The 57,901-nt window shown below is 40.6% G+C and overlaps 2 protein-coding genes across 2 annotated transcripts; both read left to right on the top strand.

The window, feature by feature from the left end:
- The first annotated feature begins 302 nt into the window (after positions 1-302).
- Positions 303-46,616, top strand: PIK3C2A (phosphatidylinositol-4-phosphate 3-kinase catalytic subunit type 2 alpha). Its single transcript, XM_060275983.1, has 33 exons — positions 303-831; positions 6,404-7,583; positions 17,645-17,745; positions 18,308-18,465; positions 19,255-19,375; positions 19,916-20,027; positions 22,051-22,130; positions 22,236-22,299; positions 22,879-23,022; positions 23,530-23,572; positions 23,655-23,865; positions 23,956-24,078; positions 24,934-25,101; positions 27,251-27,359; positions 28,714-28,856; positions 30,488-30,676; positions 31,336-31,429; positions 32,456-32,550; positions 33,399-33,579; positions 34,214-34,318; positions 35,780-35,872; positions 36,281-36,410; positions 37,021-37,157; positions 38,598-38,767; positions 39,182-39,338; positions 39,748-39,857; positions 40,039-40,246; positions 41,366-41,490; positions 42,196-42,313; positions 42,407-42,488; positions 43,315-43,424; positions 43,991-44,116; positions 45,752-46,616. Exons 2-33 carry the CDS (start codon positions 6,471-6,473, stop codon positions 45,932-45,934), a joined length of 5,103 nt encoding a protein of 1,700 aa, XP_060131966.1. The 5' UTR covers positions 303-831; positions 6,404-6,470; the 3' UTR covers positions 45,935-46,616.
- Positions 46,617-51,307: 4,691 nt separating this feature from the next.
- RPS13 (ribosomal protein S13) lies at positions 51,308-55,837 on the top strand. The gene is made up of 6 exons (XM_035120181.2): positions 51,308-51,424; positions 52,101-52,149; positions 53,640-53,718; positions 54,567-54,736; positions 54,940-55,040; positions 55,650-55,837. The coding sequence occupies exons 1-6, from the start codon at positions 51,402-51,404 to the stop codon at positions 55,681-55,683; spliced, it is 456 nt and encodes a 151-aa protein (XP_034976072.1). The 5' UTR covers positions 51,308-51,401; the 3' UTR covers positions 55,684-55,837.
- The last annotated feature ends 2,064 nt before the right edge of the window (positions 55,838-57,901 follow it).

Below are 57,901 nucleotides of genomic sequence, written 5' to 3'. Positions count from 1 at the left end.
AGTATTTCTAGTAAGAAACACTAGCTGGCAAAGATTGCCTCGTACATTGCTCACTGGCCCACGTGGCAGCTGGCAGGACGATATGGGAAGAGAGCAGCCTTCAGGTGACGATGTATCGCACGCACCTTGGTCAGTATCCAGGCACTTCCGAAAGCAATTAAAAGTGCATGCGCAGAGAATGACGTACCGGTAACAAGTTAAGGTACAGCGTGCAGGAACGGTTGTGAACTCCACCCCCCTCCTGTGCAACAGCCACGTGATGAAATAAAATTCAACTGGTGAAGTTATTCCCCTCACTGCAACCCGAAGGCTGGAAAGGCTTTACCCGCAGAAATGGTTTTGTCTCGCAGCTGTTGCCCAAGGCAGGCGGGCTGGGATGTGTGTGATGGAAGGGCGGGTAACTCTACCGGGCAGCAACCCTAGAACTAGAAGGGTGTTTCTGTGGCCCTTCTTGCACGTCTAAGCTCGACGAAGCGTTCTGTAGCATCCGAAAGCTTGCCCCCAACATTTGAAAAACCCGTATCCTATCGGCGTGCTTTGGAGCAGCCAGCTCCTCACGAGCCCAGCGCTCGACCCGGCCTCCCTGCTGCGGCTCCGCTTTCGCCGCCCCTTCCCTCAGCCGGCCTCCCCTCGCTAAGAGCCGGAAGTGGACGCGCGGCGGCAACAGCCATCCCAGCGCGGGAGCAGAAAGAGGCGGGGAAGCAGCAGCAGGAGGAGGAGGAGGAGGAGGAAAGCGGCTTGGAGTCGAGCTCGCAGTAAGTTTCTCCGCGGCGGAGACGACGGGAAATGGCTGCGGCGACGGCTGGTGCTTCGGGATGGAGGCTCGCTGAGGTGAGGGCGAGTCTGGAAGGCTGCGAGGGGAAGGAGAAGGGAAAGGGAGAGACCCCTCGGGGGGCGTTTGCTGCAGGCGAAACGCGGCTCCGAGGGGGCGCATCCCCGCGCTCCAGCTTTGCTCAGCCTCTCTGGGCCGCCTGCTTCCTCGCCGCTGAGGCCGCGCTTCGTCTCTCGGTCCCCGAAAACCCCAAGGCATACTTAACCCCAAGGCGCCCGCTGAGGGGCTTCTTCGCTAACCCCCCTAGAGGAGGAGGAGGAGGAATGAATGAGGGGGGCTGTGCTGCTTGGGTCGTCTGGCGCCCGAGGCCAGCCAATTAACGTGGCGCCGAGGAGGAGCTGCCTGCGTGTGGCTCCACTTCGGGGTAAGAAGACGCTGGAGCAGATAAGAGGCCTCCTCCAAGCTGCCTTGCGAGAAATAGGGCAGCCGAGGAATAGGCTCTCGCTTTCCCCACTCCTCCCACCCCCTCGCCTTCGCGGCCTTGCAGAGCAGTTGTTTTGTTTTGGGGTTTTTTTGGCACACGGCAAATGACTGCGTCTTCCCGCTAATCGTATTGCGTCGAGAGACGGAGAATAAGCGCTAGTTTTGACTCACCGAAACAAATTCCCACGGGTTTGGTTTGTGTGGGGGCCTAAGAAATTGCGGCTTGAGCATCCTTGGGCAGTTTGGCACGCAACCCAGAAACATGATTGCTCGCACACCAGCGTGTGTTGACAGTAGTTGCAAATGCTGCTGGTGTATCACCGGTGTCCATGTGATCAAGCCTCAAAGTAGTAATTAACGGTGGTAATATAGATGCTGCTGTGCATATGAGCAGGTTTCTATGGCCAAAGGCCCTTGGGTACCATAAGTTGGGCTGGGAAACGTTTACATGCAGCAAGATTTGATTATCACCAGTGTTATTCCTGAGATGTGTTAATAGATGCTAGAACAGTGAAACAAAACACTGTAATGTTGCCATGTGTGTTCATAGGAGCTATAGTAGAACTCTCTGGTTCTAGATTCAGACACTAGTGGTACTTGATTGTACTGTATTCATGGACACCAGATTCATGGAGCAATATTTGTTACTGGGTGTTTTATGTTTTGTATCATATATTTGTTTACTGGGATACTAAAGAACTTAACTGATTTTACTTGTTGGCCTTTTATTATTTAAAAGTGGGTTTACTTTAAAAGATCTGATGCTCAAATGCTGAGTTTTTCTTCCTTTAGACTTGTTCTTGGATGTGTAGTCTCTTTGCGGCGAGAAAGTTTTTAAGTATTCTGAGTGTTTATACTTCTTACTACGGTAGCTTTTTGTTAGAGAAGCTGGTAGGGAGGACATATACAATGCATTCTGTAGTATTTTGCAACTGCAGTTTTCTGAAGAGGAATCATGTCACAGGGTGGGATTCAGCTCTGTTTTACTCAGAGTAGACCCACTGAAATATATGTACCTAACTTAATCATGCTCGTCAATTTCAATGTGTCCTGAGTAAAACTTAGTTGAATACCACCCATAGTTTCACAGAATTGAGACATGATGCTGTGGTAAACAGAAAAGAGCAAAATTGCTACATTCAAGTTAAACTTCACTTGTATATGATACTGGTTTTTTATCTTAAGATCTGCTGTTCAAGTGACTCATTGGGCAGTTTTATATTTCACAAAAGAGTAAAGGTATTGTGATTCAAGGAAGAGGCATAAGAAATGTAAAAGTTTAATGTGTACAGTTTTATTTGAGGTAGCAGCCAATAAGAACTGAAGCGTACAGTATATGGTAGGAGTATAAGTGTAGGTTGTGCTTATTTATAGCCATTCAGTGGAAGTTAATATATTTATGGAATCTCTATATTTAGTATGCACTGACGTACAGAGGAGAAAAATAAACTATAAATGATTAGAAAATCTGTTGCTTCTGGCACCAGTACAAAACAGGCCATAGTTAAAGTTCTGATTCTGCAAACATTGAAACTTATCCACAAGTTCACTGTTAGTTGTATTTTTGCTTTAGCATGTCAAGTTGAGACAAGAAAGAGAGAAGTAAGGTATGACAACCCTAAAAGCAGAAATAAAAGGTAAACTGAGGGAAATTCACATTTCCCAGGGATTTTCCCTATGGTTTCATACTTAATATCCCCACATATCTTCATACTGGCTCTTTTCCCTTGAGGAATGTTTGTCCTCCACCCACCACATTCCATTGTCCTTTGTGGCAGGCTTTTTTGTCATTCTGTGTATGTTGCTCTTGCCACTTGTGCTGCAGAAGTAAAGATCCCATTAACATAACTATTTTTACAGTGACATATTCAGTGTTGGCATGCTGAACTCATTTGAATGTTTTTATATGTGAAGCTGCTTTGTACAGAGTCAGACCATTAGTTCATCTAGAAATTCCCCAGTTTTGAATAGATTTCTTCCCAGCTTTGCCAGGGCATGCCAGGGCTACCTGCTACTGATGTTATACACTTCCCCTATCTCCTTAAATGCCAGTGGCGTCAAGATTTACCGGTAATCCTATGTTTTTTGTTTGCAAAGATGCCAGTATTGTATCATCTTATTAACTATACTGCACATGCCTCTGGCAGCTGTTTTAATGTCTTCCTTTTCTTTCATCACATAAGATTTAATATTCTGCAACCAGAAAATTATATGGATAGTGGGTTCAATTTGAGGGTGTCAGTTCCAAGATCCAGCATAGGTTTCCCTTTGGAGAAAAGACGGGAATATTTTTGCCTATTTTTCATGCAGATTCCTACACTGCATCTCATGCTGTACTGGAGCATCTAATAATAATAATAATAATAATAATAATAATAATAATAAGTAAATTAAATTTATTATTTCAACCCACTCACCTGGCTGGGTTTCCCCAGCCATTCTGGGCAGCTTTCAACAGAACATTAAAAACAGAATAAAACTTCAAACACTAAAAACTTCCCTAAACAGGGCTGCCTTCAGATGTCTTCTAAAAGTCGGATAGTTGTTTATTTCCTTGACATCTGACAGAGTGGGCGTCACTACTGAGAAGGCCCTCTGCTTGGTTCCCTGTAACTTGGCTTCTCGCAATGAGGAAACCGCCAGAAGGCCCTCGGTGCTGGACCTCAGTGTCGGGGCAGAACAATGGGGATGGAGATGCTCCTTCAGGTATACTGGGCCGAGGCCATTTAGGGCTTTAAATGTTGATGGACAGATGCTGTATTTAGCAGTTGGGTGTACAGTATACGTACTGCACTCCCCCCTCAACGGGCAGCTCCATAGTCTGGGGGTACACCTGGATTCAGTGGTCTCACTTGAGGCACAATTCGCCTCAAGTGCAAGGAGTGCACTTGGTCAGGCCGATGCGCTAGCAATGCCATCTAGATAGCCATACCATGATGATCTAGGCTCCTGTAGTCTCTAGTTTGAACTATTGCAATGCACTCAATATTAGATTGCCCTTGAAGATGGTCTGGAGATGACTGCTAGTACAGTAAAGGTAAAGGGACCCCGGACCATTAGGTCCGGTCGTGACCGACTCTGGGGTTGCGGCACTCATCTCGCGTTATTGGCCAAGGGAGCCGACGTACAGCTTCTAGGTCATGTGGCCAGCATGACAAAGCCGCTTCTGGTGAACCAGAGCAGCGCACGGAAATGCCATTTATCTTCCCGCTGTAGTGGTACCTATTTATCTACTTGCACTTTGACGTGCTTTCGAACTGCTAGGTTGGACGCAGGTGGCGCTGTGGGTTAAACCACAGAGCCTAGGGCTTGCCGATCAGTAGTTCGGCGGTTCGAATCCCTGCGACGGGGTGAGCTCCCGTTGCTCGGTCCCAGCTCCTGTCAACCAAGCTAGTACAGTATGCTGACAAAAAAACATAAACAGGTGTTTCTGTGTGCAGTTATATAAGAGCAATTATTGGCTTTTAAAATCCTTCATGGGCTGGACCCCAGTTACTTTTCAAAGGGACTTCTCCCAAGGGAAGCTTTGTTTCTTATGTTGATGGACTTAGTCCACTGTGTGGTGACATAAAAGAGCACTTTCTCTTTTTTGTGCAACTCCCCCCACCCATGCCTAGTGGAAGTCTCTTCCTGTGGGAGTGCAGATGGTGGGCATTTGGGGTAAACCTGTGAAGGACACAACTTTTTTTAGGTCTTCTCATGCTGTTGTGCTTATTAATTGGATTTACTAATGACACTTTTTAATTAATGTATATTTTGGGTTGTATATTTTATGATATGTTGTAAACCACCCTGGGATCACCATGTGATGAAGGGTGATCTACAAATTTTAAAATAAGTCTGGATTGAACCCATTGCATGTATATGATCTTCTTCTTTGTATATGATCAATGCCAGATGAAATGTATGGTTTCCAATGCAGAGCATTCTTCTAAGTAAGAAATCTCATCTGGTTTAAAATGGATTCTAGAGTTGGACTGAGCTGTGTTGGCCAGACAGTGCAGCACAACTTTGCACAGTTACTGATGTAGAAGTAAACTGCTTTCAAGTTTAGATATGCTCTTCCAAGCATTGCATTTGTAGCAGTATATAGAAGTAATTAATATACATAAACGGTGTGCTTGTTCTAATAATTATGAGAAATATGTGGCTGTGAGTAGCTGCTGTTAATTACAGCTGAAATACTTTATATACATTTTTTACTTAGTCTTAGTGTTATGTATGAATGCAGCCACTGAGTAACACTCTTGTTTATTTCCATCACCTATGTTCTTTTGCTGAATTCTAATGCCTGTGCTTATCTACCCTATCCAGCTCTGGTGGAAACACTGGAAAAAGGGTAGTCAGAACTAACCCTGACACCAATGGAAGTCTGAACAGTGAGCTTGCTGAAACTTAAGTGGCTGCACTTTTTCAGCCCCTGTTCTCGGACTACCTACAAAATTTGATCACACTCACACATCATTCTTAGGGTTTGCATGTTCCCCTCTAGTTGGGTTATGTGTGTCTGTCTTGCAGGTGAAGAACCTAGGCTTTATTAGAAACTTCTACAGTGGTACCTTGGGTTAAGAACTTAATTCGTTCTGGAGGTCCATTCTTAACCTGAAACTGTTCTTAACCTGAAGCACCACTTTAGCTAATAGGGGCTCCTGCTGCCGCCGCGCCGCCGGAGCACGATTTCTGTTCTCATCCTGAAGCAAAGTTCTTAACCCGAGTTACTATTTCTGGGTTAGTGGAGTCTGTAACCTGAAGCATTTGTAACCTGAAGCATTTGTAACCCAAGGTACCACTGTATGTATGAACCAACAGTCCTTGGGACTGTGCACCTGAATGACACAAAAGGAAGCAGGAGCAGGAATTATTTAAGCATAGGTTAATTTTATTCATTCACTGCATTTATGTGCTGCCTCATAACACAAAATTCTGTAGGCTACTTAGCGCAAACAAAATGCATATGCAGCTGGTTTGAGAAATGAGGCAAGTGCTGATTGATACTGCATTGTTTTTCATTTTACAAGTGTACAATAAAAACTTGGACCTAGTTCTTGAAGTGGTTTTAGAAATCTACTATTTTGAAATACTTTTTCATTTGATTTTGCAAATATTGTTCATTTTGTTTCTAACGAGTGTTTTTCTCTCTCCTTCCAGTGGTTCTGAATCTGGCTTTGAACATTTTGGGGCCAAGGATTTGCAGAAGAGGTGACTGGAGTTGTTAATGGACATCTGTTTTCACGGCATGGCCCAAATATCTAGCAGCAATGAAGTCAAACAGCGTTCATCACCATCTTTGGGCACAGCAAAGGCAAAAGAAGTGGACAAAGAAGAGGCGCTGCAGATGGAAGCTGAGGCTCTAGCTAAGATGCAAAAGGAAAGAGTGGTAGCTGGTAGCAGACAAAGTGTTGGCATTTTAAGCAACTCTTGGCCAACTGTACAATCCCACAGGAAACAGGACCATGATCTTATGGTGTTTCCAGAGTCCGATGCCAAGAGAAAGATAGATGATAAGTTAAATACAATTGAGATAGAAAAACTAACCCATGCTGAGCTAGAGAAACTACTACTTGAGGACAGTTTTGAGTCAAGCAAACACACCACATTGCCAACAACTCCTATTCTTAGTTCATCATTTTCTTCACAGTTTTATGCCAACCCTACTATTCAAAGAGGACAGTGGACACCTGGGTTTCCTGGGCCTTCTACTTGCACTGTACCTTCTATTTACCCAGCAAATTCTTACAGCAAACAAGTTGGTATCTTTCAGAATGGCTTCCATCCAGGTATGTCCACTTACCAGTCATCAAAGCCTATTTATCTAAGTCTTCCAGAGAGGTCCCAGTACATTTCATATGCACTGCCTGCTACTTCAGCCTTCCATCCACAGAGAAGTTTGCCTATATATCACCCAACACTTACCCCTGAAATGGCAAAAGTATTTGATAAGATAGCAAGCACTTCAGAATTTCTGAAAAATGGGAAATCAAGCACAGACTTAGAAGTGACTGCTACTAAATCTACAGTTAACTTACCAACCTCTGAAAACTCCAGTGATATTAGTAAATTTGATTGGTTGGATTTGGATCCTTTAAGTAAACCGAAAGTCGACAGTATGGATATATTGTATACGGCAGAAGATGTTGCAAAGGTGACTTGTAGTACAGTTGTAGAAGATCCTTGGGATGCTGTGCTACTGGAGGAGAAATCCCCAGTGAAATGTCGTCTTGAAAGAAAAGTTAGTGGGAAGTCTTCTTCTGGGGCAACAGTTACAAGAAGTCAGTCTTTAAACATTCGAACCGCTCAGCTTACTAAGTTACAGGGCCAAACATCACAGGTAAAACATATTCTGAAAGCTTATTTTCATTTTGTAAGCTTACTTTCTTTTTGAAAAGTTGATACTATTTAATGGAATGAAGAATTTGTTCCCTGCCCAACCATAATTTTCTACAAATAATTAATTATTAGAACTTTTAAGAAAATTGTGAATTCGATAACTTGTGTGTTTATTTTGCATTAATTTTTAAATTGGAAATTTTAAATTAAAAAATATTGTTCCTGTTAAGTACTACAGTCACATTTTCTAAAGAATGCAGTATAGCTTCAGACAATTGCCTTCTAGATGTGCAGAAGTCAGAAGAAAGAACAGTGAGTAGGGAAAGTTTTATTTGCCTTCATTGCTGCCCCCACCTTGCACTCCACCCCACCACCATCAGAAACCAGGTTTGTGTAGTTTAGGCATCCCCAAACTTTGACCCTCCAGATGTTTTGGCCTACAACTCCCATGACCCCTAGCTAACAGGACCAGTGGTCAGGGATGATGGGGATTGTAGTCCAAAACATCTGGAGGGCCAAAGTTTGGGGATGCCTGGTGTAGCTGCTTCATCGCTGAACAGTACACAGCTGTGGGTAGACTTACACAGCTCCATCAGATCATAAACCTAACAGTGAGACACTAAGTCAGCAGATTAAAGGAACCCTCTTGTTAACAATAATTTTTTGGTGTGATATTTTTCCTCATACTTTCCTTCACCTGTATGAAAATACACATACTTGGGGCAATCCTGACTGTGGGTGGCCCTGGTTTGCAACTCTGCTGATAAAGAGTTGGGAATACAGAGTTGGGAATTGGAAGGAAAAATTTAGGCCCCACAGAATGTTGCTGAGTAGCCTCCTGTAGAGGATCCACCCAGCCTAAAACAGAAGGCCTGGTCCCATGTCTGGAAAACTTTTCGTACTGTGCTATGTAGTTCCAAAGAGATTCAGAACTGGCTTCCAGAATGGTTTTTGTTTTGTTTTGTTTTTTGGTATCTAATAGCAGTGGTGGGGGGAATACTTTTTTTGAGGAACGTGAAAGGAGTGAATACTCCATATAGTGCTGTGATAGGAGTCCTGATCTCATGGTTTGCATACCCCAGACTTTAATTCCCCCGAAATACTGTAGCAGTTAGCAGCTCAAATATGCCAAGCCAATGCTTTCGGCATCCCTTTCCCCTATTATTAATTATTATTACCGTATTCTTCAACTAACATTTTCAAGGCCAGTGACTGTGCTCAATCCCCATTGTGATGTTTTTGGAGTTCTTTTACTTTTTTAAAAATGCAGATACTACTATATTTTCTGTGGGCAGCTGCATTTCACCACTAAACTACAGTAATTGGTCCAGGATCACCAAGTGTGGTATTAGAAGGGATGATTATTATTCAGTTTAATCATTATCCAAAAGTTACAAACAGTTCAGGTACTTCAAGAGTAGTCAGTGTATGTGCAAGTAAACTTAATTGTGATGAGTTCTTAAAGTCTGGTTATTCTTATACTGTACTAAAGACTTACTGACATCACATGGGCTACTTTTGAGGAAGTGGCTTCAGGATTTCTGCCATTGTGTTGTTGGTTACTTTGCAGAACTACTGTAATATGATACTTCTGCTGAAAAAAATAATTTTTAAAGATTATTTTTCCATGTAAACAGGCTCTTAAAAAAATGACATTAGAAACTTATACCCCATATTTCATACTGATGTTGCACACATAATGTACCATGTAGTATATTAAATATATTAACTGCTTCTAAATTAGTAGTATACACATATCATGGCCAAAACTGTTATCTTGGTCCCCAAATCTCTATGGTTTATCATTTACAAAGAGGCTCCATTTGTGTGATCTGTCATGAGTATTAGGAGGAAGTAGATATTTAGGCCCCGTGCATGATCAAAACTATCTGGCATGAGAACAAAGTTTTACAGCTCTGCAGGATAACACTTCAGCAGAACAAAACAAAGGCCTGAGATTTAATATGCTCACAATGGTTCTCAAATACTGAGGGTCCCCCCCCCCCCAGTGTAGGAAGTGGCAGACATATTAACCCCTACTATTCATTTACTCTTCTTTAGAATGTCCATATAGGACCTCTGAGTCTGTTGAGATGTGTGTTATTTATTTGCCATGACATGACAGCCAGATAATAAGATGGATTAGTCAGCTCATTTGTATGCCTAGGGTGTGGGTGTTTTCTGGGACTTCTCTACTTGCAGGTTTTGTATTAAATTATTCTGCAGGGATAGTCAATGGGAGTGATGGGAGTTGTAGTCCACAGCACCTGGAGAGTACCATGTTGGCTACCCCTATCATAGATGGGTTCCATATATGTTGTGGTGTTTTTATTATATTCAGTTATTTTGGTTTCTAACATTTTTATTGTAAGCATCTAGTTAGGGTTTGCACTAAAATACAGGATAAAAAATACAGCACTAAAATGTCAGATAAATTTGACTGCCGTTAAAATTAGGCATTTTTAATTCACAAATGACAATTAAAATATCAGGTATTAGCTTGATCTAAGACTTGGGCATTTAATTTTGTTTCCAGCTACAGAATATAATTGTTATGCTGAGTCAGACCATTTAATTCAGCATTCTTCCTTGGAGGTGAAACTAATGAATCAGTTGTCTATTAAATGTAGCAAAATCCCTGGTACTGGAGCTATTGCCATTTAATTTAATGTCATGTTCACTTCTGTTAAAACACTATGTGATATCTTCATAAATTAAATCCTTACTCTATTCACAATTCAGTTATGCTAGGTAATGCTCAGTCTTTAAATTGGAGACATATGTTTTTCTTTCTTTCTTCAACACAGTTTTTCAGAAACCTTGATGTTGTGGAAATTTTTAAATGACATGTTGTTGTTGTTTAGTCGTTCAGTCGTGTTCGACTCTTCGTGACCCCATGGACCAGAGCACGCCAGGCGCTCATGTCTTCCACTGCCTCCTGCAGTTTGGTCAGACTCATGTTGGCTTCGAGAACACTGTCCAACCATCTCGTCCTCTGTCGTTCCCGTCTCCTTGTGCCCTCCATCTTTCCCAACATCAGGGTCTTTTCCAGGGAGTCTTCTCTTCTCATGAGGTGGCCAAAGTATTGGAGCTCAGCTTCAGGATCTGTCCTTCCAGTGAGCACCCAGGGCTGATTTCCTTCAGGATGGATAGGTTTGATCTTCTTGCAGTCCATGGGACACTCAAGAGTCTCCTCCAGCACCATACAGTGGTACCTCGGTTTACAAACACAATTTGTTCCGGAAGTCTGTACTTAACCTGAAGCGTACTTAACCTGAAGTGAACTTTCCCATTGAAAGTAAGGGAAAGTGGATTAATCCGTTCCAGACAGGTCCACGGAGTACTTAAACTGAAAATACTCAAACCGAGGCGTACTTAAACCGAGGCATGACTGTAATTCAAAAGCATCAATTCTTCGGTGATCAGCCTTCTTTATGGTCCAGCTCTCACTTCCATACATCACTACAGTGGTGCCTCGACTTACGAATTTAATCTGTTCCGAAGGCACCTTTGTAGGTCAAAAAATTTGTAAGTCGAAAAACGCCATTGGAAACGCGGTTTCCCATAGAAATGCATTGGAAACGGAAAAACCGTAAGTCGAAGCAACCCTATCTAAAAATTCGTAAGTCAAAAAATCCCTATCTAAAACCACCGCGGTTTCCTTTTGGATGTTGAGACAGTCGTAATCGTGCAGCCATTACCCCCATTCGTAAGTCGATTTGGTTGTCAAGTCGTTCATAAGTCGAGGTGCCACTGTACTGGGAAAACCATAGTTTTAACTATATGGACCTTTGTTGGCAAGGTGATGTCTCTGCTTTTTAAGATGCTGTCTAGGTTTGTCATTGCTTTTCTCCCAAGAAGCAGGCGTCTTTTAATTTCGTGACTGCTGTCACCATCTGCAGTGATCATGGAACGCAAGAAAGTAAAATCTCTCACTGCCTCCATTTCTTCCCCTTCTATTTGCCAGGAGGTGATGGGACCAGTGGCCATGATTTTAGTTTTTTTGATGCTAAGCTTCAGACAATAGTTTGCGCTTTCCTCTTTCACCATCATTAAAAGGTTCTTTAATTCCTCTTCACTTTCTGCCATCAAGGTTGTGTCATTAGCATATCTGAGGTTGTTGATATTTCTTCCGGCAGTCTTAATTCTCGCTTGGGATTCATCCAGTCCAGCCTTTCTCATGATGAATTCTGCATATAAGTTAAATAAGCAGGGAGACAATATACAGCCTTGTCGTACTCCTTTCCTAATTTTGAACCAATCAGTTATTCCATATCCAGTTCTAACTGTAGCTTCTTGTCCCACATAGAGATTTATCAGGAGACAGATGAGATGATCAGGCACTCCCATTTCTTTCAGAACTTGCCATAGTTTGCTGTGGTCAACACAGTCAAATGCTTTTGCGTAGTCAATGAAGCAGAAGTAGATGTTTTTTCTGGAACTCTCTAACTTTCTCCATAATCCAGCGCATGTTTGCAATTTGTTCTCTGGTTCTTCTGCCCCTTCGACATCCAGCTTGCACTTGTGGGAGTTCTCGGTCCACATACTGCTTAAGCCTGCCTTGTAGAATTTTAAGCATAACCTTGCTAGCATGTGAAATGAGCACAAATGACATGCATATTATCAAAACTAAATCTATTGCAAGTCACATTAGCACATTGGAAAGTTATTTTCATTTTTATCACATTTGCAGCGAAATCAGAATCGTGTTTACATGGAAATAAAATCAGTGAGGCTTAATATACGAATGGTTGGTTTATACCTTGGAAAGTAGGAAGAGATATGTGAGGTTAAAACATCTGGTATGTTACTGTATTGTAAGCCACAGTATTTTCCTTTGAGGAAAAAATGACAAGCCAAATAGGCAACTGGAAGTAAACACAGCTAAAATTCTCCTTCCGTCCACACGGGAGGGGAACATGCATGTTCAAGGTTCACTGCAATACACTCACATTGTGCTAAGTTATGGTTTAGCATTACCGTACATTCAAACATGCTAGTTTGATATATCTAAGATGAACTGTGGTTAGTTTCAACTATGGTTTGTACAAACAAGTATACTTCAAACTGTGATTTAGAATCTTGACTTGTTAAGATAAAGTTCGCAGTTGAGAGTCAGAATGATGCAGTGTGGTTAACTGAAAACAGAAGCAAATGCTTCTAATCTTCTCTTGGCCACACTGTAGGAACAGGGGAGGAGATGCAAACTTGTGCATATAATACTAAATTTGTTGTAGTGTTCCATCCAAACCAGGTTACCCGCATTTCACTCCAAGGTCCTGGGGCAGGCTACACCATTAAAACACAATATTAAAAATAGTTTAAAACAATTTACAACAATCACAGAATGTTGAAGAATGTACTGTACTTCATGGCAATTGCTTGTAAACAAATGCCACTTTCTGTGGGTTAGAGCCAAAGATCTCAATGTATTAGCAGAAGACACTTGATGGCTCCCCCGGAGTAGTTTGTAGTGTGGTGGAGGGCTGCAGCCTTAATCCAACCCAAGATAATTTTTTTGGTACCAGCTGGTTTAATTGATGCTACCCAGCAACGTGACAAATGGCAGACCAGGACCAACATACTTGTGTTATTTTACTGTTGGCTATTGAATGAAGGACTAATCATATGCTGCCTTTCAGAGTGTATTTTGGCACTAATAAATGGGACATTTCCTCTTGTGGCATGTCATATGGTACATGTGCTTTAAATCACAAGCAAATGTGTGCTTTAAGCAGTTGGCACAAAAATGGCACAGGTGGCAGGAGCTATGGCATTAAAGCAACTCCTATTTTGAAGTTGTTCATATAAGACATTGTATGAGTTACTTTTTTACATTTCCCCCTAAAGATTATCTTTAAAATTTTGGATTTTGACTTGCCTAATAGCAGCTGCGTAAATATTTGTTCAGGTCTTTTAATAACATGAATAAAATGTTCCACAGACTTTTGAAGTAAACCTACTCACATTTTATTTCAGGATTTAATTCCACAAGAATGCCTTCAATTTCTGTATATTGGAAATTAGAGGTAGAAGCCATAAAACTGGGATTATTTTAAGACTAAATAATTAGAACTAAGAATTCCTTTAGTAGGAGTTCCAGATCATACTCCATTTCACTTGCTTTTATTTGGTAAGTGGAATCAGAGAACAGAAAATATCCTGTTTATGTCTGTTACAATATCATATAAGTTTGAGACTGTGCGCCTCAGTCTAAATAGATGTACCCTGCAATCCTGTACCCACTTACTTGGGAGTAAGCCCCATGGAACCTCTTTCTGAGTAAGTGCATATAGGATTATGCTGTTGGTGGTGGGGTTGGGGTGAAGATGTGTTATAATTATGTCATAATCGTGTGTTTAAATCTGTTTTTTCCATCTTCTGTCTATATGTGTTACTAGCTGGCCCAAGCACGCATTGCTGTGCCTGACTCAGGGTCCTCATTTCCCAGGAAAGGGGGAGGATGTTTCCATCCCTCCCTGGGCTATGTGTCCCGTCCCCCCCGGTTGTTGTGCCTCATCCCCGTGATTCCTCCCATCCTGTTGTGACCCATGAGGTATCCCTCCCCCCCACCCCCGGGTGATCCCTGTGACTCCCCCCACCCTGACTCAACCTATGACCTATTCAGCCCCACCCCCTCCCAGGGCTCCACTCGGCCTAGTCTGTAAAGTGGAGCCGAGGCCTAGTCTGTAGGCCTCAGCTCGCCCTACTACCGTGTTTCCCCCTTTTTAAGACACCGTCTTATAACTTTTTTTACTCAAAAAAACAGACGGTGTCTTATTTTCAGGGGATGCCTTGTACCTTAAGGCCTCCTCGGAAGGGCCAGGCCACTGGCTCGGGGTGCTGCTGGGCGCTCTGTGCGGCACCGAGGCGGCAGGCTGCTGGCTCGGCGCTCCGCCCAGCGCTGCTGGGCGCTCCGGGCGCTCGGCGCTGCAGACCGCTGGTTCCGGCGGCGGGGGGCAGGCCTCGGGCAGCTCTCCCCCCAAAAGAAGAGGCCAGGCGCTGCAGGGGGCTCCGAGCGCTCGGCGCTTCGGAGCGCTCCGCTCTGCAGCCGCCGGCCTCGGGCAGCCAAACAAAAAGAGAAGAGGCCAGGCGCTGCAGGGCGCTCCGAGCGCTCGGCGCTTCGGAGTGCTCCGCTCTGCAGCCGCCGGTTCCGGCGGCGGGGCGGCAGGCCTTGGGCAGCTCCTCCCCCCCCCCAAAAAAAGAAGAGGCCAGGCGCTGCAGGGCGCTCCGAGCGCTCGGCGCTTCGGAGTGCTCCGCTCTGCAGCCGCCGGTTTCGGCGACGGGGCGGCAGGCCTCGGGCAGCTCCTCCCCCCCAAAAAAAGAAGAGGCCAGGCGCTGCAGGGCGCTCCGAGCGCTCGGCGCTTCGGAGCGCTCTGCTCTGCAGCCGCCGGTTTCGGCGGCGGGGCGGCAGGCCTCGGGCAGCTCCTCCCCCCCAAAAAAAGAAGAGGCCAGGCGCTGCAGGGCGCTCCGAGCGCTCGGCGCTTCGGAGCGCTCTGCTCTGCAGCCGCCGGTTCCGGCGGCGGGGCGGCAGGCCTCGGGCAGCTCCCCCCCCCCCCCGCAAAAGAAGAAGCCAGGTGCTGCAGGGCGCTCCGAGCGCTCGCTGTTTCGGAGCGCTCCGCTCTGCAGCCGCCGGTTCCGGTGGCGGGGCGGCAGGCCTCGGGCAGCCCAAAAAAAAGAAAAGAAAAAAAGAGGCCAGGTGCTGCAGGGCGCTCCATGCGTTCACTGCAGCAACAGCAGCCGGTTCCAGGCCCCTCTGGCTGGCTGGGGCGCTTGGCGGTCTCGCATGGAGGTATGTCTTATTTTCGGGGGGTGTCTTAGATTTCACTAATGATAAAAAATGCTGCCATGGCTTACTTTCTGACTACGTCTTAAAAAAGGGGAAACACGGTATGTAAATGCGTGCTGAGGCCTACGTCCTGTATCTCCATTCCTTGGCCCCCACCCTTGGAAAAGGAACTGTCAGCTTCTGGGTTCTATTTCCCAGCATGCACTTTTGGCTGAGTGGTGCATTCTGAAACACGGGTTTTGGGGTTTTTACGTGGCCCAGGTTTGCTATCCATCTTAGCAAACTGTCCTATAGCCTTCGGACATTCGCAAGTGATGTTGTGTCAAAATTTGACCTCAATCAGTCAAGTGGTTTTGGTGAAAAGTGGAAACACACCCACATGTCATTTTTACATTTTTTAAATATATAGATGCAGTATATACTGTCAATTATATTGTGTGTGTGCATGTGTGTGTGTGTTTAAATAAACAGAAAATGAATCCATCATCAGATAATGAGAGTACCAGGCTGAACTGGAAATTTTTTAGAGACACAGTTGTTGAGTATTAAGGTGGAGAATTTCCCAAAAAAATTGCCTCTGTCATTGTAGTTTCAGAAATCACCCTGTTTAGAGAATAATTAAAACCAAACCTTCTATTTTTCTATAATGGTTTTTGGTAGAAGGCTCCACAGTCAAAAGCATATTAATACAACAGAAGATACAGTATAATAATCTACCAGAACAATATATGACAACAAAATCTCAAGATAGAGACAAGACTAAAATAGAATTTTCCCAAGCTGAAGAATTAGAGTATTCTTAACAACCCTACATTCCATACATTTAAGTGTTAGAAGCCTGAACAGACAATGAGCCACACTAAAAATGTTTTACGTCCGACTAAAGGAATTAACCAGTACTCTCACTTTTACCCATTCTAACTATTCAGGGGTTTAGGGCAAACAAGCAATCAATGTAAAATGTCCACACGAAAACAAAAACCAGTGGGGAGCATGCCCAATATCTATAGCTGCCACTATTTAACACACATGCATTTTTTTGCTTAGACAGCAGCAGAAGCAAATACATTTCTATGATCTTGAGACTTGAGGCATTTATAGCGCAAAGTGATAGCAATAACCTGGAACTGCAGTGTTTGAAGCTACTTGAAACATTGCTCTAAGTCAGAGGTGAGCAACCCACAGTCTAGACTAGAGGCCCTTGCCGCCGTGCACTACTTCCCTTGGTGCACCCCTTTCTATGAAACAAACATACTGTATTTGGAATCAAATACTCTTGGTTTTGCCAGCTCTGTTCCACCTTTAGCCACTGCAGGTGAGAGTAGGGCTATACTTTCACTGGCTTTCTTCTGTCTTCAAACCTTTCTTAGGCATTACAGATATAGACCATCTTAAAACATCAATATACACAAAAATTTAAAATATATACAAAGAAGCAGCCATTTAAGACATATAGTAACATAATTTTTCATTGGCGTGTCTTCCCGCTAAACCGTGCCATTCACCACTTTAAGAGATACTATTGACGGAAACTCAGCCACCCTTGCAGTTACCTCCGGGTTAATATTAGACAGGTAGAATCTGATATTTTTATTGTGCCATGATGTTAAACTACCCAGAAAAAGGCGATAACACACGTATATGTAGCTGGTTGTACAGTGGACAGTAGAAAAGAATATGTTCTACAGTGTAGCACATTCAAATAACATCCACAATGTCTATCATTTCTAGGGATGTTTAAATATCTGCCCTTAACAAAAGCTGAGGGGAAAACGTTCAGTTGGGCTAACATAAATGCCCTGTGTTGGGCTGGAATTATTAACTTTGAGGTATAAGTGATCCTTTTATTGGTTGCATTTAAACCATAGAACTTGGGGTAGCAGATTTTATTTACAGCTGATTAAACGTTTTGTTTTTCAATATCCCTTAATCATATTTGGATGTTGGAATAATTATATTGCTTACAAGAATTACACAATAATTCCAAGTCAGTACCAATTGATCTAATTTTGCTTTGTGTGAGTTGGAGCCATCTGGATTTATAGGAGTTCTTAAGTAAATCAGAAAGCAGACTCGAAGGTTGGGAACGAAAATGGCAATGCAGCCAGTATTTTATAGTGCTAGTCCATGCCCAATATTCCATCATGTGTATACTTAATTCTGCACACATCGTCTCATACTTGTTTGAATTTGGGAGCCCAAGGTACGTCTCAAGAAAGGCTTTAAAGGAGTCATGTCTATCACTGCTTTACTTCTTTATTCTTAAATTTCAGACAGACAATGGGACCAGTAACCTGCCAACAGGAAATAAATTTCTCAAAAATGATGATGGCCAAGATCAAGAACAAGCAGCATTTTGTGATGCCATTGCAAAGTAAGCAGTAGTGTGGTGCAAACATCTTTAAGGAAGTAAATGACAGCACTAGTTTCATTTATAGGCTTGACACTTGAGTATTTTGTTTAATGTGTCATATATTATATGCATGCTTTTTTACTGGTTTGGAGGAGAAATGCAATTTTTTAATAGTTATTAAAGCAGCAAAACACTAAGATTGATTTCTGAATTTTTACTGCATATTCATCTGGCTGTAGGATGTTTTACCATTCCTCTATTCCTGAGCTATTACAATACTATGTAATGGAGAATTGGGGGAAAGAGGGGAACCTGAATGTTGAATTCTGTGATTACATCATTTGTATAGATTGGATGGTTTGAGATTTGTAGGATAATGGAACATCAGGTTCCATGAGTACAAGGCCGATAACTGGTCTCATAGGGTGGAGGGGAAACAAGTAAAACAGTTTTTAGGCAGATGAATTAACTGTGTGATTCTAACTCTGTTTACTAAGAAATAAGTACTGGTAACATTGTGAACTCCATGTAAGTGTAATTTATCTTCATCAGAGCAAGGAACTTACATACATATTGCTTACAGGTTGAGGACCAAGTTTCCCCATGACAATCATGAAACAAACTCAGGCTTTGTGTTGAGCCCAGTAATGTTGCAAAGAAACATCAGTGGAGAGAACTCAAGCATCAAGATTTCAATAGAAATTGAAGGTTTCCAACAGCCAGTGATATTTACATGTGATGGTATGGGTGTTTTCATTTTTTTATAAATGATGTTTCCATTGATTAAAAGATTACATCAAGATGAAAATTCCAAGAATTATCTGCATCCTAAATTATTAGCACACATGAGAATAGCCATTATTCTACAGTTTATGTTTCAGTTGGTTGTAAATATCAATAGATAGGATTCCTCTTACCGAATGTGTCTGGTGTAAGTATTAGGGAACTGTTAAATGGGCTGGGTTTGGGGTTTTGTTTTGTTTTTTACTAGAACTAGTTTAAGTGTTTCAAGTCTATTACGTAATTGGGCAGCCTGGTCAAATTTGCATGTCATGTCAGCCTTTTAAATAAGTCCACTGGGAATAAGCCATCTCCCGTGTGATAAAGTTGGCTATCTTGGGTTCTAAAGTAACATTTTATTGTTTAGAAGATGAGCACCACTCTCTTAAATCAAGCAGTTTAAATTAAAGTATAGTGAAAAAATCATTTTCCTTGTAGTTGAAAGCTTGCAGACATGTCATTGATCTTTTTATTGAGAACCCTCATGGAACTCACTGCGTATTCTGGTATGGTTACCAGGTCACTCTGATAGTGACCACTCCCCTAATAAGTTACCTTGCACTTGATTTTATGTCTTTAAATAACTTCTGCACTTAAATCTGCTGGAAATACAAATTATGTTTCATATAAATGTCTATTAACTCATTTAAATTGGAAAAACCTCAATAGTTAGTGCAGAATAAAATAGTACTTTCTTAACTGCTTTCTATTGTCTTCTTTTTTTGTTTCTTTGTTTTTGTCTTAAAATAGCAAGTTCTCCAGTTGAGCTTATAATAATGCAAGCACTTTGCTGGGTGCACGATGACTTGAATGATGTAGACATTGGCAGTTATATCTTGAAGGTTTGTGGACAAGAAGAAGTTTTGCAGAAGTAAGCAGATACTTTCCCTCTCAATATTTAAGTTGGCTTAGGGTGCTTTCAGAAAGAGACTTAATACTGCAAATAATGCAAATGTTTTTCAACTTACTGGATTTTCTGCAAAAAGAGTAAATCTGGATAAAATGCAGGCTCTCATTTTGAGAATAATGTCATGTGGACACTGCAAAAAACAACGACTAAAAAAACCACTTGTATGTATAGCCGAGAAGAGATTTTTTTGCTGATCCCTCTTCTACTCTGCACCTAAAATCTGTTTGGGAGAGCGGGTCCTCCACCTCTCAAACAGATTTTTTGAAGCCTGGTGGTTTTGAAGCCTGCTGTATCTCCCAGACTCATCACACAACCATGGGTAGTATTAACCTCTGTATGAACATAATGCTAAGCCATAGTTAACAAAGAAAAAGAGAAGAAGCAAGGGCAGTAGTAAGAGGGAGAAGAGGAAGGCAGCACATGTTGACTGCAAAGGAAAATCTTTTAGAAAACATTTTGCAAATTTGAAATGGTAGGCAACCACATGCATTTCTTTTATAGTAAGCACGGTGTAGGAAGCCATGAATACATTCAGAACTGCCGAAAGTGGGACACGGATATTAAACTGCAGCTCTTGACCCGTAATGTTATATGCAGAGATCTGGCACGAACAGTAAGTACAAAGTGAACACACATTCTCAAAACAACCTGACTTTATTGATTTCATGTGAATTATTGAGGTTGTGCACATTGCTTGCTCTCTTCTTGTAGCTTGGAACTGAGGAAAAATATAACTTGTTTTCATTGTATCATCATCAAACCTTTTATTGGCATCCCATAGAAACATCCATAACAAATCAATACAGAATTACCACCTCCCCAGTGGCACAAAACATTAGCCAAAAGAAAAGAGGCAAAACAGTTGATTGTCACATCTCTAGGTCTCCAGGGAGATCAGACGTCTGCAATGTGTTTCGACAACATAAAATCAAATAGAGATATTTAGCGGGTAACCTGGTGAGCTCCTGATTATTCCCCAGTAATAGAAAATGTATGACCCTCCAACTCTGGTTTCTATTTCGGGATGCAGGGTTGGTCTAGGAATTGCTGGCAGAGATCAGCACATAGATTACATTTAAGAACTATATGTGTAAGGGTTTCCACCAGGTGGTCTTCACATGGGCAAATTCTTTCTCCTTCCACCATGCCCGAGAACCTTCCCCAAAGGAGGTTTGATGGATTTGAGTTGAACCTGGCCAGCGAAAATGCCCTTCTTTCCTGGGGATTAAGCAAGAACTCAAGATAATTGTGGTTAATTTCATGTGCCCAAGAAAGTGAAAGTGAAGAGGGGAACATGTTTTCTCTGCTGCTACTGTTAGTTTGTGGTGTTCAATATCCCACAACCTATTTTTTATTATAGCCTTGGCAGATGGCAGGGACATCGATCGCAAAAGTTCCACTGACAGTCCAAGTTGCTGTACCTTTATGTTAAACTGTTGTAGCCCTGGGGAAGGAAAGGGGTCTAACAAAACTTCGCTGAGGAGAGGATCTTTCATCTGTTGTAAGGCAGATGTTTAGCCAGCATAGAAGAAATCTCACCCAGACTACAGTCTCTACCTTGTGTTAACCTCCCTCTAAACACAAGGCTGCGTAGGGTGCACATCGTGGGACAGCAAAAATCTTAAAAAGGAAAGCTGCCTGCACTCGTTCAACCAGCTGGGTAGACCCTAGCAGCCAGACTGGAATACGGTACCATAAAGCAATTGAGCTAGAATTTTGGCATTGAAGACCTTAAGTGCAGACCATATAACTGTTTTTATAACTGGAACAAAATCTGGCCACGAAGTTTGGAGGACTAGCTGATCAGTTTGAGATATAGCTTGCATGGTTTAATTGACCAATACAATTCAGTTCAAAAAGGGTAGGCACAACTATGATTGTTTTGTTGAAAAATGGACTCTTTATCATGTGTGATAAGGCACAAATTAACTTAAATCCATATGCTTTTTTGGATTCGCTGAGATCTTTATTGATTGTGTTAAACAACCAACTTTTTCTTTCCTTCTTTGCTGTTTTATTCTGTTTGTACATTGTTTTTTAAAAAAACCTTAGAACAGCAGTCATCACAATGAATAGGGCTGAAAGCAAAAAATGCAGGAAATTCCTGTGCACATATAAACATTTTGTACATATTATGGAGCCCTTTAGAACATGGCCTGGGGCTTTTAAAAGTATTTTTAGAGGTTAAATAGGCTCATTGGAGAGCTTAGGGGCTAATAGTGCAATCCTTTTCATATCTGCCCCAAAGCAAGCCCCACTGAGTTCAATTCCTAGGTAAGTTTTGGGTTACCGCCTAAAACATTAGTTAACCTGAAATGGATTTTACAGTAAAAAAAAGTGAGTTGACTATCAAAATTCCTATTTGGTTCACTGATTAATGGTGAATAGTTAATAGAATTTGGAGAGTGAAAAATATTGGTACAAGTTCGTAGACTTTGTGACAAACCCTTAACTAGAGTATTTGGAGGTAGATATTTGTGTGCACTTTATTCTTTAAAGGAAGAGTGGGGAGAAGCCAAAATTCTCATTTTCTAAACTCCAGACAAATTGCCGTCCATGTGTATATTAATTTTTAGAGTTCCTTTAGAAGAAACATGTGGTAATAGCCTTCAAATAACTTGTATATCTCTCATTAGGAAGATGATGACAGTACACCTGTAGATTTGACGAAACATCTTTATCATGTAGAAAAGCTTTTCAGAGAGAGCATTCAAAGGTAAGCACTGTCATAACATCCTTTGTAATGAAATGAATTGCCTCCAAGTTGTCAGTATATTGCTTTTACAAATGCATATAGTAATATAATCATTGTTTGTTTCAGTCACTCTCTTGAAGAGCTGTTGGAAGCTTATCATAATCAAGTCGATAAACTACTTAAGAATGAGGTAAGCTTTATCTCTTGCTGCACTAAACTTCTATGGCAATGTTTTAAATACACAAGCTGATTAATATGGTAACTGCTGATAATATGCCAGTAGCTGCTTGTATTCGGGAGAGGGAATGTGCTAGTTGTAGCTACCCAAACACTGTGCAAATAACCGGTCCCCCAAAGTCTCACTTCCAAAATCCAGGCCCCTTGTGCTTTTGCAGTTGAAACATGGAATATGCTATTGCTTCCTGAGGCTTGCACTAAGACTTGCGTTTTTATATGACAGCTGCCTAGCAGTTTCACATTTTAGGAGGTAGTAATAGTCGTAGAACTGGACTATTGCATTTTTCTCCAAATCTGTGAAGTCTCCCCGCCCCTGGTCCATACTTCCCCATGTCCACATTCCTCCACATTAAAAACAAATAACGGTGCTCATGTGTATTTTTCAGAGTACAAATGAGAATCCATATAGATCTTTATAAGGGGCTATATACCCTTTGCTGGACAGGGATAGCTTGGCGACTGTGAGTCTTGTGTTCGTAACCACACAATTAGACTCCTAATTCAGGACTCTGTCATGTGCTTTTCTCATCAGAACCAGACTAAAGCTGTAGATCATATCATTAAAGCTGTTCGAAAAATTTGCTATACATTGGATGGGGTAGAGACTCCTGCAATTACAGCATCTGTAAAGAAGCTAAGAAGAGCAGTTAACCTTCCAAGGAGTGCGAGTCCTGAGGTAATTGCTTTGCCATGTTTTGTGCTATGTATGTGCTTTGTGAGATATAGAAACATTTAGTCCCATCTCCTCCTTTACCTGCAGACAAGTTGAAAGGGCAAATGTGGGAAAGACAGGTTTTTGTTTCACTAACCAAGAAGCATGGTGTGAGGTAAATGGAAAATGTTTCTTCTTATTCTTTTGAGGGGTGAGAAGGAGAACTATTTATTTTGGAGCATGGTGATTTTTTCCTTCTGCAATTACAGCCTTTGAAGGGGCTTGGGGCAGTGATAGTGAGGACGTTCCACTTCTGTACTTTTTCAGCGGAGAGTGAGAGGGCAGAGAGAACTGGCATTTACAGTAGGTGATTGCCTCTAAAAGAAGTAAAGAAAGAAAGAAATATTATGAAGTTTTCATAGGATAGTTTTAAAAATCGGTTGGATACCTGAATAACTTTCATTTATACTATAACGTAACCAAGGGTTTTCACATTTGTGAGGATTGTGTTTTCCATATGTTATTGCACAGGTGTCTTTAACATCTTCTGATGAGACTAGCAAGAATGCAGTTGGTAAGTACGAAACTTGAATCTAATTTTGTCTTTAATGTTTGTTTTAATGGTTACCTTCCTAAAGCAAAATTTTTTATTTTAGGTGCCGTGCAACTTGAAAACCCTCTGCAGACGAGCATAGATCAGCTGACCTCAGCAGTATATGCTCTTCTTCAACTCCACTTGAACTCGTGCAGCAGTCCCTTAAACACTCCAAAGATTCAGAAAAGCACTAAAGAAGCATGGACTGCCACAGAGCACCTCCAGTTCACAATATTTGCAGCTCACGGAATTCTTAGTAGCTGGGTCTCCGTGTGAGTAACTAAACCAAAACGCACCTTTTACCTCAGTGTGCATGCATCACAATGTTTTGATTCATCATAATGTTTGTCTCCCTTTTACAGTTATGAAAAATACTATTTGGTTTGTTCTCTGACCCACAATGGAAGAGATCTTTTCAAACCTGTGCAGTCCAAGAAGGTTGGCACTTATAAGAATTTCTTCTATTTGATTAAATGGGATGAATTGTAAGTGGTGATTTTTTATTTATCTGACTCATTAAAAATATTATGGTTTCACTGAGTAGTAACTATCACATCCCCTAAGATTGTTAATTAATGCTACTGATTCCATCAGACCACATAGTTAACTATGTCTTTCATTTTCTATGCTCTGTCAATGCATGAAATTCTGGATATTTTACCAGGTCCTTCAGCATAATTTGCATAGAACCTCTGGACTTTTCAAGATAGAAATAACTAAAAATAAAATTGGTGTTCTACTGTTCAGTTATTAATGTATTCAGCTGGTGAAGAAAACAAGGAAGCAAGCTTGCAGGCCCAGTTCTCGTCCCCAGTATTGCCTTGAGGATCAAGCTGCTTCCCACACAATGAAAATTCCTATATAGAATTGGGAATTTCCTCATGTGGGAAACTATGAGGAATCCTATGTGAAGCTGATGACATATGAGACATGTGCATACAACCAAGTAGGCATGTGCATTTTCCCAGATGGCAAACAATTTCTTACACAAAAGTGATGGATGTAGGAAACAGCCCTCACCATACTGTATTAAAAGTATGGCTTTACAAAAGTCAGTTGATTATTCCTGTTCCATTTCTCATCATGCTTCTAATGACTCAGTTTCTTTGTCACTAATGTTTATAAATATTGCATGAAATATTTTGTCCATGTAAGAAGGGTTTCTGTTGAAGTATGGTGAGGGTTAGTGAGATTGCAGTAGTGCAATTTTCTACGTTTAGTTGCCAATGGAGAATAAAGCACTCTTTTAACAATGGGGGAACTACATATTGATGTTCAACATATATTTTTAAGGCATAGTAGTCAGTAATTCCTAACGATCCTATTTCCTTATTTTACAGAATAATTTTTCCTATACAGATCTCTCAGTTGCCATTAGAATCCATTTTATGCCTTACTCTCTTTGGAATATTAAATCAAACTGGTGGTGGTTCACCTGATTCCAATAAACAGAGAAAAGGCCCTGAGATGTTGGGTCAAGTTTCCTTACCTCTTTTTGATTTTAGGCGGTGAGTATCCAAAATGTCTTCTGTGGCAAATAGTATAGTTTTGCTAGAGGGAGGTTACCAATTTTAATCCAAAGAAAATAGAGTTGAACCAAAGAAAACAGAAAGAGAAATGCATTATATAGGTGGGATGGACTCTAGATAACTGCCACCTCCTATTTTGAATAATATATTTTAAATGTGTTAATTGTTTTGAGGGGTGGAGTCATAGGCTGGCTCCATGTTAAGGATTGTGATACTTTTGAATATTGAGTGGTATTGACTGCAGTCCTGCATATGGACTTCCTAAATTTTCCATATTTCATAAGATTTCAGCTATTAAGGTTTTATCACCCTAGAAATTCCACTACTTGTACAAAATTATCCAGGTTCCCAGTACATTGTCCAGTAAAGCAGTTCCCATCATCCTTGACCATTGGCCATAGTGGCTAAGGTTAATAGGTGTTGGGGCCCTCCAGATGTTGTTGGTACTACGTGTTAGCAATCCCAGAGTGAACTTAAGGAATACTGCAGGTAGAGCCTTTGTTCACGTGGGCACTAGGACACAATCAAGTGGGTTGTCATCCTCCACTTGCTAGAAGGCAGGAAAAAACTTACAACTTCAAAATAACCTGTAGATCACCCCTGTCTTGGAGTGGCAGTTTGTTTTTCTAGCCTTGCCTGAAGCAGACCTGATTTTGCTGGTGCTCTTCTGGCCCAGTCTTTTCTGGCTCATTGTGTGTGTGATCTGTGATATTCTGAGTGCAGTGAGTGATTCTCTGTTGTTGTCCCCCCCACCCCACCCCCAAGGCCTATTCCTCAGCATTTGTGTCTTTCATTCTGAGCCATTTCCCCCTCCGTGTCTGCCTTTCTTTGTTTTTCCATTAATTATACAGTTGATTCTTCTCTCCCTTCCAATTAATTCTTTCCTTGATAAATTCTGTGATAAATTGTACACTTGACTGACTATTAACCCCAAGTTGGGGGCTTCCTTACTTATTAATAGTATTTTTCTTACCTGGGTTCAACCTTCAATTCCTTCCTTTAATTATCCCTCCTGAATTAATTCAGTTTTATTCTTGAACAGGTCAACAAACTTTTTCAGCAGGGGGCCGGTCCACTGTCCCTCAGACCTTGTGGGGGGGCAGACTATATTTTGGGGGGTGGGAAATGAACGAATTCCTATGCCTTACAAATAACCCAGAGATGCATTTTAAATAAAAGGACACGTTCTACTCATGTAAAAACACACTTATTCCCGGGCCGTCCATTGGCCAGATTTAGAATAAAAATTATAATAATTTATTATTTATACCCCGCCCATCTGACTGGGTTTCTCCAGCCACTCTGGGCGGCTTCCAACAAAATATTAAAATACAATCCTGTAGCGATCCCAAAAGAATGGAGTAAACACTGAAATAGCAGAAAAATTAAGAATCATCCATAAAAATGCTTGCTAAACTCACACAAGAGCCCAAGAAGGCGATTGGGCTGGATCTGACATCCTAAACAATTCCACTCAAGATGTAGATTGCCTTTATAAAACATTTCTCAGTTTCTTTAAGTTTGCTGTGTTTGTGGCAGATGCATCTGTGGACATGTCCCATTTGTGTCTCGTGCTATGGCACCATAAATAGTAGCAAGACGCATTGTGTGAGTAAACTGATCCCACCTAGACTGATCTTAGCAACAGATTATTTTGATGGCAGGGAGCTTGTGGGAGATGACAATTCATTAGGTAACATTCTCATAGAGATGGATAAAAAGAAGGCAGTGCCATAAGAGGGAGGATAAGTCTCCTTTTTGGTGCTTCCATCTTTCTTAGACTTTTCATGCCTCCTGTTTTGCTTGCAGAGGTCATGAATTTTGATCTAATAGGTTACTAAAGATTTCAATCCAGAGGTCCATAATGCTCAGGATTTCTGAAAATCATCTTTATAAGCATATGGAAAATTATCTTTATAAGCCTGCTGATGCTGACGTATATGAATCAGGTCTTAGATGATTCTATGAACAAAACTTGTTTATTCTTCCTAGTAATAACTGCTTAAGTTGGCTCTTTATTTGATTTAACAAGCAAATTCTGTCCTCACATTCCAACTGCTATCATTTTGTAACTGATAGTTCTTTCTCTGCACAGAGAACTAAATTCTTCTTGGTTTTGTGTCTGTAGAATGTTGACTTGTGGAACAAAACTTTTACACCTTTGGACACCTCCCACAAACCTTGTCCCTGGAACGGTCCAGAAAAAAGGAAATTTAATGGAAAGAATAGTATTGCAGGTAATGCTAGTTTCATCTTAATAGCTTTTAAAAGCTTTTATACCCTATGCAGAATTATTTGAGTAGTAATAAATGATCCCTTTCACAATCACATCTTTAATCCACAATGAAAATTTGAGTGCTGTATCTCGTCATTACTTGGACTCTTTTTGCAAAACCGTGAGAAGATATATCTGCCCTTTTTCTGCTTTAGCCTTTTTGTATATGGCTGTGCAGTCCATGCACATACAAAAGAGTAAAATAACTGCAGAGTGATGAAGAAATATGAAAACTTCTGTGACATAGTTTGCCTGTGAGGGTTTAGACTTAACTCTTTCTGAGGGGTTTGCACATTACAAATTCTTATATGCACAGCCCTTTATTTTTTGTGCAAAGGCGAGTCTTTAATGCAGCTTAACAGACCATTTTTTCATCCTGGTAAGCATGCTGGGAAATGATTGCAAGGATCACTTTCTCAGTATGCTCTAACTGCAAAAATATACATAGATCCTTGTATGGACCTTTGTATCCAAAAGTGTGATGCATGATGTCTGGCCTACACATACAATGTAATGAGATGGTGTAGTAGAGGCAGACTGTAGTACTTCAAACTGCTGGCAGCCATAATACTTTTTAATGTGTCCCTATGTAAAAAAAAAACCAAAAACCAAAAAAACCCATGATTAACAGAAAGTTAGAACCTCTCTTCCTCATACTTTAGTTACTTGTAATAACTTCTAGGGAACATTTTAAAATGGGCTTCTCCACTTGTAGCTTCATTTGGTCGGTTTTGCATTCTACTCTAAGGTCCGCTTTGCACATCACAGTAAAGCTATTTTTAATTGTCTGGGCACATAACACCAATCCTGGCCTGACTGCACTGGCTGCCAATTAGTTTCCAGGTCTAATTCAAAGTGCTGGTTTTGGCTTACAGAGCCTTATGCAGCTCAGGACTACAATACCTCAAGGATTGCCTCTTCCCATATCAATGGATCCAGACCCTGCTGTGGTGTCCTTGAGTGGGTGGGACATTTTAATCCAGTCTTTAAGTTCGTCTTTGAAACCCCCCCCCCCGTTTATGCCAGTTTTAATGTATATATTTGTTTATATATTGTAAGTCACATTTTGCAATGACAAACGTCACATGGAAACTTTATCATATGTATTATTTGTGAGAACACTTCACACTAAATGTTCTTTTTGATATTTATGGTCTGTGGCTTTGGTCATTGATGTTTTGTTATTTTATTGTGAGGGGAAAGAGGGGGAAAAGTGGGTGCTGGAAATGAGGTCATAATTGGGACGTAGAAGAAGTTCTCTGAGTTGCCATTTCATAATTTGCTTCAATAATAATTTTACTTTCTTAATTTTTCAGATTGATTTCCCTTCCTTATCATTTGATATTGTATACAAAATTCCTCAAGCTGCAAACAGTACCACATGTCATTCTATAGAAACATTGGAAAAAGATTCAAGAGAGCGTCTTCTTTCCATTCTTTCCAAGGAGGGTACACTTGGGTATGTTGTATTGCATTAAGCGTGGTTAGTCAACATGGTGCCCTCAAAATGTTCTGGACTTCATGTATCATCAGCTTCAGTTAGGATGGCCAATGTTCAGAGATTATGGGAGTTTTAATCCAAAATATCTGGAGGACTTCACTTTGGGTATCCTTAATGTTAAGAATAGTGGTTTGCCTTTCTACATAATTAGCCTGCAGCAGGCATCCCCAAACTGCAGCCCTCCAGATGTTTTGGCCTACAACTCCCACAATCCCTAGCTAGCAGGACCAGTGGTTGGGGAATATGGGAATTGTAGTCCAAAACATCTGGAGGGCCGAGGTTTGGGGATGCCTGGCCTACAGTCACCTTTTTATTTAATATACATGTTCAAAAGTTTGCACTTTATTAGGTGTTGAGGTTCTTTATCTTCTAGTTTACAAGTCCTGACAAAATTATATTTCCACACTTTTGAATCTAACTTTCTTCTTTTGTGTGTGAGAAAACTTGAAACCTGACATTCTTACAGGAAATATGCATCAGAATACCATAAACCGTGCTGCCCATCTGTATATTGCCATATACAGCAATCATTCCTGCATTTATTTTTGTTTTTTATTTTGACTGGATTTTTGGTGATCTGGAGAAATCTTGTCTTTTTATCGTCCTGTTTGCATGAAATAAGTAGCAAAAAGCTGGGAAATAGTTGTAAGTGCTTCCCTGAAGGAAAGGTGCTTCTTGCCCATTTGAAGTGAGGGATGATTTACCTTTTTATTTCAATATGTGTTTTAGAGACATATTATTTAGACACATCAGAATCATTCCCTTTCCCTGTATATTTCCAGGTGTTGCAGATTCATATGTCTTTTCGGTCTTTCAATAATCTCTGCCCAGAGGTCAACATGTTAAATATTTCCCTGTTGATTATCCTGGACCTCAAAGCTGCTCCTTTTAACCTTTTTGGGTCTGCAGAACCTGTTGACTCTTAGTACCGCAGAATAATAGAAGGGTCATTCCATGTCAAAATGATCCACGGACTTTTACCTTACCATTTCATATTGGTTTCAGTTTCCTAAAAGTAGTATAAGAGAAGGTACCTGATCTCAGTTTTTTTATCTCATCCTGTTTTTGAGTTCTGAGGGTTTGAATTTTCAAAAAATTGACAGTTTTGGCCTTGCTGGACTACATAAAAACCTTAAAAACTCAGCCCAGGATTGAAACCCACCCTACCCCTGATGGCAAGGCCAGGGCTTGGGCAAAGCCCACGTAAGCAGTTTTCAAAGTTCTGTTGGGAGCCTTTGAAATGCTTCACAGAGTAGGGTGCAAAGGATGGCAATCCTGTTTGGGGTATGTGTGTGTTTCCTGCTTGGTCTGGATATCCTGTCCGTCCGTCCCCCCAATTCATTTCAAGACTTTTCTCCTTTGAGTTTGGGACTTCAAAGCACACCACATCCCCTGACTTCACTTGTGACATCAGGTGATTGTCAAATTAAACCCGTGAGGCACATCCTAATAATGATCATAGGAACTAATAAAAACTTCCTTCCTTCCTTCCTTCCTTCCTTCCTTCCTTCCTTCCTTCCTTCCTTCCTTCCTTCCTTCCTTTCTTTCTTTCTTTCTTTCTTTCTTTCTTTCTTTCTTTCTTTCTGTAGATTGTCTAGAAAGGATAAAGCATTTTTGTGGGAGAAGAGACATTATTGCCAAACAGATGCAAGCAGCCTTCCAAAGATATTGGCCAGTGCACCAAACTGGGATATGACAAACCTGCCTGAAATATATTTGCTGCTTCAGCAGTGGCCTCCCTTACCTCCTCTGACTGCATTAGAATTGCTGGACTCCAAGTAAGTAACAAGTTCTGAACTATGTTGTGCTATTCTCTTCTTCAAGTGAGAAGTGCAAGCCACATTCATAATTCATTAACTTACTGTTTGCTGCTTAATGGAAGTTTCAGCAGCCATACAAATGTGTCCTTGGAGGTTGCAGATGATTAAATGTGCATCTTGCAAGGCGTAGGGTTCTAAATTGCTATTTTTATTTTAGTAGGCTTGTAGCCTGATTACAGTGGTGCTGTGCCAGTACGTAAGTGGGATGGAATGTGGTAGCCACTTCACCAGAACATTACAGTGTTAATGTTGACATTGGAAGAATGTTATATAGTTTTGCAGGCGGATACACCAGTGCTTACAATTAGGAACATCCCTTATGGTACAATCAAGTGTCTTTCCTGTTGTGTTATACTGTATGTACTGATTTAGAGAGTCACAGAATGACAGTGCATTCTAAGAAACATTTCAACAGTCCCCGTACGGAGACGAGGCTGCAAATTTTCAAGACAATTTTCTTTGTTCCCCTGCATATTATAGCACATTTTATATAGACCGAGAACTGATTTAGATTATTCATTAATAAAAGTAATTATTTATTCCCAAAACCACCAGGGAAGTATGCTCTTTTCAAAGTTAAACGAAACACTGTTTGTTACAGATGTTATGCTTTGTAGCTTTGCAGATCAGGAAGTAAGAACAAGAGCTGTGCAGTGGATTGAGGCAATTAGTGATGATGAACTTGCTGACTTTCTTCCCCAGTTTGTGCAGGTGAGATGAATGACACATTTAAATATCTTGAAAGCGAGGGGGCGGGGAACTTAGGATTTAACAGTTGCACGCAAAAACTATGGATCATTCTGACATTTTGAAAGTGTAGGATTTAGATACAATGATATTTAGTCCAATAAATTCAAACTATGGGTTTGTAATTTACCTGTTGTGATTGGTAGTTGCTCTTAAAAGGCAAACTGAACCTCTCTCCTTTTTTCCTAACCATATCCATGCATTCCTGGTTGCTTTTGCTACCCCTTTAATATAGGCACCCTCCTTCCTTTTTGGCAAGGGCCAGAGAGAAGGGAATACCGAAGGATTAATGCATACAATACTGGAGAAATATTTCCAAGGCTGCAATGGAACTCAGTTTTTTGGTTCATATCTAAAATTATGATAGTGAGCCTGCCCAAATGCTAAGATCATTTGAGACCATTTTCAGTGTCTCCTCCCCACAGCTTCTGAAATTAGGCAGGCAGTGACTGAAGAGAAGCCTTTTCCATCTGTGACACCCCACATGTGAAATGTCCAGGGAAGCTTTCCTGGTGCTAGATGAAAACTTTTTAATTTGCTTAGGCCTATCATCATATAATTAAAAGTGGTTAATTGTTGCTGATCACAGATTTTATTGTGTATGCTAGTTGTTGATTGCCTGTTTGCTTTATAAGTCAGTATAAATTTTGATTTATACTTAAAATTCGTGTTTTGTAAGTAGTTCTATTTTTCATTGTTATGGGAGATGTCAAACAAAAGGGCAGATATTCTAAATAAGTACATATATTCTGAATGAATAGTAACTTACATCGTGCTGAATAGCTTTACATACCCAGGAATATGGTTCTGGGAATAGTTGTCCCCTTAAAATATCTGTAAAACTACATGTGTCTCATTGTAGTAAGCCACCTAAAGCTGTGTTCATTGAGTATTACAACTATATTTTATACTAGTTCACTGTAGCCCCTCAAATAGACAGCTGCTTTAATAACTCTGTTGGTTAAAACTTGATCTTTCTTATATATATAGGCACTAAAATATGAAACCTATCTGGACAACGCTCTAGTCAGATTCCTTTTGGCCCGAGCATTAGGAAATATTCGAATAGCACACTATTTATATTGGTAAGAAGATCTACATTCTTTTTTGTTATCAGATTTTTCTGAGATTTTATATTCCCATTCTTTAGTTAGTTAGTTAGTTAGTCTGATAATATAAAGTATATTATTATTAAAGATCACAGTTCCTTATAGCGTAGAAAAATATCTGCCGCCACCACTGGAAATATTTTTAATTATGTGTTCTGAAAAACCAGAAGTGTACTTACTTTATGATGCCCTGGGCTGCTGCTTTCTTTTCCAGCAGGCTAACTTGCCGTATATTGTAAAGTACCACATTTTACAACAGCCTTTCTCATACTAGTGCAGTTAGTTCATCATTCTGTATCCTAAGCAAGATGATGCTTCGTAATTAAAACCCACGTACAAAGTGTAACAAAACAATAACACCAGTTTAACGTCAAATGTAATGTTCCACTGCAAATGTAGTGGAAGTAGCATGGCCCTGAACACAGAGGTGAAAAGTAGTTTATAACAACACTTTCTCTAAAGTTCCTTGATAGGAGTCTTCTGTGGAATCTGAGAACCCTTTGCTGCAATACTAGAGAGAGCATCTTAACTCTTAATTCACACCTCCTTGCCCAATCCATGGCATGTTTACTCTGCCTACACTGGGGCTTACTTCCTTGTATTTAGGATTGTAGCTTCTCTCCCTTCACACCTTTTTTTTTGCATTGCTTGTGTTGTATGTGTCAACTAATACTGTGTTCTGTGGCACTTTATAATCTAGTTACTGCAGCAGGAAATTTAGTAGCCTACGGAGGTGTGTGCAGTTTGTGAAGAAATTTAGTAGCCTACATACGTGTGTGTACAGTTTGTGAAGAAAACTAATCTAATATTATGTAATATTTCAGGTTACTGAAGGATGCCTTGCATGATATCAAACATGGTGTAAGGTATGAGCATATCCTTGGTGCCTTCCTTTCAGTCTGTGGCAAAGGATTGAGAGAAGAGCTGGAAAAGCAGACAAAATTGGTACAGATTCTGGGAACCGTGGCAGAAAAAGTAAAACAAGCAAGTGGATCTTCCAGACAGGTTTGTTACATTAGGAATATATATTTCTACTAGCTGGCCCTGCCACGCGTTGCTGTGGCTCAGTCTGTTAAATGGAGCCTCAGAGTCCCCCTTCAGACTCCCCTCACCTTCAGAGTCCCCCTGTTTTACACGTGTTATGTTTACACAGGTGCATCCCTGTGACTCCCCCCACCCTGTCCCAACCCATGACCTATCCCGCCCCCTCCCCCACCCAGGCAAGCCCCCACCTAGTCTGGAAAGTGGCCCAGTCTGCAAATCCAAGCCGAGATACTGTGGAGAGGGAAGCTTTACTAGTTGCAGTTTCAGTGTAGCCGTCGCTAGAGGGCGCTGTGTTGCAATCTCTCCTGTGGAGCTCCTAGCATGCACTTTCGTATGATTTGTGAGTTCTGAAATGGGGTTTGGGGGGTTTTACCTGGCGTAGGTGACACATCTGTCTTTGAAAATGGTATGGGGTCACTCAGGTAGTCTCATTTGACTTCGTGTCCAAATTTCAACGCTATCGGTCAAGCGGTTTTGTTGAACATTGGAGATGAAGGAACATACGCAGTTTACATTTATATATATAGATGTGTATTGCTAATTAAAATCACTTCTTAATCCAGGTCAATTTTAACCTTGTAATGTTCATTAACAGATTGTCTTACAAAGCGGAATGGAGCGTGTTCAGTCCATTTTCTTAAAAAACAAATGCCGTTTGCCTCTCAGTCCCAGCCTTGTAGCTAAAGAACTGAATGTCAAGGTATGGTGTGTGTCTAGATTTCTAATCCAGTATAATATGTATGTACTCACACGTAGTAATACATGCAAGAATAACCAGCAGGAAAGAGCAAAACTGTTTGGCGGGCATAGGGCAAATGACTTGAAACTGTAAATGATTAAAACCATTGTTGGATGAGACGAAAGGTCACTCAGTCCAGTTTGGAAGTTCACAGTATGGCATGAAGTCAAGCGCTCCTCCCTTTATCTCCCTAGGATATGGCACTTGGAATCATGTTGCCTCTGCATATGGAAGTTCCAGTAATAACTAGAAGAAAGAACCTAAAATTCTCTATGTGAATTTTCGGCACAGGTTTTGAAAGTGCTAAAGAAAATAAAACCACCATAATTAGAAATACGCATACATTTTTTGCGTAATCTCATCTTGACTTCAGTGCTTTGTGAAATTTGAAGACAAATACAGTTGTACCTTGGAAGTTGAACAGAATCCGTTCTGAAAGTCTGACTTCCAAAACGTTTGGGAAGCAAGGCGCTGCTTCTGATTGGAGCTTCCTGCAGCCAATCAAAAGCCCTGATGGATGTTCAGGTTCCAAAGAACATTTGCAAACCAGAACAATAACTTCCGGGTTCGTGGCGTTGGGGAACCAAAACGTTCGCCTCGCAAGGCATTCGACTTCCGAGGTACGACTGTACTAAACTGTCAAAATAAATTTGCGTAGGTGCACAGTTGTAGGAAGAAACGGGAAGTTGTTGAAGCCATACTCCTTTGCAAGTTCCCTCCCCCCCCCTGCATTCATGAGCGCAGGATAAATATTTTTTTTAAAAAAAGATACATTGCTAATAAGATACAAAATAAGTAACAATAAAAGGAGGGAAAATAAAGAATAATATAAATATGTATAGTAAATGCAAGCATATTTTTATTATAAAAAAGCTTTATAATACTGTTGGAACATACTTTGCTATTTTTATAATGAGGTACCAGGGTTAGATGATACAATGCAAATCTCTGCAAATCTGCCATCCTCACTTCATCAATATAGCCATGAGAAATAACAAAAAGATATTGCTTTTAAGTTGGGCTTCTGTATCCTTTGTGGTTCACTTATTTGCTAGTTTAGCAAAATTAATTATAATATTTTCTTGTAAAGATAGTTGGAGCTCCTTGGTTGCCTTTGTATTGCTAGTTAGTCTTCTGTTAATTAATGTAAATTATATTTTGCAGGCATGTTCCTACTTCAGTTCTAATGCAGTATTGCCTTTGTATTGCTAGTTAGTCTACCGTTAATTAATGTAAATTATATTTTGCAGGCATGTTCCTACTTCAGTTCTAATGCAGTATTGCCTTTGTATTGCTAGTTAGTCTTCTGTTAATTAATGTAAATTATATTTTGCAGGCATGTTCCTACTTCAGTTCTAATGCAGTATTGCCTTTGTATTGCTAGTTAGTCTACCGTTAATTAATGTAAATTATATTTTGCAGGCATGTTCCTACTTCAGTTCTAATGCAGTACCTCTTAAACTTGCTCTGGTGAATGCAGATCCCTTGGGAGAAGAAATTAATGTCATGTTTAAGGTACATTTTTTCAGTATGTGTTTGACATGCATACTTTTGTGGTAACATAAATTGGATAAATCTTTTAAAACTAGTTAGCTTTATGATACATACCTATGGCATGTATGACTGTTGCAGTAAGTAATTGAGTGGGGGCACCAATACAGCTACTTGCCAAGGGACCCTAGGTATGCCCGTGAAGGAGCTATAGATGGCAACGAAACCCCGAGCACAGAATGCTGTTCTCTGAGTTTCTGGGGGTTTTCCAGGCCTTGCTCATTCATCTTCAAGTAAGAAGTACTGAATTTTCAAGCCAAACACCCATTTCTGGTCTTGTGCAGAAACGTAGTTGACTATGCACACCCCAGCATATGACATATGTCCTGTTGAAAGTCATTCCCTCTATTTGCATCCTTACTTTTGTTCTAGGTTGGAGAAGATCTGCGTCAAGATATGTTGGCGCTGCAAATGATAAAAATTATGGACAAGATCTGGTTACAGGAAGGACTGGACCTGCGGATGGTTATCTTCAAGTGCCTTTCAACTGGCAAAGATAGAGGTGCAAACCGTTCGTAGTTCTCAGAGCATAATGCCTTCCATGCCATCTAGATTTTGGTCTGCTTTTCGTGTCTGTTCCCAGTGGGAACACAGCTTTAGCATGATTGCTCTAAAGCCTCTACCTCAAAAGTATGTCTGCATTTGCAGAGCAATCCAGAGAAGCACCTTGCAAGTGTAGTGGTAGCATCTGTAGGAGATGAGTTATCTGATATAAAGCACTCTCTTGCAGTTTCAGCTGTGTCTGAAATCAGTTGGATAAAGTGTTAAGATGGATGTAAAGGAAATTCTATCCCATATGAAGAAATCTCAAATATATGATTGGAGAGGAGAGCTAAAAATTGTAAGGATTCTGCTGCTAGCAGCTTCTAAAACTGTTAACTACAAAGTTTTTTGGTTATCTACAAAGTATTGATTTGATTTAAAAATCAATTTGAATGAGCACAGTTACAAATATTTCATGTCATGCAACATTATTTGTCAGCAAGCACTTTGGATTCACAGAAGTATTTCTTTAAAATGTTTGAAGTTAAGACTTAATTAAACCCATTATAGCAATAGAGTACAAATCCTGTATGCCTGACAGTAAATTTTTTTTGCTTATTGGATTTAAGGTTTGGTGGAGCTTGTTCCAGCTTCAGATACACTTAGGAAAATTCAAGTAGAGTATGGAGTGACAGGGTCCTTTAAAGATAAGCCCCTTGCAGAATGGCTAAGAAAATACAACCCTACAGAAGAAGAATATGAAAAGGTAACTTTAATATGAAACTGATTGAAATTCATGAGGAAAGAACAGATGCCAGGGAAATGCACATGGAGCCAGGCCACCTCTCCTCCTCCATGCCCCCTGTCTTTTCCTTTGCACACCAATGATTACTGTCTGAGTCCTGCTCCCCTCTTACCTAAGAAGAGCCTACAGTGTCAGTCAGAAGTTTATCTAGTTCAGCAACCTGCTTCTTGCAGTGGATAGTCCAATGGCTTTATGTTTTTCATAAACTTTACATTGTTTTCAATTATGTTTTATGTAACCCATTCTGAAGACCATTCAGTGAGCTGGAGGCTATAAGTAAATATGGCTTCAGAACATGAACTGATTATGACATGTAAACTGCCCTGGGATGTTTGGATGGAACACACACACGTTATGAGATGTAATCATTGCTACTGAGAAAAGGGCATAGCTCAGTGGTAGGGCACATATATTGCATATAGAAAGTCCAGCTTCAACCTCTGACATCAGAAACAGAGATAGGGACATCTGTTTAGATCCTAGAAAATTGCTTCTGGCTGAACTAGATGGACAAGGATGTTACTTCAGGCAGGCTTTATTTTCTTGAGGAAAAAAAATGGTTAGTAGGCTTAGTTTAATTTTTAAAAATAACATGCCAAATATTTATTCTAGCATTTATTTTTAAAAGGAAACTATTCTATTGTGCCTTGGGGTGGTCACTTCAGTGCTGCTAATGCAGCAGTTTGACTTCACCCCCAGAGGCACATTCCATTGTCTCTCGAGACAGATGGGTATCAACCTACTAACCAGATTCTGTTGTGATGTTTAGAAACTCCTATTGAAGTATGTAACAGGTTTTTTAAAGCAAATATTACATATTGGAAAGAAAAGGAAGGTCTACAGCAGGCATCTCCAGACTTCGGTCCTCCAGATGTTTTGGACTACAATCCCCATCATCCCTGGCCGCTGGCCCTGTTAGCTAGGGATCATGGGAGTTGTAGGCCAAAACATCTGGAGGGCCGCAGTTTGGGGGTGCCTGGTCTACAGTAACGTTATTACTATATTTGATACTTTTTATTCTAATTTTAGTGCAAATTTTTTGTTACACTTCCTAATTGCGCATGTTGCCTATTAATTTGTAGAAGCCATTTGACTGTGTGCCATAAGTTTTAAACTTTTCAGGTTCTCTCTCTCCTAACCCTTCTTAACACCTCTAAAACCTACTTGCAACACCTAGCACAAGATGGTGCTTACTCTTTTCCAGTTGATCCCATTACCCTATTAACTTCTCAATAATTAAGCAAAACTTAATACAATACTTAAAAGTCCCTAATTATGTTCTACTTGAGCGACTGGCAGTTCTGCTACCACGCTTGACTTAAGTATGATAAACCACAGTAGTATTCTCCAAGTAGTAAATTAGATTGAATCTAACTTAACATTTAATTTTCCTTATACTAGGCTTCTGAAAACTTCATATATTCTTGTGCTGGGTGTTGCGTGGCCACCTATGTCCTAGGTATCTGTGACCGTCACAATGACAACATCATGCTTCGAAGTACAGGACATACATTCCATATTGATTTTGGAAAGTTTTTGGGCCATGCACAGATGTTTGGGAGCTTTAAGAGGTATGATTTCAAAGTAAAATTTGAGGCTTAACTATACAGCTAACTTTACAGCTATACAGTAGTAATAAATGGTCCTGAAAAGATTGATAGCTTTCTGTGGCAGTATGCTCTGCTAGCTGTAACTTTTCTTCCAAAATAATGTTAAATATGACACGGTATGGTTGCCGTACAGACTCTGCATCTGATAACCTAGAGCTACATTGATTTTATTTTGACTCATGAAAATATACGAAGAAGTGAAGGGGGCTGTGGGCCACTGATACTCTCTGAACCATTTGCTTACAGCAGTTGCTTCCTCCTCCATTTTTCCACAGTTTGCAGAGTTCCTGTGAAACTCCCTCACATGTTAGAAGTTTAGAAAATGAAATTTCAGTACTTAAAAATCTGTATTTAATTTATTTCTTCTTTCTAAAGGGATCGGGCTCCTTTTGTGCTGACATCAGATATGGCCTACGTTATCAACGGTGGTGAAAAACCTACCATCCGTTTCCAGTTGTTCGTAGATCTCTGCTGCCAGGCTTATAACTTGATAAGAAAACGAGCCAACCTTTTTCTTAACCTCCTATCACTGGTAATAGTTTTTGTATTGTTGGAGGTTTCACCAAATAAAGCAAGAGGCTTCCTCTGCTCCCCCTGCAACCTCTGCTCCAGACTGTCCCTCAATCTTCAGCGCGTATTTTGGAAAAGGGGGGGTTGCAGGATGCTGAAGCAGAGAGGAGGATGGGGAAGTTCTGTTTCTGGGAGGGGAAGTCAGTTGTGCAAGTGGGCTTGTAACCCGTGGGTGTTTTCAAGTGAATGGTTCTTGTGCTTAAAGACAACTACGTAGTGTTAAGTGCAGGAAACTGCAGGTTAGATTTATGTCATAATGACTGCGGTAATAAAATCTGGAAATGCTATTTTATAATATAGTACTGGTTTGGTTTGGCTGTACCAGTGAATAATTGACCTCCATTCTTAAAACATATCTGTTCACTCTATAGATGCTCTCTTCTGGATTGCCAGAACTTACTGGAGTTCAAGACTTGAAATACGTCCAGGATGCTCTTCAACCCCAAACTACAGATGCTGAAGCTACAATTTTCTTTACAAGGTACCACTTTTTCCCCTTTTACAAAAAACTTTATTATGCATGTTTATCAGTTTTAATAAAGTAGGTGTGATCAATTTTGTGATCTATGAGAATAATTTCCCTTTTTACTCCAATTAAGCAAATGTACTGTACATCTCAAAGGAAATGAACATGATCTGACCCCCCCCCCTTTTTTTTTTAGGTTGATTGAATCAAGTTTGGGAAGTGTTGCCACAAAGTTCAATTTTTTCATTCACAACCTTGCTCAGCTGCGTTTTTCAGGCCTGCCTTCCAATGATGAGCCCATCCTCTCTTTTTCTCCCAAAACACACTCACTTAAACAAGATGGTCGTATCAAAGAGGTGTCTGTCTTTACATACCATAAGCGATACAACCCAGATAAATATTATGTAAGTATGTGGATCCATACCGTGTCTTAAGATTTCCAGGTTTTGCCATTTTTCATTTTATTATTGGTGCAACTTGCTGAGTCCTGAAGCTGTTGCTTCTCCACAAATATTGCCTATGTATTATCTTGGAACTTGGCATCAGGTACATCAAGACATTTAACTGTGGGGTGAAAGAAGTAATGTTTGTTACTTTATTAAGAAGGGCTCCAGCAGAGAGGCAGTTGGCCATGGAAAAGCTCCCTTCATACTATAACGGGATAGACTCTGAAATCCTGAATGTGTGTGTGTTCTTTTGCCTTGCATGCTTCTGCTGATCAGGAAGCCATGGCCAGTTCCTGTCTGCCATCATTCAGTGTTTATATAACAGCTTAGCAATACTATTTCAACAGCTCAGGTTATGATCAGTTGTCCCTGAATCTGAGTGCCAAGCTTTAATTCCACAATCTAACATTACAAGGGAAACATATTTCCAGGATAGTGTCATACAGTAGAAAATGAATTCTGTAAATGTTGGGTGGACCTGCTCAGCTTTTTTGGCTTCCTGTACATATACATAGCGTGCACATGCACCCTGTCACAGCAAACATAAAACCAATGTAACCTTGAAAATAGCTTGCAGCCTTTCACTGCTGCTTTTCTCATTAATGAAACTCCGCTTTCCTGCCCTCTTATGTAAGAGCTTTGAGAAGCTATAATTCTGAGGAAGAAACATGTATACACACTTGCAACACCTGGTACTGAAATTATTATTGTTCTTTTTGTGTGTTTACACACTAGAGATAATGACACTACAGTCTTACCTGGGGTTGAAATTGCTGCGGGTTGCGCATTTTCGGATTACGGACGCACCGAACCCAGAAGTACCGGAATGAGTTACTTCCGGGTTTTGGTGCTCAAGCATGCGCAGAAGCGCTGAATCGCATCACATCGTGTGCGTGCATGCGCAGATGTGGCGCTGCGGGTTGCGAACGTGCCTCCCGCATGGATCATGTTCGCAACCTGAGGTTCCACTGTATCTCTTTGCTTTCTTTTGTTGGGTGATGGGAAATAGATGAAGAATTTGTGTGTGTCTGTGTGTTTATAAAAGTTATTAAAGTGTGCTCCTTTCTGGTTTGGCAGATCTATGTTGTCAGGGTTTTAAGAGAGGGGCAATGTGAACCCACATTCATTTTTCGGACATTTGATGAATTCCAGGAATTCCACAATAAGCTTGGCATCCTATTTCCTCTTTGGAAGTTACCAGGGTAGGTTCCTGAAAACTCAACTAAATATAAACAAAATAATTTGAAATCCACTGAGCTTTCATGTTTTGCAACAATTAAATTTTCTCAGTAACATTAAAACCTATAAAGTGGGCATAGCAATAGTTCAACATGTAAAATTTATGCTATGCCCATTAGCCACAGCCTTTCCTGTGAACTGAGGCTCACTTCCTGGGATTACACAAGTGAAGTGTGAAAGTTAACCTTTTATGAAATATATTTCCCCATGTATGCAGCACTCTTAAATTCCAGGAGCTAGACTGTGAGTATACAACACTTTGCTGTAACTGGCTCGGAATATGACATAGATGTCACACAGAGAACTTTTACTAGTAATAGCTATTAATTGTTGCTCAGTTATTTTGAGTGATGCAGGTTTTAGAAAAGGGAGAGGGGACAGAAGGGTGGAAAATATTTCCTTAGAGCATGTGTGTTGACATGTTACCTTATACTTGGAGTACTCTTGATATAGTAACAAATACTGGACAGCTGGCAACAGTATAATTTGCAGTGTTCTTTCAGTTCTATTGTAAGATTGCCCTAGCTTTTAGACCAACTCATAAATTATACCAATATCTTGTCTTACAGTCTTGAAGTATTTGATTGTTTACTTCAGCAAAAGTTAAATACTGATTGTTGCTACCTACTCTTGTTATTAATGTGGTGTTCATTATATCTATATTGCAGCTTTCCTAATAAGATGGTTTTAGGAAGAACACACATAAAGGATGTAGCAGCCAAAAGGAAAGTGGAACTGAACAGCTACATACAAAGTTTAATGAATGCATCTGCAGATGTTTCGGAGGTAATTCTACAAAGTGATATAAACATCATTCTTTTAATTCCTTTATATTGGGTCCAGTCACCTCATAATAACATTTTGTCTTTCCAAATCTAGTGTGATCTTGTTTATACATTCTTCCACCCCATACTTCGTGATGAAAAAGCTGAAGGAATAGATGGAATAGCCAAGTGTACAGGTAAGAATATCACTTTTAAAGAAGAAAAGGCAACTTGGATCACTGTGTCCTGAAAAGTGAAAATATTTGTTGTAGTTACATTCTATCAAGCACAAAAAGGGGAAATCATAAAGACAGGAGGACAACTGTATTGAACTAGCTATTGAACATTACAGTCATCCCCCCCCCCCCCGGTTTTTCCTAGCATACAAACCAATAATTCAAAATAACGTGTGTGAATAAAAATATTTACCTGTTTAAAGTGTCCTTGAAAGAGAATGTATCTCAAAACATTTACATTTGAGGGTTGTTGGTTTTTTTCTATTTTAAAATACAAGTTCAATGATTTTGTGTGCTGGTTTTCTTCTCCCCTCCCCCTTTTTTGCTTCATTTCTTATTTTATATTTAATAGAAGAACCAGCAAATAGAATATATTTCAACAAATGTCACATTTCTCATTTTGCCAAAGAAGTCCACCCATAAATAAATGTCTCCCTTCTAGACACCTGTAATTTAAGCTCTGTGGGAAATTGTCAAACTACAAACAGATTGATATAAAGTAGTGAAAGTTTTTGATGGAGAGGAGGTGAATTTGTTATCTAATAAAGTGTGTGTGATTTGTCCAGTGGGCTTTGTGCAGTTCACTCTATTTTGTCACAATCTCCTCAATGACAGTTTGTTGGATTCATCTGTGATAGTAATGTGACATTACATGTTGTCACTTCAAGTAGTCAGAACTCCATAAACTGGCTTCTGTGGGGAAAAGGAATGACAAGTGCACAGGTTAGATAAGGTTCTGACTATGGAATGTAGAGAGAAATATCATTCTGCCTTTTCTTTTTTTAAGATGTGAGCCCTTCAAGTCCTACCTTGGGCAAAGTAGGAGGAGAAGTTAAACTATCTATCTCCTATAGAAACAGCACTCTGTTTATCATGGTGATGCACATTAAGGATCTGGTATGTACAAAACTGGAAAATGCATATGAAAGTTTATAGTAGATTTTGGTGACAAGTACCTAGTTTGCTCTTAGGGACGTTTGTGGCGCTGTGGTCTAAACCAGTAAGCCTAGGGCTTGCTGATTGGAAGGTCGGTAGTTCGAATCCCTGCGACGGGGTGAGCTCCCTTTGTACGGTCCCAACTCCTGCCAACATAGCAGTTCAAAAGCACATCAAAGTGCAAGTAGATAAATAGGTACCACTCTGGTGGGAAGGTAAACGGTGTTTCCATGTGCTGCTCTGCTTTCGCCAGAAGCGGCTTAGTCATGCTGGCCACATGACCCAGAAAAACTGTCTGCGGACAAACGTCAGCTCCCTTGGCCAGTAAAGCGAGATGAGTGCCACAACCCCAGAGTCGTTTGGGGTCCTTTACCGTTACCTTTTAGTTAGCTCTTACCAACTGTTATTTCTAAGGGTATGATCCCTAAGATAAAAATTCCTTTGTTATTTAAACAGCAACACCAATGTCTTTATTTCAGTATGGTTGGTGGTTGTTTCTTACACCAGAGATGTGCTCTCATTCTCAGGTGACTGACGATGGTACAGACCCAAATCCATATGTGAAAACATATCTGCTTCCAGACATACATAAAACCTCTAAACGGAAAACCAAGATATCACGGAAAACAAGAAATCCAACATTCAATGAAATGGTAAGCTGAAATAAGCCATGCATAATATTTGGTGGCTTTTCAAAGCAAATCCATATTACATAGATAGAACTGATAGAACAAGTCAGAGGGCCCCCATTGAATTGCCCCAATGGGAGTAGGAAACATATTCTAAATCACATCTGTCTTTCATCTCCCATAACCCATGCTGTATGAAGCAGCTTGGGATCAGAATATATATATATGCCTGGCTGTACAATTTTCCAATTGCTTTTACTTCCCAAGATGCCTTAAGTCTACCATCTTTTCAGGATGACCAGTTAGGATCACAGAAAGTGCTTTTCTCTCACATCCCAGTAAACCATGGTGCCACTCTCCGATAACAGGGAATGATTTCAAAAATTGGGAGGTTAGCTCTATCCTTGAAAGCACTTTATCCCTGTTTATGAATTCGGAGTGGGAGAGGAGAACCTGTTCCAAAATATTTTCTTCAAGCAAGAATCCAGTGCCAGGATTTTTCCTGGCAATCCACCTTTAACAAGTCATTTCTAAAATGCTCCCATCCAGGAATACATAAAATCCAAACTAGCCTTTTTTAAAAAAAATATTCTCAAACTTCTGAATGTGACAGTTAAAACAATGGAATATGAAATTGGGAGTGAAGGTAGGGAAGGAACTTTGCAAGTCCATTTTTAAAGTTTATACAAGCTTGTTTTCGGTAGAAAGCTTTAGATCAAATCTAAGTAAGCTCAATTCGGTTCACTGGTATTTACTTCTGAGTAGATATCCAAAATGTTACAAAAGGCTTGTGTTGGCAATCTGGTGATCCTGTATGTCCCTCTTCCTCTCTCTCCCTCCTGTCCCTCCACCCCAACAAATCTTTTCTGCCTAGGGAGTGGCAGACACTAGAAATACACCACGGCAACTGCATTTAAGCTAAGATGTTAGAATATTTGTGAACAATCCTTGACAGCAGAGCAAATAGATCAATGGCTAATTGAAGAATTTGTAATCTAATATAGGTGGACATCTAAATCCATATATTCACAGCTGAATGAAACATTCCAGTTCAGCAGATATGTTTATGGATATATGTATGCCTACAATTACAGATATTCCCACATGATGATAATCTGTTGAGTAGGGCTTTAAAATGAATGCAGACACTTGCTGTTGTAATCCCAGGGGATGCAGATGAGAAGTGTGTGCATGGAAATCAGAGACATGTAATTATGTTGACATTGTCCCTTTCCAACTTTCATCACTAATTAAACTATTGCCCTTCAAAGAGCAGGTGCTAGTTCAAGAATGTTTTGAAACATAAATAGGTAAGCATATTCCAGTATTTAATAAAAGGATTTTTATAAAAAAAGACCAAAACCCAACACCATTCCCATTCTGTATGAATGAATGAAGGTCAAAAGAAATACCTTTAAAACATACATTTGTGTTCAGGTACCATATGCCTATCTTCCATATGGAAGATGGGGGCAGAAGGTTGCCTCTCTCACCCAGCAAATGGTAATAAGCCTAGGACTAGAAAATACAAGATGTATTCTATACAGGGATGTGTCTTACTCACCATGAGTTTTTGTAACTTAATCCTGGATGTTTTGTAAATAAACTGTCTTCGCTTTCATTGTTTATGAATTACGGTGTGTGTGTGTTTTTATATAGCTTGTATACAGTGGATATAGCAAAGAGACTCTAAAGCAAAGGGAACTTCAGCTAAGTGTACTCAGCGCTGAATCGCTGCGTGAGAACTTTTTCCTGGGCGGTGTCACACTCTCCTTAAAGGAATTTAACTTGAACAAGGAGACTGTCAACTGGTATCGACTTGCTGCTGTACTATATTTGTGAACCTGGCATCTGAGAGAGGTGAAAATTAGAACAGAATTGAATAAACTCGACTTCACCTATATTTGGTCACTTTTTCCTACTTGAAGATAACTCAAACACTTTAACACAAAACATGGCAATTTGGCAGATTGCTGTTGGACCAGCCTTCACAAAGTTTAAACAGGACTTCTGGAAAACCAGCTCTGCTTCTTGCTTTTACTGTAATAATATCCAAGCATTGCTGTAAATGAATTGTATAAATTTAATATCTGTGGATAATGAAGTTATAAACCTTGACTAGATGTTCCAAATAAATCTAAGGGGTGTTTTTTTTATTAAAAAAAGTAGATTAGATTCAGTCACATTTGAATTGCTTGCCTGTTGATATATTGGAAGCTTGCTTTATGCTGCTGTTATCAGACACAATACCATGTCAAAAAATATCAAAGTAAAAAAAGATTGCTCCTTGTCAGAAAAGAGTTAGTGGCTGCACAAACTGTCAAAAGGGAGATTTAAACAGACAGCTGGAGATACTCCTTAGTGAGCATTTGGACTCATTAAATCTCTTTGAGGCTTTTATCAGAATGAGTGGCAGTAATGGAAGTAGTAAACTATGGTGCCTTATTTTGTCATTCAGCTGCTTCTTATATCTCATTTCTGATAGTTGTTTCTAAAACACTTTTTTATCCAGCTTTTTTTTTTTTTTTAAAAAAAAGAATGAATGTTTGCTCACATGGCTTGCTATATAAATACTTCATTTAACATTCCTCCCCCTTTTAAGTTTATTCAGCTTCCTTAAGTCAAACACAGATGGCACCAAAATGTTAAATGCTTATCCAGTTGACTTTGATCATTTTTGTGCTCCCTTAAGTTATACCTTGATAAACTGCCACATTAAGATGTACATTGAAGCTATTTTATGCCATGGTTTGCTGCATAGCACATATATTTCCAGATAAATGTTGTGGGTTATGCATTATTTGGTAGGGATTTGGAATTCCGTTTCCAGGTCACTTTAAAGAGCAGAAGAGCATAGTATCAGGTGCCGGTTGAGAATAAGTTGCACTAGAAACTTTGGGTGATGTGATTGGGCACAATAACAGTTTTTCAGTCTATGAGCACTAAAAGAGTAATCCAAGCACCTTATTCACTCCAGTAGAAATTGACTTGCTGAAATGTGTGGAAGATGCTCTCCGCCACCTTTTAGTGGATTGCACTCTGAATCCACTGATTTTAATTGTATTCTAGTTTTCTACATTTGTGTGCTACTTAGGGATAGGTTGCTATAAATAAAATTTACTAACTGGTAAAACAAAGATGTAGGCAGTGTTTAGATTGCACCATGGCCAATATCCAACATTCGTCATACTTTGAGTATGCCCAGTGAAATCAATGGACTCATACTTTAAGTCCATTAATTTGATTGGGTCCACCTTGAGCATGACCTAGTTGGATATCACCTGATACATTTAAAGCTAAAGCCCAAATACTTCTGAATAAAGCTGATCTCTCAACTGTCCATAATAATGAGCTTAAAGCAAAATTATGCAATGATAAATGAGGATAAAGCAGACAATGACAATCTTTATTGCCGGGCAACTGAACTAAAATGTGATCTAATTTATTTACCCTAAAGCATAATGAGGTCTCCATTTTCAGACCTAATATTAAAAAGTGCAGGGGAGAAATGGGAATATCATTTTGCTGCCTGAAATATTTGTGGTCCAATTGTACAATAAAACCTTGGAATATTTCTCTGTGTCAAAATTACATTATGGCTAACAAACGCTACTTGAGGTTTAAAAAGTCCTGGTTTTATTAGCTTTGAGTTCAGTATGTAAATAGTAACCTACATAGTAAATAGAATAAACTAACTAGATTGTATTTCCTGCTCACTTGATGCTTTTTGAGATGCATTCCATTTCATCAATAGAACCACAACCAGACAGGAAAGTAGACTACTGTTTTTGTGAAACGTTCCATTAAATTACTGGAAGCAATATGTACTGCTTTTTTGCAGTCTGCTACTAGAGCACAGTATGTTACAGCACAAAATGAGACGTTAAAAAGACTCTTGGCTGGATGCTGGTTAGAATATGTATGCTATCTTATGGTAGCATTTGCCAGTGTTTGTCCATGCCTGTGCCTTTCCCACCTTCACCACTTTTCAAAATAAAGTACACGTTGGTAGATTCTTAAACTGTTCTTCATTTACCATTAAAAACTGTAGAGGAACAACATTAATTTTGCATCTCTTGAATTATTTATAGTGGTGTGATACACAACAGATGATTATCTTAGTTTGGTATACACAAAAGGGGAGGAGGGAATAATTGGGTTAACATTTAACACTTTCGTGTTTTTAAAATGTGGTCTTAATGTCATTTTATACATTGTTAATCAAAGAAAATCTTATGCAACATGTATGGACTGCAGCTAGAAAGAAAATTGTGTCTATGTACTTTTGAGGAAAACATCTTGCTGTAAGAAAAATGACCTCCACTTTTTCTGTACTATATAACCTGGTTATGACTTTGCACTGATTTTTTAAAAAAATATTACTGCTTTTTTATGATCTATACATATATATGAAAGCTTGAGAGATCTTTGATATTTCTCTATTTTTAAAATTAAAATGGTGCAGAAATCTTAGTATCTTGCCTTAAAAACCTGATTGCTCTTTCTAGAATACTATACAGTGCAGCTTTCAAATTGAACAAAATATTATTTCTGGTATTTGACGAGTTAGGGGCACAGTATAATGCAGAGTTATGTATGCTTAAGCTCATTTACACCAATGGGCTTAAGTCTGTTTGTTTTAGATTGTAGCCTATGTATGTTTCATGGAGGAAAACTATTCAGGCAATATAGCACCATTCTCACAATCCATAGGAATCTAATTTCCTTCTGTGCTTTGTACTCTCATACTGTGACTAAAAAAAAGTATGGCAAAGGTTCGTAGATAATGAAATGCATTGGGAGCAAATGTAGAAGTTTGCCTTGAATTGTCAATTTATCTGTAAGAACCAAATACTTCAGTTATATTACACTGATAGCTAATAAGGATGTACAGTACAGTATTTCTATCAGTATCCTAACCCATAATGTGTGGGTTAAATGTGACTCCATAACTGTCCTACAATTACATTAAACACTATTCTGGAATAAATAATGTATTGCCTCTTTTTCTACAAACACTATTGTATGTGTGCATGGGGAAGTAGAAAAACAAACACAAGCTACAAAAATAATGTAGGCGCCTTGTAATAGATTTTTACTATTGCCCATTCACTTAACAAAGCCTAAATTCTCTGTTTGCAATTAGCAAATTTCTATCTGTTTGGCTACTACTTGTGTGGTTTGAAGTGCAAAACTCAAAGCCACTGCATTTTTTGGAGTTGGTGGTTCTACAGCTCAAATAAGTCTGAGGGCACCTTCAAAATTTCATCAGCTTAAAGAGTGCAGAGCTGCTATATTTTCCTTTTCTGCAGAAAATGTAGGAAAGCATTTGGTCACATTTTAAAAATTACTATTGTCTTTATTTCACGACACCTGGTTGACTTGTGGCAACAGCACACAAAGCAAATACTCTCTGTGATTCACACAGTACTGTATGTTGGCTGGGTTTGCAAAACTGATGGCAGTTCTTTGAGTGCTTGGGGTTTTATTTAAAACCATGCTGTTGGGCTGAAATTGGATGTGGAAGAGGCTTCCTATCCTTTTTTCTTTGTGCTGTTTTCTGCTGAACAGCATCTTCACTCACTGCTTTTACTTCCTAATTGGTTGTAAAAGTATAGCTACTTTCTGCAGGAAAGGGAAATAGTCAAGAAAAACAGTTTCATGTCAAAAGTACATCACTTGAACATGCTCACTTCTATCAAGCATTAACAGCTGCCATTCGCTAGAATTTGCCTCCTTGTAATGTCAACCCAGGTGGCGCTGTGGTTAAACCACTGAGCCTAGGGCTTGCTGATCAGAAGGTCGGCGGTTCGAATCCCTGTGACGGGGTGAGCTCCCGTTGCTTGGTCCCAGCTCCTGCCAACCTAGCAGTTCGAAAGCACGTCAAAATGCAAGTAGATAAATAGGAACCGCTACAGCGGGAAGGTAAACGGCGTTTCCATGTGCTGCTCTGGTTTGCCAGAAGCGGCTTTGTCATGCTGGCCACATGACCTGGAAGCTATACGCCGGCTCCCTCGGCCAATAATGCGAGATGAGCGCGCAACCCCAGAGTCGGTCACGACTGGACCTAATGGTCAGGGGTCCCTTTACCTTTTAATGTCAAATATAGTGATTGACTGGAGAAGCAGATAGTTTGCATGTTAAATATTATGGATTAGTTACCGGTATTGCTGAAAACATTTCCTGTAACAACAGACATGGCCCAGCACATCCAGAACTCAACACCTTTAGATGAAAGTTTATTTTTAAAAGAAAAGATACACACGCAGTAGAGCATGAGATTCTTAATCTTGGGTTAAATAAAAAAATTCCTTCAGTAGCACCTTAAAGACCAACTAAGTTTTTATTTTGGTATGAGCTTTCGTGTGCATGCACACTTCGTCAGATACACTGAAACAGAGATTAATCTTGAGTTGTTGGCTCAAGCCCTGTGTTGGGTAAATAGAACCCTGCATTGCAGGAGGTTGGGCTAGGGGTTCCAATTTTACAATTCAATGAAAAATACTGTGCATGGTAGTCCCTTCTATTACAACTCTACACATGGAACTCAGTTACTGTTTTACTATCTTCATATTTCAGATGGAGGTGGAGGTTCTTATTAAAACGTGGGTTCATAATATACAGAGCACTCGTTTCCTCAGGTGACGTTTTCCCACTGTGTGTGTGTGTGTGTGTACGGATTAATCCACTTTCGGATTAATCCACTTTCCATTACTTTCAATGGGAAAGTTTGCTTCAGTTTATGAACGCTTACTCCGCGGACCGTCTGGAACGGATTAATTCACTTTCCATTACTTTCAATGGGAAAGTTCGCTTCAGTTTATGAACGCTTCAGTTTATGAACAGACTTCCGGAACCAATTGTGTTCATAAACCGAGGTACCACTGTACAGCGATTGTAACGCTTTATGTCAGTTTTTTTGAATGGCATCCGGAGGGTCGCCTGCTGTTCTCTACCGAAGCCTTTCGTCACCGAGGTGTGTAGTCAACCCTTGTTGGGATCCACTAAGGCTTTTATGGCCACTGGCGCTGAAAAAGCCCCTTCCCGCCGCGCCCACCACTCAGCGCCCCGCGCCTCCGGCTCCCTCCCCGTGAGTGCAAAAAAGACCGGCTGCGCTGCCCCTCTAGTTTGCAGCGACCTCTATGGCTCTAGCGAAGCAAAAAAGCATTTCTCCAAACAAAACAGGAAACCCGAGAACGGCGGCGGCGGCGGCAGCCGAACGCGCTGACATCACTTCCGACTGCAGGAACGTGTAGATCTGCGCGACCGCCTCGCTTTCCTCTTCCTTTTCGCCGCCGCCGCCGCCATCATGGGTCGCATGCACGCTCCTGGGTGAGTCGTCCGTGGAGGGGGGAAAGGAGGCGAGGGCTGGGGCTCTAGGGGAGAGGGAGAGGAGGGCGCGCTCTTTCGAGCGATCCTGGGGTCGGGGAGAACTGCTGGGGCCGGGCTATGGGCTCGCGGCGCGTTGCTTCGTGGCCCTTTGCACGGAGGCCTTGAGGAGAGGAGCCGCCTTGTCTCCCGGGTGTCCATGGCCGGCCTCGGCCTCGCTATTCCTGGCTGACCATTAAGCTGGGGCTGGATCCTGGGGCTCATTGTGAACGGAGACGCAGGGTGGTTTTCACCCTGTGCTTCCCGACTTTCTCCCGGAGAGGCCTCTGGAGTCGGGCCGCGGGAAACCGCCACGCTTGGAGACGTGGGCTCAGACTTGATTTAGTAAGAATGAAATCGTCGTGGGGAGTAGCTCTCCTCCCCCCCCCTTTTTCCCCTCTCTTATAAAACCAGAAAATAGTGGGGCTGTTGTAGTTCAAGAGGTTTTATTTTTCCATTGGTTTGACTGCATACGGTACGGTCTTGGAAGCATCACGGGTGGTCATAACATTTATGGGTTGCTGCTGCAGCAAGTTGATGACTCTGTTGGGTATCCGATAATGAGCTGCTTGTTTGCCATGTTTCCAGAAATGCATGTTTAAAACTTTATACTCATTTCCTTGGGTTTCTTTTCTCACAGGAAGGGCCTGTCCCAGTCTGCCTTGCCCTATAGGCGAAGTGTGCCCACAGTAAGTAATATCTTCAGTTGTTTGTGATCCTGCTTTGGCTTAACAAACGTGGGGAATGTATTATGGTGCACAGTCAAATATATACAAGTGGGTTGCCATTGTAGAAAACTATTTTGGCATACAGTGTATAGACTAAACAGTGATGCTACCATGCATTTGTCAAAGTGTTCTATTTTCTAAAAGCTCTTAGTACAGTGAAGTACTCTCTAAAGTGCTGCAACACTTCTGTTCAACAGGGAGTTAAATAATAGGGAAGTTTTTCTCAAATATTTATATTAATGAAGCACACTGAAATTTGTGGCTGCAACTGTATACAATCAGTTTAGCGCGGCACTGGAAATGGTTTGAAAGTCAGGTTAGAACATAAGAAGAGCCTGCTGGATCAGGTCAATATCTTGTTCTCACAGTGGCCTGTGGGAAACCTGCAAGCAGGATCCGAGCACAAAGGAGCATTCTCTCTTGCTGTAGTTTTTAGCAAGTGGTATCTGGAAGCATGTTGCCTCTCTCTGTCCATGAAGGAGGAGCAAAATCATCATGGTTTGTAATCATTGAGGCTCTTAGACAAATTTGTATAATGGCATTACGGTGCTGGCAGTTTTATTTTCAATTCCTTTCCTAATGATCCCTAACATGGTATTTGCCTTTTTCACAGCTGCCACACACTCACTTACTGTCTTTATCAACCTGTCTACTATGACCACAAGATTTCCTTCCTGATCAGTCTCTGCTGGTTCAGACCCCATGAGCATATATATTGATACCCCCCCACACACACACATACACACATGTGACTCTTTACAGTTGTTCACACTGAATTACATTTGTCACTTTACTAGTTTGAAGTAGTCCTGTTGGATCTCTTTACAATTTTTTATAGCGATCCTGAACAAAAGTGGTACAGTGGAACCTCAGTTTACGAACGCAATCCGTTCCACGGAGGCGTTCGTAAACGGAGGCATTCACTCCCCAAAGGCATGCTTTTGCGTGTGTGTGAAGCGCCGGTAAAGCGCTTCTGCACACACACACACACACACACTGCACAGAAGCGATCTGGGCATCCAACGCCGCGGAATCCGGATGTAAACACTTCTGGGTCCATGGCGTTCGTAAACGGAGGCATTCATAAACAGAGCTAGTTGTAAACCAAGGTTCCACTGTATACATTTGTACATACTGATATGTACAATTGAAAAGCTATCAATTAAAACAAAAATGCAACATAAAACGAATAAAACAGCATAGCAGCTACTGTGGGGTTACAATGCATCTCACCACTATTTTCTGAAAATAAATGCTACAAGGATATGTACTAAGATTTAGCAGAGAGGATTGTTAGAAAACTCCTAGGCAGTTGCATTTTCTAAAACTGTGTTGATGCTATGTAATGTATTGCATGGTTAGTGTAGTCCCAATTTAATTTTGGGTGTTAGTTTATACTACCAACATAAACTATGTGTGAACTAATCTGGCTCACAATTGAATTATTACAGTGGCTCAAACTTACTTCTGATGATGTCAAAGAGCAGATCTACAAGTTGGCGAAGAAGGGCCTAACTCCCTCACAAATTGGTATGTTGAGCTAATGTACCACATTTGGCAAGTATTACTCCTGTTGGCTACACAGAGTTTTTACACTTCTAGTTGTGTTGCTTGACCATTGCTAGTGGAGTGCTCAGATGTAATGGTATAGCTCAGGCTCCCCCAAAGTAAGGCCTGGGGGCCGGATGCCACCCGCGAGGTTCTTTTATGCGGCCCCCAGAGACCCCCACTGTTAACGGTGTGGCACTGCTGCCCACTTCCGGGTCGCTGGAGCATCAGAAATAGCTTGTGTGCATGCGCAAGCGTCATTTCCTGAGCACTTCCGGGCCGGAGGATGCGCATGTGCACAAGCTATTTCCAGTGTTCTGGCGACCCGGAAGTGCGCCGGAAATCGTGTGTGTGCGCGTATGGGCGCGTGCTCCGGCCCGCAGCACAATTGGCACTGGTGGCACTGGCCCTCGGTGACGTAAGTTTAGGGACCCCTGGTATAGCTGCATTTCTGTCTTGAGTTAAGCATATAACTCTTAAATCATGTGTAATACATTGGATTGGAGCTAAATTGCTAAATAAATATTTCAGCCCATTAAATTTCAAATATTTCTTTGGTTTCAGCCTTCAAATTCAATTGCTTCTAAAATTTCAAGGTGTTGTGGAGTCACCATTAGGTTGAGTTTATACTTGACACACCCATCAAGTACCTGTATTTCTGAGTGTGCATAGCACTGTTTTGCTCAGGTTGTTCACTGATAACTGTTGGAAACCATTTTTTATTTTCATCAGTTTAGTTCTCCCTTGTATATTCCTTGGTTGAGTGAGCATTTCCAATCATAGCTGAGTTGTGTTGTATTTCTAAAAGTGTAATTATTTCTCTGTTTCAGGTGTGATCCTCAGGGACTCCCATGGTGTTGCCCAAGTTCGTTTTGTGACAGGCAACAAAATTCTAAGGATTCTTAAATCCAAAGGACTTGCCCCTGATCTTCCAGAAGACCTTTACCACTTGATCAAGAAGGCTGTGGCTGTCCGTAAGCATCTTGAGAGGAACCGGAAGGTAAGTAGGCTGGCCATACTTCATCCTCAAATTTATAAAATGGGACCTGCAGTTGTTCTAAGAACAATTGCAAGAGATCATGCCTCTAGTTTGGGGAAATCCTCTATGTAAGATTTCACTAAATATCCCCTTTCCCCCAATTTCTAGTTGGTTTCTTTTGTCAAAAAGCAGTGTTTAAAAGAAAATTGGTTCCCCCCCCCCAGGATAAAGATGCCAAATTCCGTCTCATTTTGATTGAAAGCAGAATTCACAGGCTTGCTCGTTATTACAAGACCAAGAGAGTACTCCCACCTAATTGGAAGTAGTAAGTATGATTTGCTCTTGATGCTGGTGTAGAAACCTTCCTTGAAGAAGAAAAAAGTAGGCAGCAGGTTTCAGTTTCCCAACCTTATGACATTGGATGGGGAGTGGGGATAGCACTTATGCAAGGAAAGCTGCTGTCATAATGTTCTAAACGTAATATTTCTGTTACATCTGATTTGACAATAGGCTGGCTACCTATAGGCTCAATTTTATTTTAAAGGGTAATGTAGCCATTACATGCAATTCTTTAAAAGAAGTCAGCTCTTTCCAGCCCAATTGAGTACTGTTGGCCTACAGATGCTATATATGTAGTACATCTATAATAGAATAACTTGTTAGAAATATGTGCTAATCCTCTTAATGGGTATACTAGGCTAGATTTCCTCTAGTTCTTTAAGCAATTCAGTTGCTTCATTTGCAGGTTGCTAACTGTGGCGATTGTGTTCCAAATATTTGTAGTTTCCACCAGAAAGGTTTTTCCTTTGTGTTGGCTCAGCCCTTCCTTGGATGCCTGAGTGAGCCGCTGGAATTGTCATAAAATTCCTAAATGCAGTCTTGTGGGTGTTGCACTTGCCACATCTTGACATCTCTTTTCCCTCCCTCTTTCTAGTGAATCATCCACAGCTTCTGCTCTGGTTGCATAAGACCTGTTCTGTTCACCAAGGGATCACATTGGTCATTTTTTGTGTCCCGTGCAATGCCTCTTCAGAGAAGGATGCCGTAGAGCTGTCTTATTTAAAATCGGTGGAATAAGGTGTTATCGTGACCATGCCAATAAAAATCTGTTTTTTTCCACCAGATTTGTAAAGATTTCTTAATGTAAAATGGCTTTTGTGGTGCAAATTAATTTACATGAATTTTAAGCCAATAGCAGGTTGTGGGATGGGGGCGGAGGTGCTTACCTTACCTCCTGGCAGATGAGTTGCTGCAGCTTACTGAGAAAAGAAAGGTGGTGGTGATGCTGCTGGTAGTGGTGCATTTCCACCATGCTGTTCTCCCTGCCATGCCCTTGTGTTTTGGTAAGCAGCAGTGACTTCCATTTCACCATCTGCTACTGTATAGGATTATAATGAAGGATCCAACTGTTGACAATATATTTCATTCTAGATATGAGCTTGTCCCGTTAAAGATGAGTATTCCATTTGCAAATTGAATAGTAATGAAATTTTGAGACTTGAGTGTAAAAACAACCAATAATGGTTACTTCTTGCAGTTGCCTATTTCCAAAGGTTGTGCAGTTTTCCTTAAACTGATGAGAATATAATTCACTTCTTGTTCACTGACGTATAACCAGTCTTAACAGTGAATGGCACCCATTGGTGTCATCCCCCTTGTGCAACAGGCTTCCATTTGTGCATTGGAATTTTCCTTTTCTCTCCATACACCCTAGAAATCTACCAGCAGAGGGGTTGGGGGGACCCTCTGGAGCAGACACTGCAGGCTAAAGGGGAAAGAAGAAGAAGTCACAGCTGCTGATGCATTATTGTAAATCACACCAGGACAGCACCTCAGGTGGCACAGTGTGTCTGCTTGTTAACCAGAAAGTTGGTGGTTCAATCCCACCCAGAGACAACTGTGGGCAGTATTCCTGCATTGCAGGGGCTTGGACTAGGTCCCTTCCAACTCTTCAAGTCTATGACCCAGTATGTTATAAGAGGCCATTTTAACAAAATATTTCAGTAGTTGGAAAAAATGGCTACTTCGGGCTGAAAGGTGTTTTGTATGGCTTGATTTTGTAGGGCAACACGAATCATCTTTAACTTTGAATGAGGGCTTCCCTATTAGGCAGCAAATGATACAAGCTTTATTTAAGACACCTAGTTAAGCAACACACAAAATATACGTATGCACCTCTGCTGTTTGCTGGTTCTGGAATGTTTTTGCATGGCACTGCAAAAGGATGCAACATTACACAAACATCTTTCAAGAACACTGGATCCAAACAGACAGGTTCTGAGAGCTTCCAGAGTGTCAAACATTTTGAGTTCTTCAAGAGAGGGGCCAGGGGAAATAAAAACTATTGGAGTTAAAGCCATATAGTTTGCATTGGTTTTCTATTTTTGAAGTGTTTTCTGCAGAGTAACAGAATGCTTGAATTTCCATTCACAATAAGCAGAATCTGACATGTGTTTGGGAAGAATATTACTCTGTGGGTAAGCATAGCATAAGAGCCTACTACACTAATCCAGCCCTCCGGCAGGGATTTCATTTTTCCTCTAAAGCTTTCTGTTAGCTTTATGAGGCATAATGATGGCGTCTGAGCAGCAGAAGCACAGTGGGGTAGGCAGGGATTATTCTGTGTAGACTCTAGAACTGCAGTGTTAAAATATAAAAGTATTATCAAAGAATGGAAAGTTTTGATCTTGCTACAATACAAACACAGTGGTTAAGAGTTTGAATAGGACTGGGGAGACCAGCCATGAAGCTCACTGGCTAAGGTAACCATAGGCCATTGATTCAACCTAACTTACCATTAGAGTTGTTGGGAGGATAAAATGGGGGGAAGGACGAATAACGCCTTTAAATTCCTGAAAGAAAGAGTGTATATAACACGGGATGGTCTAATAAGCTATTCCCGAAGTGAATCAATTCACCATGCCATTTTTTAACTTATACTGCTACCCTTCAACAACTACCAACAAATAGTATGTGGATAGATGCACAAAAGGCTTTAACTGTTGCAAATTAGCTATTTTAAGGAACACAGCTGCCTTATACTACTGTATATTACACTGACTGGCACCAGAAGGAATCCATTCTCAGACCTTTTGTGTGTAAAGCATATGATTTATCTTGCTCCTAAAATATCCTGCCCTGAAGAAAATTATTAATTATGTACTTCCAATAGTAAATCAGGTTTTA

The sequence above is a fragment of the Zootoca vivipara genome, chromosome 1, assembly GCF_963506605.1.
Source record: "Zootoca vivipara chromosome 1, rZooViv1.1, whole genome shotgun sequence".
Lineage (NCBI taxonomy): Eukaryota > Metazoa > Chordata > Lepidosauria > Squamata > Lacertidae > Zootoca > Zootoca vivipara.
The sequence above is the reverse complement of the archived record's forward strand: the minus strand, read 5'-3'. Positions and strand labels throughout refer to the sequence as shown.

Coding starts and splice junctions, on each gene's coding strand:
- PIK3C2A (XM_060275983.1), top strand. CDS start 6,471: ATGGACATCTGTTTTCACGGCATGGCCCAAATATCTAGCAGCAATGAA. Junction 31,430..32,455: donor TTCTTCCCCAGTTTGTGCAG/GTGAGATGAATG, acceptor TTATATATATAG/GCACTAAAATATGAAACCTA. Junction 39,858..40,038: donor GCTACAATTTTCTTTACAAG/GTACCACTTTTT, acceptor TTTTTTTTTTAG/GTTGATTGAATCAAGTTTGG.
- RPS13 (XM_035120181.2), top strand. CDS start 51,402: ATGGGTCGCATGCACGCTCCTGG. Junction 51,425..52,100: donor GGTCGCATGCACGCTCCTGG/GTGAGTCGTCCG, acceptor CTTTTCTCACAG/GAAGGGCCTGTCCCAGTCTG. Junction 52,150..53,639: donor ATAGGCGAAGTGTGCCCACA/GTAAGTAATATC, acceptor GAATTATTACAG/TGGCTCAAACTTACTTCTGA.